Source organism: Ursus arctos, unplaced genomic scaffold (genome assembly GCF_023065955.2).
Source record: "Ursus arctos isolate Adak ecotype North America unplaced genomic scaffold, UrsArc2.0 scaffold_31, whole genome shotgun sequence".
In the NCBI taxonomy this organism is placed as follows: Eukaryota; Metazoa; Chordata; class Mammalia; order Carnivora; family Ursidae; genus Ursus; species Ursus arctos.
The window spans coordinates 8,449,801-8,520,764 of record NW_026622997.1 but is presented as its reverse complement, the minus strand read 5'-3'; the positions used below and the strand labels follow the sequence as shown (position 1 = coordinate 8,520,764).

The 70,964-nt window shown below is 49.9% G+C and overlaps 1 protein-coding gene across 2 annotated transcripts; it reads left to right on the top strand.

The window, feature by feature from the left end:
- Window positions 1-28,920: 28,920 nt before the first annotated feature.
- Window positions 28,921-57,788, top strand: PXDC1 (PX domain containing 1). Of its 2 annotated transcripts, XM_026511408.4 has the most exons (5): window positions 28,946-29,823; window positions 43,909-44,000; window positions 44,759-44,876; window positions 52,321-52,432; window positions 56,581-57,788. In XM_026511408.4, exons 1-5 carry the CDS (start codon window positions 29,568-29,570, stop codon window positions 56,696-56,698), a joined length of 696 nt encoding a protein of 231 aa, XP_026367193.1. In that variant the 5' UTR covers window positions 28,946-29,567; the 3' UTR covers window positions 56,699-57,788. The 2 variants fall into 2 exon arrangements, with proteins under 2 accessions (XP_057160835.1, XP_026367193.1); XM_057304852.1 differs by lacking the exons at window positions 52,321-52,432; window positions 56,581-57,788 and having other exon boundaries at window positions 28,921-29,823; window positions 44,759-50,976.
- Window positions 57,789-70,964: the final 13,176 nt, after the last annotated feature.

The following is a 70,964-nucleotide window of genomic DNA, read 5'->3' as shown; positions in this document are numbered from 1 at the left end:
AGGGTTTGGTCCTTCTGGTGACCAGCCCCCATCCAAAAGCCCACCCGGAGTAGCCTCACTAGAACAGAAGTGGTCCCTAGTGCTCTTACCGTTCAGGAATACACAAGGCATCAGGAGCCCTGTGTCAGAGACGGTCTCGAAGACTAACTATCGCAACAAGAGATGCTCCTGGTGTTCTTAGCACTTAGGAAATGACAAGGGCTTCAGGAGCCCTGCATCAGGAGCTTCGGGCAGAGAGCAAGCAATACGTTCTACTATTTCACCAAGGTATTATTATTCTCCCCACTTTAGAGATGAGAAAACTGACGCTACAGCCTCAGTTGACCCTGTGACATATGGTATGTGTATATATAGAAATGACCTGAAAAGTTATCTGCTGAAACATCCTCGTGGTTAGTTTTGGGTTTTCAAACTATAAAAACTATATATGTGTGTATGTATACGTATATATGTGCATATATATGTTTTCTCAACAAACATATTACTTGTATCATTTTCAAATGTAAAAAACTCTTATAAATGGTATAATCCATTAGAATTTTATGGATAATAGATTGTACAGCTTAAGACATTAGCCAAGCAATAGCCAGAAGAGTACAAACTATCCTTCCTTTTTGGGGTACACACAATTTTCACTACCAGAGTTGTAAAGCAAATCTGAAAGCTTCAAAAGGAGATCAGAAAAGCTAATAATTCTGGGACTTCAAAATTCATCAAGACCCTCCTGTGAGACCCTCTATCATCTGATAATGAGTGGGGTATACTGAGCATTTATGACGAATATGCCCCCATTAACCCGTGATACATGGGTCAGCACACTTTTTCAATAAAGAGCCAGAGAGTAAATATTTTAGGCTCTCTTTTGGGTACAGTCTGTTATAAGTACCTAGCTGGGCATGACTGTCCCCCAATAAAACTCTGTTTACAAAAATAGGCATCCGGCCTGGGAGCCATGGTTTACCAAATCTTGTTACAGATCCTTGCTACTCAAAGTGCGGTCCCTGGACCGGCAGCATGCAGACCATCTGAGAGCATGTCAGAGATGCGGAATCCCAGGCCTCTCCCCAGACCTACTAATTCAGAATCTGCATTTTCGTTAGATGCGCTGATGATTTGCGCCACACGGTCAAGTTTGAGAAGTGCTATTATAAAAGCTGTATTATCTGGGGATTATTTTACTTTGTTTTTTAGTACTGATGCCCAGAGATTCTGATTTATTTGGTATGGGATAGAGTCCAGGCACGGGGATTTTTAGAAGTTCCCAGGTGATTCTAATGTGACGTCAGAATTGCAAATCTATAGACATGGTCATCTGAGCATTTCTAATCGGACTTGATAAGAAAGAACACTGCCCATGAGAAAGGTGAATAAAACATTGAGCAACGCTGGCTCAGCTACTGCGAGAGAAATGCTCATTTGTTTCCATCTTGCCGAGGCGCAGGCCTGCACCCTCGACCCTGGGGATGACACCCGTGAGGACCCCTACCCAAAAGGGAAGCTCCCACCTGCTGATTCATGTTATTTCTTACCAGTTTCCGTGTGGCTTTCGCAGACCTGGTCATGGGGCAGAGCGAGTGCTGGGAGCCGGGTGCAGCCACACACAGAGTGAGAATCCAGGCACCATGATGTTGTTGTGGAAAAACATGGAAATACTTAGCATGCATTAATCCAGAAAGGATGGATGACTGTGGAAGTCAGGAAGAATCACATGACCAGAAAGCCTAACCCTTAATTTCATCATAGAACAGATTTATAAAAAGAACAAACATAAAGATGCTGAATACCAGATGGGATCCTTTTGAAATTTCCTGAGAGGGGAGGGGGAGGGAAGGCATTGAAGCATAGGCTGCAGCAATCACATCTGTGGGTGGGGGACCACCAAAGGCGAGGCATCGAATTTTCTAGAAAATAGGGTGCTAATTGTGCAGAAGGTTCGACTGGAGCTGAGGACCTGCTACCGTGCTACATGGTAACGGCATCCAAACCTTCTCCCGTGGAACCTGAGAATGAATTTCTGGGAGGCTCAGGTGGGGCTGGAATCAGGAATTTCTGCTCCTTCCCTCACACCCTGTATCTGCACCCCGATCCCCAAAAAGTACCATGCAAGTGTGCAAACGGAATGCGTGGTCCACCTTGAGGGGCAGGGTTTGCTGAGAGGGGGTGGGATTCGAGGTGGCTGGCACGCACACACCTGTCTTTTTTGGTGGGGCAGCTATCGTTCCTGCCTTCTCTTCCAAAGGTCATCAGAGCCCTCTTTGGTGGCTCCAGCAGCCCGCACAGCCTGGGAGAACATGTCCCGCAGACAGCAGGAAAACCCGAGACTCGAATCCGGCACCCACTGGCCTGGCGATGGCAGGCAGCCCCCTTTGTGGGCCAGCTTCTCCCTCATTTGACGATGGTCTGATCTCTGAGGTCTTCTCCAGCACAGACATCCCTGAAATCAGATGATTAAGTCTCTACAAAGCTTCTTTGACCACAAAGTCACATCCACAAACTGGACCCTATTTATTTTGGGGCGTTGACTTCGTTCTCTTACACGTCCGCAGACTGAATACTTACAATTTGTGGCCGCAGTCTCATGGTTTGCCCAAAGCGAGGGCTACTGGCGTTCTCATCTTGGGAGACTGATCTGGCCCACTATTTTCCAAGTCTGGGAAGAGGGTGGCTTGGAGGCTTTGGACAGGAAATCCGTTCCTCCTCTGAAATCAGTTAGCATGGGAAACCTAATATAGAGCAAAAGAGAGAAAAAAATGTACTGTATTTTCCACGTTGGGACAACTGGCATGAACTGGGGCTGATCCGGACACACCAGACGCACGGTCACTTCCTGCTGCCACATCACCCTGTGTCCTTTGGCAGCATAACAAAATTAGAACATCCCTCTGTTGGGTCAGGACAACGTGCATGCAGCACCCCTGAGACCTTCATGATGTGTGCGTTTCTCGGACTGGCCACTACACTCTTCTTTTGACACATCTGTTGTGCGATACAAAAGCTACTGCACCTGTCTTCAAGACGATGCCTTCATAAAGAGCTCACAGCAGGGACAGGCTGCTGCCTCCCGGGGGTTGAGCCAGCACCTCTCCTGTTCAGCTCAGGAAATGATTTACAACGTCAGAGCCCTGGGGCAGGCTTCCCCGTGCGTCTTTGTACCGTCGCGGCTGTTCCTCCAACCCATGCAGATGTGTGAAAAGGCCCCTTCTCAGAGTTTACAAGACACAGTGGCCAGATCGCCTCACATTGTGAAAAGGGCTGAGAAAATGCCCTCGTGGATGACTTTTTTTTACAAAAGATTTATTTATTTATTTGAGAGAGAGCAAGCGAGCAAGGGAAAGGGCAGAGGGAGAGGGAGAGAGAGACTCTCAAGCAGACTCTGCACTGAGCGTGGAGCCCACCGCAGGGCTCGAACCCACCACCCTGAGATCATGACCCGAGCTGAAATCAAGAGTTGGAAGCCCAGGGGCGCCTGGGTGGCTCAGTCGTTAAGCATCTGCCTTCCGCTCAGGGTCCTGGGGTCAAGCCCCGTGTCGGGCTCCCTTCTCCACTGGGAGCCTGCTTCTTCCTCTCCCACTCCCCCTGCTTGTGTTCCCTCTCTCGCTGCCTGTCTCTCTCTCTCTGTCAAATAAATGCATAAAATCTTTAAAAAAAAAAACAAACCAAAAACGAGTCGGATGCCCAACTGGCTGAGCCATCCAGCTCCCCATGAAGAACTTTTTACAGATTCTCTGCTTCGCTGCAGGGAGGCTAGCTCAGCTCTCGGGACAACAGGAAATAGGAGACATTTGTGGGCAGGCAAAGAGTCAACAACATTAAAAAGCCAGGGGTGCAATGAAACAACTAGAGAATGCCCAGGTCACATTCCCACCGTAGGAATGCTTCCTCGAAGAAACGTTTTTGAGGATCGTTAATAAAACCAGGGAATTAAAGCCGAAGTTGCATCCATTATTCACTTTAGGACCTTGATCACAAAGCCAGATCTCACCATCCTTAGTTTTCTCTTCTGTAAAGTTAGAATAAAAACAGTACAGGCATCTCTTGGAGAGAAAACGCGGTAACGTACGCCCAGCTCTGTTAGCACCGTGCAGAGCGCATTGTAAGGGCCTGGTAAGTGCCCGCTGTTATTGCTGTATCATTTAATTACTTCCTCCGGAGAAAGCCTCCCTAATGCACGTGACCTGCCCCTGCCTCCCTGCTGTCTGTTCTCTGACTGCCCAACCCCTGCCGGCCCGGAGGAGCAAGAACCCACAGGCATCCTATCCGATGGCCCTTATGTCTGATTGTGTGGGACTCAGGGCTCCATGTCCCTCCTCAGTTATAGACTGGCCTCAGGCTCCCTGCCTCCAAGCTTCCCCCAAATGTCCTCAGATACCTCAAAATCAACATATGTCAACCTGCAATCATCATTTTTCCGCCCCCCGCCTGCTTCTTCCCCCTTTGGTCTCTGTCAGAGAAGGGCACCCCTGGCTTCCCATCACCCTGTCGTTCCACCTCTTCCCGCTCCGTACCCTCAGCAGTAGACACCCGGTCCCCCAAGATCTCATAGGGCAGTCCTCTGCTCTGCTTCCCCCACAGCCCCTGCCTCACTGAGGCCCTCGTAGTGAGCCCCATGAGGACCCTGCCTGCCCCCAACTCCAGGGCCTTCCAGCCAGACTGCTGTGCCAGAGCGGGAATGCCCAGCTCCCTCATGTGGGCTTGAGACTGCACACGCCCTAAACCCAACCCCCCAACACGACCGTGGCAGGGGGTGAGGCTTCCTTCTTCAGATGCAGACTTGGGGGGCCTGCCTCTGTCCCTGTTCTGCCTTCCCAACCCCTTGCAGGTCTCCCCAAGATTGCCCTCCTCAATAGATCTCTTGCTTATGAATCCTTGTCTCAGGGTCTGCTTCTGGGGCCCCTGACCTTCAGCAGCCCCCAGCATTTATGGTCCGGCTTATCTTGGTGGCCTCTTCTCTGCTTTCCCCGTTGCAAAGATCTCTCCACTGCATTATTTTTTACCCTCTGTCTGCAACAGTGAAGAACATTTGACAATTCCTCCATTACAAATGAGCCAAGGTTCAAATTCTCTAGAATGATGCGTGCCGAAGTGTTCAGAGGTGAGGTGTCATAGAAGCTAGAGCTTACACTCAATATACCAATAATCACTGGATCTAGATATCCCTGCTACTCTTGCAACTCTCCTGTGTATGTGTAATTAATAAAATGGGGAGAACTTCAAAAGTCTCTACACTATTCATGAAGGAAAGGCCGATCAAAACTGAAATGAGATGCCACCTCACACCGGTTAGGATGGCCACGACAAAAAACCAGGAAACACGTGTTGGAGAGGACATGGAGATATTGGAACCCTCGTGCTGTTGGTGGGAACGTGAGACGCTGCAGCCACTGGGGGACACGGTTTGATGGTTGCTCAAAAAATTAAGCATAGAATTATCATCTGATTCTGCAACTGCACTTCCAAGTGTATATCCAAAAGAATGGGGAGCAGGGTCTGGAGCAGACGTGTGTACCCCTCGTGCACAAAGCTAAAACACGGAAACAGCCCAAGAGTCCACTGACGGAAGAATGGGAAACAAAATGTGGTCTAGCTACCACGGAATATTACTCAGCCCTAAAAAGGAAGGAACCTCTGACACAAGTTACATCATGGATGAGCCAGGAGGAAATGACGCTGAACGAAATAAGCCAGTCACAAAGGTCGACTTACCTGCGGTCCCTGGAGTCATCAGCTTCCTAGAGACAGAAAGTAGAAGGGTGGCTGCTGGGGTGGGAAGTGAGGGAGTAGGGGGAGGGGGAGGGGGAGTCCGTGTGTACCGGGCGGGAGCTTCAGTCTGACAAGATGCAAAGGGTTCTAGAGGCGGAGCTGGTGAGGGCTGCACACGACATGAGTATACGTAAGGCTACTGAACTGTACACTTAAAAACAGTTAAGATAGTATGGGGGGGTTGGGGGGCTCAGTCGGTAGAGCCACCCATCCCTTGGTTTCAGCTCAGGTCGTGATCTCAGGGTCATGAGATCGAGCCCCGAGTCGGGCTCCCCGCTCAGTGGGAAGTCTACCTGAGTTTCTCTCTCTCCCTCTCCCTCTGCCCTTTCTTCCTCCTCTGCCCTCTTAAAAAATGGTTAAGATAGTAAATTTTATGTTACGTGTATTTTACCATAATGAAAAATTCAGAAAAAAAGTCTCTTGTATGCTCACAAACCGTTCCTGAGCTGTCTCCAGCCCAAGTCCTCAGCGGAGTTCCCACCCTACCCAGCGACCTCACACTCCAAGTTTCTGGATTTCTAAGCCGTTCTGCAACGTGCCCTTTACTTTTTCCGCTCTGGGACAACTCAGCCTGCCTGAAACCCTCCGCCTTCCAGTTCTCACCTGTTGGTCGCCCCCAGGCTCCAGGGCCTCTTCCCAGAGGATCTGCTCCAGGACGCTTCTGCCGCTGACACGCAGCCCTGGGCTCCAGCTGCCCCGAGCTGTGCGGTCTCTTTTCCCACCGCCTGCCGTCGCTTCAGGGTTGGCCGTCCCCTAATGAGCGGGCCTGTGCCCAGCACTGAGGGGCTGCTGTGGGAGTGAGGGGCACCCCGCCCAGCTTGCCTGCGGGCGCGGGAAAGGGCACATCCGTTCATCTCCAATCATTTGCAGTCACTGTGTGCCGTCCCTGGATCATTTCAGTTGCTCAGGAAACACCTCTCTAACGGAAATGGGTCACGAGGAAAGGCAACTGCTTGATGAGCAGTCAGGCCTGGAATGTCCCACCGTGTTCCAGTAATTCCAGTAAGGCCATAGTGATTTTGTTAAAACACTGTAGTGCTTTCAGACTGGTTGGTAATCGGCTGGAGGCCCCAACCCCTCAGAGACCCCTTCTGAGCTCTGGCCTCCCTGGTCTCTCCCTGGTCCCAGCACCCCGAGCTCTCCCCATCAGCCTTCTAATGGGGAACCCCCGGCACAGCAGAGAGTCTCTGGAAACTGTCCTCAGGAAGGGCCCCATCTGATCCTCAGGTCCCCATACCTTGCGTGTGATTCTGTATTTCGTGGTAAAAATTCCACTTGTGTTGATAGCTTCAGGCAAGAATAAACAGAAGAAGAGAATATATTGACTGCCAGGACACCCATAAGTCCAGAACACGCTGGCCTGAGCCTCTCGGGGCCCTTTCACGGCAATTTGGCTCCGGGTGCTGGCAGAGTTTTAGGAGCTCACGCACTCCTACCAGAAGGGTAAGACGGCCCTGGCAAGAAGCAAAAGTGGGCGGCAGCCTCCTGGGCACGAAAGTGCTCTTGGCTCTGAGACCATGGGGAATAGACAGAGCACGGCTTTGCAAAAACTTCTGCCAAGCGCCCACCTGGGACAGCTCTGACAGGAACCGTCTGGAATCAGTGTTGGGAGGAGCTCACCAGCCTGGCCAAAGGGGGCAGCCTGTTGTCCCGCCTGAGCCGACCCCGCGGAGAGGCCTCTTGGAACACCGGCGGCATTTTTTCAGGTAATATCCAAGGGGAAGTTTTATTTTTTCTCCAGCAACACAGAAATGATGCATCCTTAGCATTTTAAGAAGGAGATCATCGTTGTTTACCCTCAAACGCAGACACCCTGAGTAACTTCAGGCTGGTTTGGACATGCAGGATTTGAAGCCGAGAACAGCAAAGGTTTCAGGATTAATTAGGGCAGGATTCAGTGCAATTTTTCAGGTGCTGCGATATGGCCTTTCATGCTCGTTGCTACACAGCCAAGGGGCTTGGGGGGCTGGGAGCCACTGCTGGTGTGAGCGGAACGACACGTGTACCCAGTGATCAACGCCACAGCCCACGGGAGGACGCATTCCCAGGTCTCCTATTGAACAGCCCTCAGTCTGTTCAGCAGAGCGGGACTGTGGGTGTCCACAGCTGTGGAAAGTTTGAGAGAGAAAGTATCCTTGGACGAATGAGGACTAAGCCACACACACACACACACACACACACACACACAGCCAGACTTTGAGAGGTTCATGCCTTGATGTCGTATAAAAATAACAAGGGGCGCCTGGGTAGCACAGTCGTTAAGCGTCTGCCTTCGGCTCAGGGCGTGATCCCGGCGTTAGGGGATCGAGCCCCACATCAGGCTCCTCCGCTGGGAGCCTGCTTCTTCCTCTCCCACTCCCCCTGCTTGTGTTCCCTCTCTCGCTGGCTGTCTCTGTCAAATAAATAAATAAATAAAATCTTTTAAAAAAAATAACAAATTAACGTGAAGATAGTTTGAGACGTAGACATGGGTTCAGTTATGAGTGAGGGAATGAGCGTTGAAATTACTTACTGCAGGCCGGACTGGGGTCCCTTAAACACATACCGCTTTTCTGGGCAAAGAAGGGGCTATACTTTCCTCCCGAGCAGGCGGCGGCGGGTGAGCCGAGCTTAGGCTTTGGCACGCGGACGGTCTACCAGCGTTCCGCCGTGCGTGTGGCTGCACGTCCTTGCTGATTCCGTCTCATTTTGTTTTCTTAGAAGGAACTTCAAGCTGCTGCATGAAAATGACACGTTAGTGGTGGGAAAGAGAACCCAAAAAAAGCCCTTTTCTTGCCTCGCTTTCGGTGGTGGAGACAGGTCCTCCGGGCGTCTGAAAACTGTCTCTTCCCGCGGGCAGTTGTCACGTATCGATCTGTGTGTTTGCAGGAGAAAAGCACTGACTTGAAAAGGCTCCCTCCTGAATCCTGCTGTTGAACAGAACAGCACATGGCGAGAAGCAGGATGCGGTTGAGGGGGTCCCGGGCATTCCCCGCCGCTCGCGCGGACCCCCCCCCCCCCCCCAGGCCCTTGACCGGGAGCCGCACCAGCAGCTGCTTCAGGGCCGACAGCGTCGCCGAGAAGGAAAGAGCCCTGTGCGCGCGGTTCCGTGGGCTGGACGCACCTTCCAGTGGTTTGTACCGACCGCACAGAGAACCCCTCCGATGGGGACCCCAGGGCGGGGGTTGGGGGGGAGGCTGTTTAACACGCAGCTCTGTATTGTCCTTGGTGGTTCTCAGGGACACGTGGGCCACTTTCGATTTTCTCCTTAGAGTTTCTCAGCCATTTCAAAGTCCTGACTACTATCTGCGTCCACACTGTGCTTGCCTGGGACACAGAGCTGCGGGGTGGCCGGCCAGGAGCTCGGGGACCCACTGCTTGAACAGCCAGCCATGCCGCCCAGGCCTGTCGCCTCACCTAATGCCCCTCTGGCCCCTGGCCAAACATTTCCTCCCACCATTCCTCTCTCTTCGACAGTATTCTAACTTGTGTCTTGAGTTTCGTGGTCCCTTGAGCAAAAAAGTTCAGTGCCTCTAACTCGGCCAAGCCACACACGAGCTCAAGCCTTCCCTCCAGTCCCTTCCTGGGCTCCCCACGTCCCCTAGAGGCACCGTCAGCGTGGGGAGCCCAGTTCACAGCCACGTTATCCAGTCCCGGGACCCCGCATCTAGTTAGTGTCAACTCCGGACACCAATCCCTTTTCCAAGTTTCCTATCCCAGCCCCTTTCCTCCTGTTTCCTCTGGTACTTTCTAAGTCAACAGCCCCCTACCAGCTCCCCCTGCCCTCAGCCAGAGACTGTCCTTGACAACGCCGCTTACAAACCACTGAAGACTGTCCGCCAACAATGCCTCCTACCCGCTAAGACCAGGTGTCCACCAGGATAAATCTACTCCGATCACATACGCCCCTCACACACATGTGCCCGTGCACACACACACACCACACACACCCAGCATATCCACCCACCCAACACACACAACCAACACATTCACCCAATACACCCAATACACACACACTCAACACGTTCACTCAAAGCACACACAGCTAACACACTCACACCCAACACACTCACCTAACACATACACCCTGAACACACATACCCAACACTCACCCAATACACACCCAACACCCCACCAAACTCAAATGCGTACATGGAACACACACACACACACACACACACACACACACACACTTACGAACTCCTGTCAGCTCTTCATAATATCCAGAGTGAAATGTCCAGCCTGGCTTGCAAAGCCTCCCACAGTTAACCCCCCTACTTATCTAGCTTTTCTCCCACTGGCCCCCTGCTCCGGAGATGACACATTCAGGGACCATTTGGAATAAGCTCATCACTTGCAGTGGAAGAAAATTTTTAACGGAATGTTTTGTGGTGGTTCATCTGTTCTGTAGACAACAACAAAAGCTATTTATGTATATACACTTCGGCACATATACACATTTGTAGACACGGGAAATATATGTTATGTAATATGTAATATATATGTGTATATGGAGGAGGAGAAATTGCCCAAATGCTGGTCTTAGTCATTATACGTTTTGGAGTCGAGGCAGTGGTGGGGTTCTGTAGGATTCAGATCCACCAGCTCACTGCTGGGGCCCATCACATCTCTTACCACAGCCAACTCTAATCCCACGTTTGTTCATTGCCCCCAGGTGGTTGGGGATTCTTTGGGGGGGTGAGGGGGGAGGTCAAATCTTCTTCATCAGTGCGTGCTCAGTGCTCAGCATGGCACGAGCCAGCAGGGGTCCCCTGCGATGTCCCATAATGAAAGAGGATCTGGAGAGCATTTCCATACTGGGGTTGCCGGGAGCAGGAGCAAGGATGGTGTTCGGTGATGTGGGTGTGAGCCTCCGTGAGCCTGCATTTGCAAATTTGTGAACTTTAAAAGGTAAGTTCCAAAATCCTTCAGGCAAAATGGTTTTTTCAAGATGTGTGGTATCCTTAAGCCAATCCACACCACTGTGGACTCTTTGAAGACACTGAGGCAGGGGCAGGCCTAGGGGAGATGGCTAGGATGCTATAATGGCATTTCACATCCGAGAAAGACCTACTTGCCCCTAAATATTTTCCCCTACTAAGCTTGTCATCGTGTCCGAATCATCCCTTCGGGTTGTGACTATGGTTCTCAACCCTGGCTACGCATTTGAATCACCTGAGGTGCTCAGTCTTGACACTGGTTCTGGTTAATGGTCTGGGGTGGGCGATCAGGAAGGAGAACGCTTGCTAACGTACCAGGAGCCACAGAGCTTTGTTTCTCAGCCCCCCACCAGAGTTAGTACGGTGCTCACGAGGGTTCCTACTGTGGAAGGTGCTAACGGCACCTGCTTCTACTTTCATTTTAAAATAATCCATGAGGGGCGCCTGGGAGGTTCAGTTGTGAGCAACCGGCTCTTGATTTTGGCTCAGGTCCTGATCTCAGGGTCCTAGATGGAGCCCTGCGTTGGGCCCTGTGCTCAGCGTGGAGTCTGCTTGAGATTCTCCCTCTGCTCCTCTCCCTGCTCGTGCTCTCTCTGTCTAAATAAATACATCAGATCTTTTAAAAAAATAAAATAAATAAAGCAACTATTCAGAGATCTTTCCCTTTCCCACCTAACAACTTGCACCTCTAAGTCTTCGGGGAGCGAGCCCGCATGATGGAGCGTGGGATCGGTGCTCAGAGTTTGTCACGCCCTTTGCGGAGGACAGCCAGCTATGCTGGTGCTTGTGACGGCCGCCAGATTTTACATTATTTTTCATCTTAGTTTGACATTGTTAAATTTATGCCCATAATGGGCCATTGGTAAAATAAAGCACTTGAAATACTGACTTTTAAAATACAAGTGTATGAAGAAAAGGACATGATAATTCCTTAAATAAGCCTCAAAAATTCTACCAGTCACCTTCATTGAATCAGAATTCTTAAAGGACATCAGTCTCCGGTATCTCAAAACCATAGTCCAACAGAGAAAATACAGGAACTATTTTACCCAATTGCTTTTCCATTTACTGAAAAGAAAATTAAAAAAAAAGAAATACCTGCTCCCTTATCTTCTTATTTTCAAATAAAATATGAAAATGATAAAAAAAAGTTTATGGTCTACTTTTTTTTTTTTTAAAGATTTTATTTATTTATGTGACAGAGAGACAGCCAGCGAGAGAGGGAACACAGCAGGGGAGTGGGAGAGGAAGAAGCAGGCTCCCAGGAGAGGAGCCCGATGTGGGGCTCGATCCCAGAATGCCGGGATCACGCCCTGAGCCAAAGGCAGACGCTTAACGACTGCACCACCCAGGCGCCCGTATGGTCTACTTTTGATGCCTATAACATGACTAACTTTCAAGCTGCATTTTAATATTTGTTTGCCCAAACCAAACACAATATAACAGGTCATTTTAAAAATTAGTTTGTTGAGATGGCTCAGTTGGTTGGGCATCCGACTTGATTTCCTCTCAGGTCGTGATCTCAGGGTTGTGAGATGGAGCCCTGCATTGGGCACCACGCTGAGCGTGAAGTTGCTTGAGATTCTCCCTCTCTTCCCCCTCTGCCCCTCTTCCCTGCTTCGGCACACGTGCTCTCTTTGTAAAAAAAAAAAAAAAAAACAAAAAAACTTTGTCAACAAATTATGCTTTCTCATACAAAATGAAAGCATGTTAAATAGCACAAGCCACTCATTAAGTGAGAAAAAAATGAAATGCACCTTATAAATCGTGAGCATTACTATTACATTAGAAATACTTTGTGACATCCTTTGATATCAGATTGATTTAAAATAAGATAGTAAAATGAGAATAGCTTTTGGTCAAAATCATGCAAAAATAATTGAAGGATTTCTTCAGATTATACATTATAAGAAAGAGATGTGGGATGCCTGGGTGGCTGAGTTGGTTAAGTGTCTGACTTTTGATTTCAGCTCAGGTCATGATCTCAGGGTCATGGGATCGAGCGCCCCACACATAAGGTCCTCTCTCTCCTTCTACCCCTCTCTACCTCCCTCTTACTTCCCCTCCCCCCAAAAAAAGAAAAGAAAAAGAAGGAGGTGCATGAGTCAAAAACTTTGGGGGAAATAGTATCTTTTCCCCAACTTGATTATCAAAATCACCCAGGGAGCTTGTTGAATTAAGTGACTTCTCGTCCCCACCTCCCAGACCCACGAATCAGCTTCCAAGAGATGCTGGGGCCCCTCTATTTTATACACACCCCAGATGATTCTGATGATGAGCCTGGTGTGGGAAACACCCATCTTGTCAGAAAGCAGTTTCTCGAGGCAAAAAGAAGCCAGAAAAGCAAATGCATCGGCTGGCAGAAGAAAAAGATTGGCAGAAGGCGGCCAGATCTGCACATGGTCCTGCCCTGGAAGATCTTAGAAAGCTGGAGGGAAGGCAGGAAGACACCGAAGGGGTCGAGCCAGGATTCGGTGAGGATTAAAGCTGCAGGGTAAGTCAGCCGGCAGATGCCATGACTTGACTCTGAACTGTCTCTTACCAGGGACCACGGGAAAGTCACTTGCTACACGTCCCTCAGCTGGATGATGAAGATTAAAAAACAAACAAACAAAGAAAAAAAAAAAAAAACAACCTCGTCGGATTGTGGTAAGGGTTAAAAGAAATTATCCAGGCAAGGCATTTGGCCCCAAAGCAGCCCCAAGCTAAATAGAGAACCCAAAGAGAGGCTGGGGAATGACTTTGAAGAATGATTTTGACTCTGTTCTTTGACCTGTCTCAGCAAAATATTATTATATTGTTTAAACTCTAACTTGTCCATTGTCCTATTCTTTTAGGGGTGGACAGCCTATTCATAACCAATCTGCAACCCCATGCCATTTCTTTCGGCTGGCATGTCAATAGTTGAACACTGTCTCCAAGCCTGGAAATGATTCTTTTTTTTTTTTTTAAGATTTTATTTATTTATTTGACAGAGATAGAGACAGCCAGCGAGAGAGGGAACACAAGCAGGGGGAGTGGGAGAGGAAGAAGCAGGCTCCCAGCAGAGGAGCCTGATGTGGGGCTCGATCCCATAACGCCGGGATCACGCCCTGAGCCGAAGGCAGACGCTTAACTTCTGTGCCACACAGGCGCCCCCGGAAATGATTCTTTAGGGCAATTGAGTTAGAACATCTTGGTGAAGGAGGTTAAACAACGCTGTGTTTTGAAAGTAGTTTCTGCAAGGTTCTCTGGGTGAAGATGAAGGTTCTGGAAAGGGAGTTTCATAACGCCCACCTCCACTGAACAAGCCAAGTAGCCAGACTGGGAGGTGGGGGCTGCGTATGCTGAGATCTTTGGTAGAATTCTCAACATATTTAACATCTTTCAGAGATGAAAATGTAATTGTTAGCTAGGCTTACAAATTGGTGGTCCTATTCTAAAGCCTGCAGACTAACTCACCGGAAGCTTACGGGCCAGTAATGAGATTAGAGACTCAGCTCTCAGGTATCACACAGACTAAAATACATATTCAGGAAGCTGGAGATGGGGTCCCGGAGCGGACCAAAAATCTGTTATGCAAATACAATGTGTCTGTATTAGTCTGGGACGTAATGAAAAATAGAAAGTCATCTTGAGACCTTTCTTTTCCTTTAAAGCTATGGTGGGTTCAGAATTGCCCCCCTGAGGGGTTGCCTCGTCCCTGGGCGCTGGCGGGCTCTGCAGAGCATGGGGGGGTGGCTCTGCGAAGGCACATGCAGACGAAGCCCCGCCTGGTTGCTGATAGGCACAGGTCCTGCAGCAGTAAAGTGAAAAACTGAGACGCTTAACGGCTGAGCCATCCAGGTGCCCCCAACTTTGGTAGGTTCTTAAAATGAATATTAGTTGAGGGGCGCCTAGGTGGCTCAGTCAGTTAAGTGGCTGCCTTTGGCTCAGGTCATGATTCCGGTGTCCTGGGATCGAGCCCTGCAGCGGGCTCCCTGCTCAGTGGCGAGTCTGCTTCTTCCTTTTCCTCTGCCCCTCCCCCCACCACTTGTGAGCTCTCTCTCTCTCTCTCAAATAAATAAATATTTTTTTTAAAAAAAGCAGGAGAAAGAATGAAGTGATTATTTTCGTCTTTAGCCTTGCGGTTGGGCATGGCTACTCTCCATCCGTTGTTAGAATTCATTGTGTGTTCATATCTCTCCCTTCCTTTCAGACACCACGCTCTTAACTGCTACAAATTATTAGCATATTTCATCAAAAATTCTTACAGCAGAAGTATGCCACATGGTGATAATTCCTTTCACCAGAAGAATAAATGGGAAGTTTGGGACATTGCTATTCACTAAGGTACATATCCATAGCTTCTCTCGTTGATGAGCTTTTCCCCTCGTCCATAGTCAGGACAAGAAATATGCATGTGAATGTGATAAAGAGAACATGAGATAATTTGCTGGGACAAATCTAACGTGCTGTTCTAAATTTACTGGAGAGGTCCGGCACGGGGGCCTCTCAACACGTAAACTCAATCTGTACGTCAGCTCATTACCACAGAGGATGCGTCCCTTAAAATGGGAGAGAAAATTGGTGTAGAAGCAAATGGTCTGATATCTGGGGAGTGTAGGAAAAAAACCCACACCCAACCTTATTTTCCAGGCAGCAGTCTACAGAAGGTGGAGATAACAGCTAACTACTAAATGTGACACAGCGTCCTGAGGAGCTCACAGGGGTTCGTGCCCGGGAGGAGGCAGGGGTCTCTCATGTTATGGCACAGATTTCCTCTTCTTGAAAATTAAACAGGGGTAGGATTAAAAATTGATACATGTGGGGCGCCTGGGTGGCACAGCGGTTGAGCGTCTGCCTTTGGCTCAGGGAGTGATCCCAGCGTTGTGGAATCGAGCCCCACATCAGGCTCCTCTGATATGAGCCTGCTTCCTCCTCTCCCACTCCCCCTGCTTGTGTTCCCTCTCTTGCTGGCTGTCTCTATCTCTGTTGAATAAATAAATAAAATCTTTAAAAAAAAATTGATACATGATCAGAGGTGCCAGATGATCAGCTTCTAGAAACTCAACTTTCTTTTCTCTCAGTCCCCAAGAGCCAGTAATTCGTGATCTCTTAGGCTAACAAATGTCAACTGAACAAATAGAAATGAAAACCCTGACCACCTGGTAACTCGTCAGGGCCCAGGAATCGTTGATCTTTCATAAAGAAGCAGCCAAAACGACGGAAGAATTCCACACTCGTGCTGGTGCTCTTCTCACTTGGTTTACCACCTGGCAATAAAAAATCTGTGGAACGAAGGAATGAATGAGTGGTAACAGGATGGGAATGTGGGTCAAGAGGGACTTTCACAGGGAGACAAGAGGGTTGGGTGAATATATTTTAAGAAATTAAATTCAAGGAGTGAAAAGAATTTATACATGTAAAAAAAAATACTAGTTAATTGGGTAAATAGTCATAGGTTTTGAACTTGGATTTCTAACCAGCAAACTGAAAAACAAACAAGCAAACAAAAAAACCTCTTAAGATCACCAATAAAGTGACAGAGGCACTTAGAAGTTCCATTTCCTTAGGAAGTGTGCTCATTCATGCCACATCCACATAGAAACTTACTCTCAAGGATTTTCTGCTATTTTGTTGTCCCACTGAAGACCCTGGGAGACCACCACATACTGGATCAAGAGGACCCTTCCACTTTTCCCTCACTCCTGCTCACTCTCCCCACTAAAAGAAATCTGTATTAGTTCTTTCTTTGATACAAGGATTCCTGGAAGTGCCTCCCAGCTTGGAACCAGTTCAGAGGAGAGGCCAGTGATTAAGGAATAACCCTTGCAGGCAGGAGGTGTTCCAGCTGCAAGAAGACAGTGCCAGCCTCCTCTACAATCTTCCCATCCCAATCTCATTTGGGATAATTTGGAAGATGCATAAATATTTTTACCCACCTTATTAAAATGCTTTTAGTTCTATATTTGTATGTGACAGTTAAATGGTATTAAAAATGGCTTGAATAATACACTTAGTCCTATTTGTCTTCCAGAAGCCTCTAACTGCAAGAGGGTATTCCCAGATTCAGTCATTTTTCCCTGAATAATCACCCTTATACCTCATGAACTGAAATGAAGGACCAGAGCAATAGGGAAGTGAAATAACTCGGGTATGCTCTTTTCTACCTAATGTTCTTAGCTATAATATCATTCTTTTATTCATTGCGTTGGAAGCCGTTTCAAACCCTTTTCGGAATGAAATAGTTAGAATAAATAATTGAACAGCATGTGTGTGTGCCTGCATTCGAGGAATAATTACATTGCTTCAACATGGGACTTAAAATCATTGGAATTAATTTGAAAACACTCTGCTCGACTCCATTTTCTCTCAATTCGAAAAATACGACATGTCAAAACCTGTTTCCTGGAAGTGACCAAAAGCAGCCAAATTAATCATCAAGAGCTATTATCATTGAATATAAAATTATAGAAAGGCCTCTGAAGACTAGACTCTGCTTACATTTCAGAAGGGTGTGGTTATGGGTGTGAAATGTGTGGCTAACATGTAACCCTTGGCTGTTTGCCCCAAGCATGCCCACACAGCCACCCTCAGGGAGGCCAGCTGGGGCACCAGCAAACCAGGAAAACAGTCTCACTATCACACTGTTATCTGCTGACACTGAACTTGGAGATTTAAGAGTATAATCAGAATCAAAGGAGATGCCAGTCTGCTGAACTTTAATTTTAAAGTTATTAACAAAAAGCAAAACCTACCAGAGCAGTCTGCAATTGCTTAGCCTCTAAATATATATAGCTGCAGCCCCAAACCGGTCTTCAGAGCTAGCCTTGGTTCTTCGGATTATATGTAATTTGGGGGGCTGGTGGTGGAGTGTCCCTCCAGCATAAACTTCCCACACATACGTGCTCTTCTCGCTCGGAATTTTAATGTAAACGTTATCACAACTTCACAAAAATGTACACATTCCAGTTATTCTTAGCTCCTTTTCAATCACTGGCCTGAACTGGAGTTTCTTTGGAAAGCAGTGCTTTGTCCATCTCTTTAAAAATTCATTAACTTGTTTTTTCAGTCTTATGACTTCTGCTCTGGGCTAACTGAAGCCAGGTCATTTTGAATGTTTGAGTTAAAGAGCCCTTGGGAAAAGAAACTTCAATTATTTTCCTGTCTGGGTAAGTGTCAGAGCAATTCATCATAACAACGAATACAAATGTACTTACTTCTATAAAAGTCAACTCCTTGAACCAAGACACCGGCATTTGATCTGTTGCCCTGAGCTTTTTTCCTGACTTCAGTTCACTGAACCCTTTATGCCTGGGCAGAACTTAAGCCCCATTGGTGAGGTCTTCCCGGTCACGAGATAACGAATAGGAGAAATTTGGCAATTAGCTGAACTACTTGGACTGGGCAGACAATTAAGTCATTTGGGCTGCTACTTGAAAGTGCATACTCGGGCCAGCTGGAGAGCAGAAGAGAAGGGTAAAAGCAGAAGCTTTCATCAATATGGCCATACCTGCATTGAACAAACCTGGGGATGAAAATATAAATATGCACAAAAGCCAAAAGGAAAATCAGCAAGTGATTATCTGCTTTAGAAAGGAAGGTCACCTGAGACTCTCTAAAGTTCTCTTGATTTGCAGTAAGATGTCTTCAAACATTATCTTGATGTAAATTTTCCCCCATTTTTAGACTAGCCCTCAAGAAGCTAGAACTGTTGTTTTGAGAAGGCAAAGAGAAATAAACAAGGGTTTCCCACCCCAGAATGATGCTCTTGAGATCCCCCCAAAAAAGGTCACAGAGGGGTAGGAAACAAGAGACGATGCCCTGGAAGGGGAGGAAAGGAAGAATCTAAGTCGCCTGGGGTGTATGCCTGGGAACATGGCGGCAGGAGTGCTCTTGGCCATGGGTGGGAAAAAAATTGGGAGTGGAGAGGACCACCTGGCAGGCAACACAGGTTACTGCCTGGAAGCCAGGTTGCACCTGCAGATGTGAGTGGCAAGGAGTTGTTCTACCTATGCTCATTAGGCCAGGACCCTCATGGACACCTGCAGGCCCATTGCCAATGGACATGATGCCCATCTCTCCAAACATTGGCTGAGCTCCCGAATTGCCTCATATTTCCTCCCTTGGATGGCCTGAACCGTATAATTCCCCCCAACATAGAGTGGGTCTTTGCTACTCAGTCACACTTGTGGGGCAAATCCAAGGCCCTGTATGTGGGTGAGGTTGAGCGGGAAAATATCGCCCCATTACAAATGCTCATTCTAATCAAATTTATGGAAATTGAGTCAATCCAATCTTTCCAGAAGCATGTCTACTCCATAAAGAGTCTCCTTGAGGAGTCCTTGCTCACCTCGCCTACATGGCTGATGGCCGGTATGTTAGGTTGAGAAGGCAGTAAATGGACGTTGGGTTGACAGATGTGAGCAGATATCAAATGGAGTAAACTTGACCCAAATCTTTCCCCATAATTTCCTGAATGAGCCTCAAGTGCCTCGATCTCCTTTTCATTCACTCATAGAAGAAAAGTTTCTTGATGTTCCAGAGATGACCTTATCAACGCTCGGTTCACACATGTTTACCCAGTAGCAATCTAGAGTCTCTCTGTTTTTGCATTCAACTAACGCAGGGATATTCAGGGTAATATCTCTACCCTCAGGAACATTAATAATTGTACAACCAACATTCACAACAGTGAAATGATCATTGAAGTCCCTTTTAGCTAGCAGGTGAAATGATTCTTTTCAAGTTTCATTGAATATCTAACTTGGGGAACTTGGGTATAAAATGCAATATCTTGGACTTAATTTGGTGGGGGTGGGGGGATTCTTGTGTCCTATGGTGATGGTGGTGTACAACAAGCCTGGGTGTCTCAGGATTAAGGAGTCTTGAAATATGGCTGTCCCCACTCTCTTCATCACCTTGTGCATAACTGTAAGTTACATGCAAGATGCCGGCTTGCTTGATTTTGCTTTTTCCTTAACTTTTAACTTAGTGAATAGGAACTACTCTGGGACTAATTTTAATGTGCTTGATAAAAATCCTTGCCCACTGATGCTTATACACAATCTGAGCTTTAATATCACTTTGAGAATATCAGTAGAAATAAATGGTCTCTCAAGGCAAGAAAATAGGACTTTTCCCCTCTCTTCTCATTTATTTATGATTTACTGATTTGAAATCACATTTAGATTATCTGGATAATATAAAGGAGTAGAAATAAAAATATAGTCTCCCTCTCCATTTTTTTCTTGTGAAAATTTTCAAATATTCAAAATAATTGAAAGAATACAATAGTATAATAAAGGACTACAGTCCTTTACTTGGATTTAATAATTATTAACGTTTTGCTATATTCGCTTCATCTATCCATCTATTTATGTATTTATTGTGGAGCCAATTGAAAGCTAATTTTTAACATTATGGCACATCATGACTAAGGCTCGGCATGCAGAGCCTAAAAACAAGGACATTTTCATTACAATTATTGCACCCATGAAAATAAACAAAATTTCTGGAATACCATTAAAATCCTGTGCATGGGTGTTTTTCCAATGGTCTCAAATTTACTATTTGTGCTCATTATATAGATTTATTTTGATGTTCCAGAGATGACCTTATCAACACTCGGTTCACACTGTCCGCAGAAAGCATGGCTTATGAGACTGTCCTAATACCCAAATTCTCACTTGTGGTAAATGGACTCCAAACTCAGTAACTTGCAGGCCTATTTTATTGGACAATGAAGTCAGCCCGGTGGGATCACCAAGAGTCGATACCGGTTATCTGTCTCTATGTACAGACATGCCGCAGACAATTACTACACGTTGCTTTGAAATTCTCCCAGACCCGAATCTCCACGACCCAACCTGAGGTTGGAAAACCCTGGAGTCTTGCCTCGGGCTGGGGACGATTTCAGCCGCAGATCCTCCTCGCCCGACAACCATGTAGATAGAGCCGCACGCTCCGCAGATATCAGTTTATGAGGATTAATCAGATCCAGACAAGAACTCTGCCCTGTTGATGGAAAGCATATCCGTGCGCTTTGAAAATAAATACATAAATACATAAATACATACCAACTGAGCATTCAGATAGCAGGATGGACCTGCTTTCATGTAAAAAAGTGCCTGCACCCTGTTCCTGGCGAGAGTCAGAACCTTAGCCATCCGTGGCTCTCACGGGTTTTACCTGCCAGGAAGGGGACAGATCATGTTGCGGGCGCTGAAGAAAAAGAGAACACCCGGAAGAGGTAGTGAGGGGCGGAAGAGTCATGCTCTCTTGGTAAGGTGGTGGGGAGGGGCTCCTGGGAGCAGGTGGTGGATCTGGGGAGAGACCAGGGAGGGAGGGAGCCATCGGGGAGGACAAGGGGGGGTAGGCTTCGTGCCCAGGCAGCAGGAATTGAAGGGCTGCAGTGGTCTGCCTGGCATATCTGGGGCGGGGTGGGGGGTGGAGCAGACCGAGGGAGGGGGACAATGGTAGGGGATAAGCTGCCGGGCTGGGGGGTGGGCTGCTGGGGGATAGGGTGAGGAACCAGGTCCTGTAGAAGTCTTGGAGGCCAGGCTGCATTGCAGAGTTTAACTCTGAGATGGAAAGCCGTTCACGATCCACATTTAGTAACGAGTAAGGTTCTATGGCCTGTGTATCTGTGTAGCAAATTTCCTTTGCTCCTTTTTCTCGTCTACTATGTATTTTTTAATCTCCAGTTGTAATGTATGCATTTTTTACTAAATATGTAATTTGGAAGTCATCTTAAATCTTTCGTGGAATCAAACAATACATCTCTGTATCTGTGTATCTATCTACCTAAGCAGTAAAGATTTTAAAATTATATGCCTTGTCCGGGGCTAACATTGCTGGTTAATATGAGCAGCGATGTTGGCTCAAAACAGTAAGAACAAAGTTCAGGCGTGGAAATTTCATTTCTATCCAGAATCAGGAAATTCAGAATCCTAGCAGTAACCATGACCCTTTATTTAATCTAGCCATTCAAAGAGGCCTGATATCTGTCCTAATATAATTGATAGCCTTCATATAAATATCATGGGCAGTCACTATGTCTCAGGCTACAATGTCAATCCCTTAACATTTCAACTTTGATCTTGAAACTTTCCTTATTTCTCCTGTATAGTTTCCACAAACTGACTTACTAATTCTGCTCATGGCAGCCTATAGAAAACAGCTCGAGCGGATATTTCAATGAGCTAAGAAATGTGAAAACAGCATGTATCTTCAAACCGGAAAATCATGTTAAATCACCTCGTATATTCATTCATGCCTACCATTGGGGGAAATGGAGCGGGGGCGGGGAGAAGAGGTGCAAATGTTTTGCCTGTCCACAGGCTGTTTGCTGAATCACCTCGCACAGATTATACATCTAAGAATATTTACTGAATGCCAGTAACTAAAAAGTGTGAACTCCATCAGCCTTTCCTAACGGCTTATTTAGCGCTGTGACTAACACTGATAGCTTTTTTTTTTTTTAAAGATTTTATTTATTTATTTGAGAGAGAGACAGAGAGGCCAGGAGCCCAGGGGCCGGGGGAGGGTGCAGAGGGAGAAGAGAGGGGCAAGCAGACAAGCCGACTCCCCACTGAGCAGGGAGCCTGACACATGGCTCCATTCCAGGACCCTGGGATCATGACCTGAGCCGAAGGCAGATGCTCAACCGACTGAAATACCCAGGCGTCCTAAACATTGATAGTCTTAGACAGTCGGGTTTTCACTGATTTTTCAGAGTGTCCAGCTCAAAAATGGCAACTTGAGGCGAGAGCCTTGGCTGCAGCGATGAGTGAAGTCTGTTATCTAGGTCTTAAGAAATTCCATCCTCAGAAAAGGGATAGTGTGACCCAATATTCAGTTTGGCAGTAGAAGCAAAGCTGAGGTCGGCAGTGTAAGGACTGAGGGCAGGCCACCCCAAAATGTGCCATTTTGGCATACTGGTGATATTAAATAAAAGGTATTTAACAGACAGCCTGTGCAAGGACTTTCAGACTCTTCTCTCTCTCCCGGCAAGCAGGAAATAAATCTCCCATGGGGGAGGTACCCTCAAGATACCAGAAGATAAAGAGACATCCTTACCTCCAGAGAAGGGAAGTCAGGGCTGAGAAAGCTGTATAAACAACCCTTGTTACTTTTTACTGATTTACTGCCCAGCCCAAATTCTGCTTAGGATGTCTTACTAATTGTGGGGCGCCTGGGTGGCTCAGTCAGTTAAGCATCTGACTTCGGTTCAGGTCATGATCCCGGGGTCCTGGGATGGAGCTTGGGCAGGGAGTCTGCTTCTCCCCACACACCCCCACCATGCTTGGCATACTCTCTCTCTCTCTTTCAAATAAATAAAATAAATAAAATCTTTAAAAAATTTTCTTACTAATCGAATCTCCCAAAGTTAAGTTTTCTTTGTCCTGTCAATTCCTCGCAGATTTATTGTCTCTTTGTCTAAAAAGTACAGAAACTGTCTGCTTGATCATTTCTTTAGGTCTCCATTTTATTATTGTGACTTCGTGCACATTTAATGAAACTTCAGGGGTTTTTCTTCTGCTAATTTGTCTCATGTAAATTTAATTCTTAGTCCAGCTGGAAGACCTCAAAAGATAGAGGGAGAATTTTTTTCTTCGCCACTATAGGAATAAGATTAGGATCCCTTGGGGGTAATAAGAATGAGAGGAAAAATATGGATAAAAAGACAGATTCAGGGAGATTTGATGCCTGAGATTTGATGCAGATGCTGTCTGGCCTTCGTCTGTAGTCAGGAAACAGAGACAATAGGAACACAGCTGGCTGAGTGTCTGCAGTGACAAAGGAGAAGTGACCATGTACACAGTACAGTAAAGAATCTGCTTAGATGAACTTGAACTTTTAAGTGACCTTCGATTTACTAAAGTTATGCCTGATTATTGCATGAAATTTGGAAAACATAAAAGTGCACACAAGAAAATTAAATCCCATTCCTGAGAGATCGTCATCATGAACAATTTGGCCTGTCCCTTTTTAAAAGGGTTCGATGCCTGGGGTTCCATGATACATTATGACGCTTCCCAAATGTCTAATTGTTGGAAATCAAGGGATGGCATTTTGGTGGGAAGAATGGTGCTGGCTCTCTGGCTCATCCAGTCATCCCACAGATATTGAGCGAGCATTCATCGGCGCCAGGCCCTGTGCTGGGCATTGAGTACACAAATATAAACGAGACAGCTGTAGTTAGTCCCTGTCCCCATGGAGATTACATTTTCTCCAGGAAAACAGGATTAGCATTTAGTTACAATTATGAATGAATGCAGGCATTATGAAATTGTACAACGGTGTCTCCTGACATTTCCCAGACTCGCTTTGTCTGGTTTATGCTAGAATTAGCCTGGCTACCCAGAGAGGCCCGCACACGGTTGAGCACTGGCATCTCCTGGGCAGTTGGCAGAGATGCAGATTCTCAGGCCCGTCCCGACCTAATGAATCAGGATCCGCTTTTCCACAAGCTTCGCGGGGATCATAGGCACATAAGGTTTGAGAAGCACTGGGCTAAAGGGTGAGCGGGAATCAGCGGGCTCAGGCAGGTGGTAGAAGGCATGGGGAAGGCCTGTCAGGCCCATGAGTGGGCGCTGGGTGGAGGCGCCTGGCACTTGGAGATGGTGGAGACAGGCCAATGTGGATGGACCAAGGCCAGACGAGGCTGGGGGCGTGAGCAAGGGAGGCCCTCCATTAGGGGCTAGCCATGGGTTGGGACCACTTTAGATTCTCCTGGAGCCTTCAGTTTCCTCACCGGCCAAGAGACCATTATCCTCCCCACCCCCCACCACCAGGGCTATTGGGAGGATGAGATCAGTTACTATACTGCAAATGTTCACAGCTGTAGGCCCTCTCACTGCTCTTCTTTGGAAGAAAAACAGAGAAGAGCTGTGGTCTGCAGGATGCTCACCGAATCACCTTACCAGGTCTGGAACTGGGGAGGTGAAACTCAAAAGTAAACCCTGGCGCTGATATGAAGAGTTTATCAAATGCGTCCTGAGCACAGGCAGTGATGCAAAAAGACTCTTTAGCTGTGATTTTGCACATTGGTAGAAGTAGAATGGGGGGGGGGTGGTTAGAAATGGTGGAGCCTGTGGGGTCGGGGCTGCCCTGGGGCCAGGACTGCCTCCCCCATCCCGGTCTCACTTCCTGGCATGAGCCCCCAGCTTCCTATGATGTTATGGGATGCAGGAGCGGGATACAGAGCGCCCCCCGGAGAAGTGGCTACTAACCTCTGCACAGTTTTTCTGTTACCGGTGGGGGCTAGGAAGGATAGAACTTAACACAAAGCAAAACAAAACAATATCAACAACAACAATAAGCAAAAACAAAACAACTGCAGAAGAGAAACAGAGAGGCACCTGGGTGACTCAGTGGGTTAAGCGTCTGCCTTCAGCTCAGGTCATGATCTCAGGGTCCTGGGATCACGACCCGCATCAGACTTCCTGCTCAGTGGCGAGTCTGCTTCTCCCTCTCCTTCTGCCCCTCCCCCTGCTTGTGCTCTCTCTCTCTCAAATAAATAAATAAAATCTTAAAAAAAAAAAAAAAAGAAGAGAAACAAACATCCCTTCAAAAGTAAAGGCCTTGAATTTCATTGACTCTTATTAATCGGATTGAAGGATCTGGTTTCCAAGGCTCTTAGCTACACCACGGCCCTCCCCGCGCTGCACCTGTGTAACTCTGCACCGGGCTGGGAAGTCGCGCAGGTGACCCAGAGAGCTCCTCTTGGTTCTCTGTTTCACACTCTGGGACGTAGGCGCAGGCCCCGAGCGGCCCGCTCCGCTTGACTTACAGCCTGAAACCGTGCCCCCTCCTCTGCACCTGGTCTAACGTTTATCCCCGGAGCCCTCCAAGGTGTGCACAGCGCACTTTCTGCCATCTGCCACGTGATTTGTCCTTGTGGGCTTTTCACAACTCTTGTTTACAATTGCTAATTCACAGAAGGGAAACTCCAGGCCAAGAAAGTTCAAGCAAGCAGTTTGAGATTAAACGGCCGCAGTCGGTCAGGGGCCGGGCAAGACCGGGAGTCAGAAGTTCTGCTACTTATTTCAGAGATTTTTTTCATCCACATCATTAAATAATATTTAAGTAACAGAAAAATAATAAGAAGGAAATCTTGGGGCGCCTGGGTGGCTCAGTCGGTTAAGCGTCTACCTTTGGCTCAGGTCATGATCTCAGGGTGGTCAAGCCCCACCCTGGGCTCCCTGCTCAGTGGGGAGTCTGCTTCTCCCTCTGCCTCTGTCCCCCCACCTCACTCCTGCTCTCTCTCTCAAATTTAAAAAATCTTTTTTTTTTTTTTTTTAAAAGAAGGAAGTCTCATTAGCGATTATTCCCACCGCCCAGAAGGGAGCACTCAGGAACACTCTGGCTATGGACTTCCAGCCTAGAGCACCCATGTCCTCTTCAAAACTTAGAGTGTGCACATTCATGTAATTCAGAAATGTATATAAGAACATTATAGATAACTGTTCTTGACACCCTCCTCTCTGGACTCATTCACCACCCCAAAGGTTGCCTTTATGAATTTGGCAGGTATCTTTCCAAATTTAGTACTGTTTTGTTGCATATATCTTTATTCCTATGCTAGACCCATCGGCCATTTTGTTCCTGAGATCTAGCCGTACTTTGATCACCGATCCATTGGTCGTAGCTGTATAGTACTCCATCACAGGTCACTAATTTATTCATCCCACTTGTCACGAACACTGGAGCTCTTTCCAATGTCTTACTGGGACAAACACCACAACAACGAGTGTCTTGGTGCCTTTCTCTCAGTGCTCATGTGGAAATGCTTCTCCAGGATTGAATCCTACAGGTTGTTGGGTGACAGGTCATTCACATTTTCAATTTTAACAACTACTGCTAAACTGCCTTCCAAAGAGCCCACTCCCACTGATGCACCCAACTCAGCGTAGGAGGGCATGTGTCTGTCCATCATCTGCAAAAATTCTCATTGCTGTCAGACTTATCCAAGTATAATTTTCCAAAGTTAAATATGACTGTCAAATGTTTCTACAAATATGGCATGCACATGTGTCAGACATTTTATTCCCCTCATTAATTAATGCAAAAATTTGTAAGATGAAAAAGCTGACTCAAAGACCATTTGGAGAAACAGGTTTATGTTGTCCTTAACATACATTAAAATAAGATTTCGAGACTAGATTTAAAAATGGTTACTGTCCTACAGGACAATAAATGATAACCTGAAAGTTAGCTTTTCTCTGGGGCAAAAATTATTTGCATCTCTATCAAATAGCACAAATCTACAAGTTAATATAAAACCCTGCAGAGCCTTAGCCTTTCATTAATAGTAAATAGTAACATCAAACAACACCAAGACATTCTCCTAGAAAATTAAGTCATCCTTGGGCTTTAAGACAGTGCCCAGTAACTTTGAAAGGACATACATCTGGGAGGTGACTACCTCCTTGGCCTTCTTTGCAGATTTGGGATAATTTTTCTTATCAGATTGTTAGAAATTTGTATCAATGCAATGGATGAAAAATAGCCGTTCATCGTGTTTTAATCTGAATTTCTGTAATTATTCATGGCTTTGGAGCAGCTGTTATTTCTACTTAGGCATCTAGTTTTCTCTCCTTCTGGGTCTCTTCAAACAAACATCACTGATAGGAAAATACTTTCTTCTCTTTGGTGACTAGGAACGCCTGGCCCAGACTCAGGCGCAGCTTCACAAAGTTAGGTCTCCTTGGCAACAGGAGATTGATTGTTCCTAGGAAAGACTTTACAGAATGCATAACAGCACCTTAAATCTGGCCTTTAAAGTCCTAGCGATGGCTGTTCAGTCCAGTGGCAACGGGAGAAAGGGTGTGTGTCCTGGGAGGGTGGCTGCCAGGGAGGCCTCAATGGGCCTTTGTTGAGGAAGGTGGAACTCAGCTCTGTTCAGCTCCTTGAGCCTCTGCCCTCAGGCCTCTTGGTGCACAAGGCCGACTCCCGTGGTCAGCCTATCAATCACACCATACTGACCGCCACCGCAGTGCGGGGAGGGCATGCTAACTGCGGAAAACGTCTCCCAGTTTACACAGCAAACGGGGACCAAGACCAGCACAGCGAGGTAAAGATAAACCTAGACGGTGACCCCTGAAGATAGGATACCAAGTCATTGGTGCGGTCTGAATAAAACCTGGTGGTGGTGATTGGAGGGGGGGAGGGGGACACATCTCCGACTGGATTGAGTCAAGTGACCAGCAACCTGCCCTCAACCTCTAACGTTTCTGCGCCCTAGTTGGGCTCTCAGTGCTTTCTAGAACTCTGCAAAGTGCCGATGGGGGCCTAGCTCTGGCTCTCCCACCCCTGCCTAGGGCGATGTGAGGTCACAGGAGACACTTCTGGAACCATCTTCCAATTCTTAAACTATTGCTTGAAATTATCTTCTCATTAGGAACAGACTAAAAAAAACCCAAAAAAACAAAACAAAACAAAACAGGCTGTGAATCAGGGCTGCTATAAATCCCAGTTTCCAATGTGGGCAGTTTCCCCAGTTCAACTTCTTAAATCCCGGACTCACAAAGGGCTACCAGGTCATTCCGGGGGGCTCTTTCCGAGGAGACTCCTTTCCCACGGGTTTGTCCCACTTCTTGGGGGGGGATCCCCTCTCCTGTTGCAGGGTGACCGCTTGGTTGGCTGGCCAAGGTCCTAAGGGACGCCCGTTCCCTGTCCTTCCCGCCACGTCCTGGTCTGTCTGCAGCGGGTGTCCGGGCTGTGGCACGACTGGAATGCGCGGGGGGACTCGGGGAGGGGAGCCGACACCAGGCGGGGAGGGGACGCTGAGCGCGGGGCGTACGCGGGGCGAGCGGGCCTGGGTCCCTAGTCCAGGCTCCCGGACCAGCCAGGGATGGGTGGGCGACAGTCCCGACGCCCGGCGTGTCCGGACCCCCAGCACCGCAGTCTCCCTCGAGCTCCGCCCAGCCCTGGTCCCCGGCCCCGGCCCCGGCCCCGACCCACGTGCAGTTTCCTTCCCTGTCGCCGGCGGGGCAGGGCGCGCAGCCCCCCGGCCGAGAGTTCCCGAGGAGCAAGAAACGGAAGAGAAGAAAGTCTGCACCGAGAACCCCGGGAGCGCAGGCCCGCCCCGCCCTCCCTTCCCAGCTCCTCGTCCAGTCACCGGCCGGCGGCTCTGGGGCCGGGAGGGGAAGGAAGCGGCGGGGGCGGTCTGGGTCCGGGCGGAGGCGCGGAGTGGGGGGGCGGTCTGGGTCCGGGCGGGGGGCGCGGAGGCGGGGCCCAGCGCTCGGGTTTCGGCCCGGCTCCCGGCGGTCGGGGTGCCCGCGGCCCCAGCAGCTCGGGCTTCGCGTGGGCGGCGCGGGGCGCGGCGGGCCAGGCCACCCCCTCCGCTCGCAGCCCGCGGCGCGTCCGCTCGCCCGGAGGAGGGAGGAAGGCGGCGGCGGCAGCCTCGACGTCGACGACCGCGCCGCCCGCGATGGGAAGTGCCTTATAAAGACGCAGCTCGGCCGGGCCCGACCGACTTGTCGCCGCGCTTCGCCGCGAGTGCGCGCGGAGGCCGGGGGCGGACCCCGGACAGACCCGGGTTACGACGGACTCCGGCCCTTGACAGCCGCCAGACGGACCCCGGCTCCCTCAGACCTCGGACGGACCCCGGCTCTAGGCGGACTCCGGCCGGATCCCGGCTCCGGGCAGACCACAGGCAGACCCTGGCCGGCTCCCGGCTCCCGGCTCCCGACAGACCTCGGACGGACCCTGACCCCGGAGAGACCCCGTTCCCGGGCAGACCGCAGGCACACGGCGGCGGCCCGATCCCGGCCCCGGAGAGCTCGGACGCACCCCGGCCCTGGACAGATCCCAGCGCGATCCCGGCTCCGGGCAGACCTCAGGCAGACCCCGGCCCGGCGGGCGGGCGGGCGGGGGCCGAAGGCGCCCCCGGAGGCGGGGGCATGCGCGGCCCGCGGCATGGCGTCGGCGGTGTTTGAGGGCACCTCGCTCGTGAACATGTTCGTGCGCGGCTGCTGGGTGAACGGCATCCGCAGGCTCATCGTCAGCAGGCGCGGCGACGAGGAGGAGTTCTTCGAGATCCGCACCGAGTGGTCGGACCGCAGCGTGCTGTACCTGCACCGCAGCTTCGCGGACCTCGGCCGCCTGTGGCAGCGCCTCCGCGACGCCTTCCCCGAGGACCGGCCGGAGCTAGCGCGCGCGCCGCTGCGGCAAGGTTCGGGGGCCGCGGGCACCGGGGTGGGGCGGGGGGGCGCCTCGGATGGAATGTTAGGGGGAGATGTGGTTGCAAGGTAATTTTACAGTGCAGTGAAGGCAGGAGGGGAAGTTACTGAAGCCGAGATTGCGGCTTTCCCCTCCGTCCCTGGCCCGGGACAGGGGACACTTAGATCTTGCGCCCCCAAATAAAGGGCGCCCAGGGCGGCAGTGGTAGGAGGACGAGGAGCCAGCTCTTGGAGCCCTGAGGCCCTCCAGGCGGAGATCGGCAAGACGGGCACCCCGACTGTCCCCAAGGACGAGTCACTGACCAGTACCAGTACAGCGGCCAGTGTCGGGGTGACCCCCAGGCCTCTCAACCCAGCCCCTGCTCCGGAGTGGCGGCCTGCCTTCCTCCTCACCCTCGGGGGGGGGGGGGCGGGGGCTGGCTGTGACCCCCGCCCCGCCCCGAAAGCGACAGGAGAGGGCTGGTGAAATGTTTGGAAAGAGTTAACAACAGCGTCCTATTGGGGTCGCGTTGTGTCTGGCAGCCGCCCCCCTCGGAGTGCTCCACTGGAAGGGGCCGCGCCTCTGGTCTTCTCCCGTGACAGAGCAGCCTGAGTACGAGGTGCCACGCAGCCTTCTGTCACTCGTCCGGAGGGGCCTCCCTGCTGCCGACTGTGGGGAGAGAGCCCAGGTCCCCACCCCAGGGGTGGGGCGCATTCGGGTTTGATTAACTGCGGCCTGCCTCCTCCCGGGGCCGTGTGACTGCCTTGGCTCCTAGGGATTCGAGTTCTCAGAGAACTGCTGTGGCTTCCCATTTCCTCCTGCCAGGCTGACGCCCATCCCACCGGCTGCACTTTGGAGGCCAGTCGGAGAGGCGGCCGGAAGAGGGAAGGAAGCTCGTGAGAGAGGCTGAAGTGGAGGCCAGAAGGGGGTAGGTGGGTAGGAGAAGGCTTGCGGAGAAGGGGCCAGGAAAGTCTGTAGGGCTCTGAGCAGTCCTTCCCCAACTCCAGCATTGTGACCACCCCCAGCTCTGAGAATGGTCACACTTCACCCAGAGGCCTTCCTTTCCACAATCTTCTAAACAGACCTGGGGGCACCTTTGGGGAACATTTACTGAAGCTGAGAGTGGCCCAAACAAGTCTCCTTAGCTGCTGGTCTGCCTGAGGTCTTGAGATAACCTCTACTTCCCCCTGCTGATCCCCGCCCCAATGTGTGAATTATGTGGATAATTAGCTCAGTTCTCATGACACATCCTCTGGCGGACACATCGTTCGGAAAGGCTCCCAAAGCCTGCAAGTCTGAGGGCCCTGAGTGAGATGGCCTGCCTTTCACGCTTCTCCTCGCTCCCCAGATTCTCGTATTCATTGCCATTCTGGACATAGTTGAGTGTTATTTCAAGCATGGGAGCAGTTTTCCTTGGATTTGCTATTTGGGTGTGTATGTTGTATTTTTTTTTTAAACTAATAAATGCCCAAATCAAGAAAGCTTGCAACAGTTTATCCAGGGACTTCCATCCTTGCTGGAACAAGGTTGGCCGTTAACAAATTAGAGCCCCTGAGAGCTGGCCAGGGCACATGCCCTCCCCTGTCCTTGCCAGGCCTTGCTCCGGTCAGGTGGCACAGCTCAGCTGGGACCGCAGACAGGCAGATGGGCTGGACTTGGGCTCCTCCCCTGTAACATAGTACTAGTCCTACTTTTTTTTTTCCTTTGGTGAGGATTAAAATGCACAGTATAGTGTCTCGTATAGTAAGCCCTCGTACACACTAGCTGTTCTTGTTACCCTCAGCATCGGCTGCTGCTGGCAAGGGTTGAGGCCAGTGGGGAGGCCCTGGGATCTGGTAGTGAAAACAACTTGCCTGGAGCAGAAGGGTGGTGAGTGTGAGACACTGGACCTGCCTTGCACACACCCTGGCTCCAGTCCGCCTATGCTCATGCTAGTTGTGCTGGGTCAGTTCTGGATTCCTGAAGTGTAGACACACAGTGTCTCTGAAGAAAGGTTTAGGAAGAGGGGGATTACCAGGGACAAAAGAAGGTTCAGGGGAATAGGAGAGCTGCTCAAGTATCTGAAGGGGGGAGAAAGGAGTTCTGGGTGTTAGCCGTGCTGCCGGGGGTGGTGGAGGTGCTTAGGATGAGGACCAGCGATTGGGTGGAAAGGGCCTGGTACTGGAACTGTTGGCCCCCTTTGCCTGGGCCGGAGTGCTATTCCGCGGAGACCTCTGTGAGGCCCGGGCCAGCACCCCCTGGAGGGGAGGAGATGGGGACCTGGGACCAGAGGAAGGGGTGACCTTAATTCTTTGTCCCGGTCCTTGATTCTCTGCACGGAGGCAAGCCGATGCTGCCCCCGGGCATCCCTTGAGTTGGGGACAGGAAAAGGGGAACCCTTTTCCTTTCTTAGAGTCTTTTAAGTCCAGGGAAATTGTTCACTGAATCAAATATGTAATAGTAATGTAAGAGAAGATTCTACCTGATTTCCATGCAGATTTATTATTTGCATAAAAAGATTGTCTGGATATACAAACTGTAAATACAAAAGGCAACCGGACGCGTGCGTTGTATGGGGAATGTCCGGCTTCCCCAGTATAGTTCCCCATCAGATTCCCGCGCTTGAAATTTATCAAAATACTTCTGGGCTGGGTTAGATTTGTGCTCTCTACTTATTAACAAGCTTTGTGAGCAGATCTGGGGTTCGGAGCTCATGCTGGCAGCAGGCTGGTAGCTCTTATAAATGTCTGACTGAACGCCCTCATGGGGTGTGAAAGCCTTGGCCCCCACTTGCATTTTTGAATCTGCATGCAATTAAAAGGATGCTGAGCCTTTTTCTTAGTCCCTCAAGTCTTGCAGTGGGGGAGAATGTTTATGTGGAGAGAATGTGCTTTTCTCTCCCTTTTGCACCCACACTGTGGTGTTAGGCTCCAGGACGGTCCGTGGCCTTGAATGTTTCACCTGGTGCACATGTAAAGATATTTCAGGCCCTGCACGCGTGCAGGGACCTCGCTCGCCCACTTACTTTCCTGGCCTTCTCTTGGGCAGGGCTGACCTCGGGACTTGTCCTGCTGCTGTCCTCCGTCCTTTTTCCTTGGAATCTTGGCTTCCCACCTCACCGTCTTCTTCCTCTGGATCTGAGGTACCCACCCATCCTTTCTGGTGGCCCAGCCCGAGGAGATGGAGATGGCTGCTTCCTGTGGATATTATCTCTGGGTGATCAAGGAGTTCCTTTTGGTTTTCCTACACCCTACACCAGTGGGGCTGAGTCTTGAACCTGAATTCTCTCTGCATAATACATTGCGTGGTTCTGGGTTTCCTGACCCTGGTCAGGGTCTCCCTCCTTTTCCATCTCTTACATCTGAAAAGGTTTACACGTTAAAACATAAACATGCAGAATCTTTGATTGACTGTTTGGGGCTCTTTGACTATTTTGATTTTTTTTTTTTTTTTTAAAGCACCGATTTCAGGCCTTGTGAATTCTGAGCCATCCTGGTCACCACTCCAGCAAGAGATTCTATTTCCAAAGTAGTCAGGTGATCTTTGATTCTTGATTACCGTGAGATCCAACATTTTGGTTTCACATTCATTCTTGCAGTGAGTATCTGCTGAATGCCCGCTATGTGCCAGCCATCATTCTAGGTGGTGGAGACACAGCAGTGATCAAAAGAGACCCAAAACAATTCCTGCCCTCGTGATTCTCATATTGTGGTTGGGAGAAATCCAACAATAAACAAAGATAAATAAATAATATATTAGATAGTGATAAATATTCAGAAGGAAAAAAGTAAGCAAGGAAAGGGGCTATGACTTCTAGGGGGAGGACTCTCAGATAAGGTTCCCCAGAAAGTCTCAAACGAAGTGACCTTTGAGTCCAGACCTGAAGGAAGGGAGGGAGCAAGCCACTTTGTCAGTATCTAGGGAAGCAAGCATTCCAGGCAGAGGTAAGAGCAAGTGCAAAGGCCCTGAGGCCAGCATAGGACTGGCGGCTTCCAGGAGTGAGGAGGAGGAGGTCGTCATGGCTGGAGCGAGGAGAAGGATGTGGAGAGTCAGTGATCAGGGAGGAGGGAGTGGGCATAGCTGAGTGCACTCTGGCTGCTGTGCTGAGAAAGACTGGTGGGGAGCACGGGGGAGGCAGGGAGATGGGGGACAGGTGCTAGGCTGTGGAGCCAAGTGCAGCAGAGCAGGTGTGAGAAATGGTCAAACACTGAGGTGTCCGGCAGGGAGAGGCAGGAGATAACCTGAGAGAGCACATGTGGGAGTAGAGGAGGGTCCCTACTACAGCTTTCAGCCTGAGGAGTGGACCTTGCCATTCACTGGGAGGGCTGGGGGAGGGGAGGTGGGGGAGGGGCCCAGCTTCAATGCGGTATTTTAGTGTTTTCTCTGAATAAGGCCGGTTACTGAGGGCCTGGGTGTGGTGCTAGCGTCCAGGTCCGTGTTCACCTTTGTCACCGAGGACATTAAGCTACCTGCATAGACGAAGACGGTCGGGTCTTAGGTGTGAGATTCCGAGGACCGGAGTTAGGGCATCCAGGAGAGAATGAGAAAGGGCCCGACGCAGACACAGTTGCCAGGTTCCCACAGCCCAGCCTGCGCTCCCAGGCCCTGAGCCTGCCCAGTATTGCTCACATGGACTGCAGGGGAGAAGCTCTGCTCCTCTCCCGAAACTAGAGGGGAGAACGCCAGCTGAGGGAGGGGAGCAACTGCAGAGCCACCGAGCCTACTCGCTTAGTGAAGGTGGCAGGAACGAGATCAGAGGCCACACGGTCCCCGGCGGGCAGCAGACCAGAGGCAGCAAGCCCAGCTCTGCGGCCTGAGGGGCCCCTGCAGCCTGGTGGTTACTGAGCGGGGCCCTGCCCTTTGCCTCCCACACCCCTCCCCCCCCCCCCCCAGCTGGGGCCCTTGTGTTGCTTCACTTTGCAGCATCCTGCCCCTTCGGGCAGGGGCAGCTTTCACTTCTCACGGGGATTTGGGGGTATTCTTTTTTTTTAAGATTTTATTTATTTATTTGACAGAGATAGAGACAGCCAGCGAGAGAGGGAACACAAGCAGGGGGAGTGGGAGAGGAAGAAGCAGGCTCATAGCGGAGGAGCCCGATGCGGGGCTCGATCCCATAACGCCGGGATCACCCCCTGAGCCGAAGGCAGACGCTTAACCGCTGTGCCACCCAGGCGCCCCTGGGGGTATTTTTTTTGATTCACAAATGTATTCTTGCAGCTCTGCTCAATGTGTGGTGCGTGCACTTTTCCCAGGCCCCGGGGCAGCACGCCGTCCTGGTCCCACGCCGGCATGTCCATGTCCGCCGCCCCCACGCAGCCCGCTCTCCTCTCTCTGCCTTCTGTTTTATCTCTCTCCCCCAAATGTGTAGCGGGCTTCGTGGCAATTTCCTTTCCCGGGGCTCCAGGGCCCTCATGGCCACTTGGCTGAAATGGTTCTGGGACTTGTGATCTCATCCCATCAGATCTCAGACTGTGTCGGGGGCCCCAGGTGACCCGACTTCACCTCTCAGCTAGAAAAGGAACGTGCCAGAAACTCACATAGGTGGTTAGGTGGCTTGCTTCTAGGTCATGGTTGCTTTCCACCAAATTCCCAAGGAGAAATTTGGCCTGCTTCTCGAGAGCAGACCGCCCCTTGAGCCTCCTGGTGGCTTCCTGACTGCCCTCGGGCTGGCCCGCAGGGACACGGGTCCTCGTTCCTTCTAAAACAAGTCTGGGCCTCATGTGTCTCTGCTGTCTGTTTCTACAAACGCTTTTCCAAAAGGCGAAAGATGTTCCTGCGTGATGAAGAATCAAGGACAGGGTAGATTCCAATGCCAGTGGAAGGTGACGGGGCCTTGCCAAGTTAGTGAAATAATGGGGATTTGATCAGTTGGCCAGTTCTCAGCAAAGCTCAGCACGGGAGTGGGGAAGGACTGGGGAGAGGGAGGACAGGCTGGTAGTGAGTCTGAGCCCCACATGCATTTGACCCGTGTGGCCTCGCTAGCAGACATCGAGGCCATGGGGCCCCCCCTGCCATCCTGGGGAGGGAGTGCAGAGACAGTAACCTGAGGAGCGCGTCTGGGCCAGTGGTTGGTGTTGCTGACCCGCTGAAATTGCTTTTTGTTGGTATTCGTGTTCACTTTTACTTTCTTGGGTGACACTAGGCATCCCCTGGACACTTTTGATTGTCATCACTAAAAAATGGTCCCCATGTCCAGGAACAGGCCTGAGAAGCTCCCCAGGGCCACCTGATCTGCATGCTGTCCTTGAGCGGTGGGGCAGGGGCCAAGCAGAGGCAGAGGGGCCTGTGCGCCGTTCTTTGCTGGCCAGACTGGCCTCCCTTCAGGTGTGTCTCGCCCCAGCACAGACCCACGTGCTGGGTGATGTGGTTCTCCAAACAGAGACCTCCTGTCCGCCCTCCTCACCCCGCCCCTGAAATTGAGTCATGACTGTGAACGGAGCCACTTAGCTCTGTGGCTAATTTATACTGGCAAGCTTTCATATTTGTTTTAAGAACAAAACATCGTAATCACCCTTTGCTGATACTTAGCTTAGAATCAGCAGGAAAAATCTGATGAGCAGTAATTGGACAGAGGGTAGAGAGGGAGGAGGGAAGGAATAACATGTGATTAAAGCTTCTACATAGAGTATCTTCATCCCAGCAGAAACCCATCCTGCTTCCTGCGGGAGAAAATCCCCCAGGCCCTGCAAGATTGGGGACCTACCTGGGGACACAGGGTCCAGGTGGGAGGGGTCAGGGTTGTAGTGACACCCCTGGGGATATTGCATGGTCGCCGTGAGAGAGGGTCAGGCTGAGTGGTTGAAGGCGTGGGCTTTGGAGGCAGACAGGTGAGGATTCAGAGGCCGGCTCTGTCCCCTGCTCCTCGTGCAGTGACTTCAGGCAGTCACTTAGTTCCCAAGCCCCGGGAGCCTGATTGATGAAATCCCGTGATGATATCTCAGGCAAGGCTGCTGGAGGGCCCAAGCACTGACAGCTGCAAAGTACCCAGAACCGCCCGGACACCTGAGACCTGAGAACTGCCGGCTTTGGACTCAGGACCATGGGTCCCTGGAGCTTCTGCCCTTTGCTCTCGGACACACAGCATCCTCACCGAGAGTTGTCCAGATGGGCGAGCGTGGGTCCAGCCCCCCACCTGCTGCTCCTGACCGCATCCTCTCCCCAGGCGGCCGTCCATCCTCCATCCTCAGGTCCCTAGGAGGCAGGGATGGTGAAAGCTCCCGCCCAGGCTAAAGAGAGCGCCCACAAAGGGGGTCACTGCCATTATTTACCTCAGTGGGACCCCTGCAGACCAGGCCTGTGGCTTTGCCAATCCAGAAACTAGAATGTGGTGCTGCGTGCGGGTCAGGCTTGGGGACTGTGCTCCAGGGTACAATTTCACAAGGCAGAGATTACTGTGGAATCCTAGGGCAGGTGTATATATTACTGTAAGAAATGCAGCTGCCAAGTGGGTAGAGTTCTTGGGACCAGAACCTACGTGGGAAGCCATGGCTCCCCAGTGCCCTCTGTGGGTAAACCCCTTAATGCAGTTTGTCGGGGCTCGTAGTCCTCGCCATCTGGCCTCCTTAGGGCCTCCACACTTCCTGACCCCACTCCCTGTTCTTCTCCTCCCCCCTTGGCCCTCTCTATCTGCTCACCCTTCAGATCTCTGACCCTGGCGAGAGTAGTCCCCTGCTGCGAGTCTTCCTGGCCCCCCCAGGTGACACCCTGCTCTTTGTGGCCAGTGTTTGTGGCCAGTGTTTGCCACATGTCCATTGTCCAGGCTAGCAAGAAAGCCCTGGGGAGCCCGGGGTCCTGCCCTTCTGTCTTTCCAGCCCCGGTACCCCCACCATGCGATAGGGTGCCAGGCACCGAGTGGGAGCCAGGGGGTAGTTTAGGATGCGTGGGTGAGTGCGTGCTTCCTGTTTTGGAAGCCTAGCAGGGGCTGGTGTGCCCTAAGTACCGTTGATGTTCCAAGACAGACTAGCTGAGGGAGCGGTTCTGCAATGCATTAGGTGGGAATTTCAGTAAGAGAATTGTGCTTTTATCGGAGACGATAAGGAAGAGGCTCAGGGAAGCGGGGGCTGGGGAAGGGCACAGTGAAGCCGGTACGGCGGAGTCCAGCACTCATTCTCTCCTGCTGATGAAAGAACACATCTTTCAAGGGGGCACCTCCCAGGCGCAGGAAGAAGCAGAGAAAGGAGGATCTTCTTCTCTCAGCCCCTTCTTGGATCCTCGGGGAAGTGCTGTTTCTTCTCTGCCTCTTCTGTGACCTCCTGCTCCTTTCTCTGCCCTGCTTTTCGTTCTTGGAAAGACGCACAGGAGAAATTAGTGCCCAGCAGCTCCCACCTCTTACAGCCCGGTGTGAGCATCGCCAAAGCGGGCAGCCGACCGGAGGGAGGGTGAACCCGCCGGAACCACCAGCAGCGGGGGGCGAGGGGCAGAGAGGGATTCTGTCCTTCCAGAAATGCTGCTCAACACCCCCCACATGGAACTGGGCGACCTGCCAGAATGGAGTAACCACGGACTTCCCGGGAGTTGGGACTCCCACTGGGATGTTTAAGTGTGACAGAAGAACCAGCCCCCTTACGCTCTCAAGCACATCATTTCTTACTCTCCAGTTCTTGAATGTCGGCCTCCTATTTAGAAAACAGGTACTTGGGAAATCAGCATTGAAAATTTCCCTAGAAGATTTAAAAGATTTTGCTTCCAAAACTCTCATTATGCACCACCTTAAAGAATAGCTCTTCTGCCCGCAGGCTGACCCTGCATTCCTCACCTGCCTGAGCCCGCAGCCTTGCTGTCCGGTGTGCTGATGGACACATTTATTAAATGGAGAAGGAAATCTTTCAATGCAATTTATTATTGGACTCAGTTTGAAAGTTCGCTTTACAGAAAATTTCCCTAGGGCTCTGCTGTGTGAGTCTCCTCTAAGAGACATGTTCTTGGGGGTAATGGGCACTTCTTAAGGTGCTTTGAAAAGGACATTCTTCCTTACCAATTGATCCAAGAAGCACCTTGTCTTTATTGCTGGAACGATGGCAGAAGGCACTCAGGTTAGATTCCGACCTCCAGAGTCCAGCCTGGGAGTTACCAGAGGTGTTCATCCCAAAGCCTCCACTTACTGAAATGTGCGACTTTGGACCCAGGGTTTCTGAGGTTAGGAAACTGGTTTGTGTTTGCTTTCACTGATAAGTCTTTGTGCTGACTCCAGCATGTTCAGTTTGGGTTCCAAGAATAAGTCAGGTGATTATGTTTGCATAAAGAAGCTAATCCTGGGGGCGCCTGGGTGGCTCAGTACGTTAAGCATCTGCCTTCAGCTCAGGTCATGATCCCAGGGTGCTGGGATCAAGACCCGTATAGGGCTCCCTGCTCAGGAGGGAGTCTGCTGCTCCTTCTCCCCCTGCCTGCCGCTCCCCCTGCTTGTTCTCTCTCTCATTCTCTGTCAAATAAATAAATAAAACTAAAAAAAAAAAAAAAAAGCTGCTAATCTTGAAAATGACAGAATCACATTTTGGTTTCTTAATTTTCAATGCTAAAGTTGTTTAGAAAGAAAGGGCACCCTGGCGGCTCTAGGTAGATTTTTGGCCTCCACATATACTTAAGTTGGCACACTGAAATTTATATATAATCGTGAGTTATCAGTCTTTCAGATTCAAATCTTTACTTGTTTGAGGCTAATCTGGTTAAAATTTCCACATCACAAACTGGCTAGAGGGAAATTTTACAAATGGAGGTTCTATTAGTGACTCTGCCTTATCAGAAATTAGAGAAATTTCCAGAGGCTGTGAAGTCTTTCTGAGTCTACTTCCTAACAATTAAAATGTGCGGGTGGACCATGTTCCCTTCTGTCCTCACCAGACTGAACCCGGTGGGTACGGCGGAGTGCTAGCACCCCCTGCTGGCTATTTATGGAATGACAGTCTCCTACCCAGTAGAAGCGCAAGTTTTCTGTTCAACTCTGCAAAATCACCATTTGCCCGCCTACAGTTTTTGTTATTACCACGTCAGACTGGAAAACGGAGTCAGACAAGGTCCCCACAGAATCATCGTTCCATCCACAATATTTGGAACATAAAAGCCAAAAGTATTTAGATTATCATATTTAAGCTATTTTTGAAAATAAGGTTTAAAATTGTTATTTACTATAAACAGTTCCTATTCGGAGAAGCTTTACCAACCATTAAAAACCAAAGCTATTGGGTCACAAAGGAAAAATACAGCAGATAGGGGAGAAGGAACCCCAACGGGTATAATCCGTCTGTTTGGGGTGGTGGTCCTTCGTGGGCTCGGTTCTTGCCACCTGCCCCTGAAAAGTAACGCAGTGTCCCACGTGCACATTCTGTTTGCAGCTTCACCTTCAGCACTGAGAAGTTTTAAGAATTTTTGATAATTTTGGGTCTCGTAATAGGTGTCTGAATTTTCCACCCATTATGAAACGGAGAAGTCCGAAGGAAGAAACCCCAGTGCGCATGAAATTTTAAAATGAAGATTTAGTTCATATTTGCCCTGTGGCTGTTTGGGGTTTGTCTTTCTTAAAAATATTTTCCTAACACATTGAAGGTAGCCATCATTTGATGGGAGGCACTTTTAAAACAATTGAGGAGGGTGATGTCCAGGGCCCCGGAGAGAAGGGAAAGCCAGGCTGCCGGGAGCTGCTTGGAGACTGGTGACTCCTTGATGCGCGTGTGGGGTGTTGGGGCACTTGCTGCGCTCTGAGCTCTGGTTGGTGGAGGTAGCTGCTGTTTGGCGGGTTTCAGAGCATTCAGCTGGATCCATCATTTCCTGAATCCCTCTGCCTTTGACCAGCTGAGGCCCCTGCTGGGGAAGAGGCCAGTGCTGCTTGTGGCCCCATGGATACCTTTCCTCAGAGAAGGGAGGACAGCACCGTAAGGAAGCTGATCCACATTGCCAGCTCGACTGTCACCCGGGAAGCCAGGACGGAGAAGCAAATGATAAAGTGTGCCCCCAGCTAAAAAGCAGTCACCTGTCGTTTCTGTTCTTGCAGCGAGGGATTCCAGCATCTTTCTTTGCCTCATTAAATTTCCTCAGCCTCCTTTCATTTGGAGGCGTGTTTACATTTCCAAGGAGAACCATCTGGCTGCCGTTCAGGAACATAAAGACAGGTCACAGGAAGCGGTATGGTTCCGCACACTTCCACAGATAAAATCAAGCCGGCATGGCTGATGACTCACGCATGATGCCACGTGGCTGTCAGGCCTGTGACCTCGAGCTGGCTGGCAGCGGGTTCTGGTGGGGGGCTGGCTGAGTGTGGGGCCGAGAAGTATGAGTTAGGGTTACCATCCTATGGGGCGAGATGGGGCACACCCACAGACGATCACTAATGCTAGACTTCTGCACTCTCTTCTGCAACTTGACTCAGCCAACAAACAGCCAATGAACATCGAATCCCCTGCATGTGTCAGGCCCTGACCTGAGCTGATTGATAACAGTGAGAGGAACAGAGGCACCTGCTCCCCTCAGGTTTGCACACGGTGGCCTTGGGGAGACCCTTAGGTCCAGGAGCAGTCACAGTGCTGAATAATGAATATCGCAGAGGTCAGGAGAGTTCTCTGGGAGCCCAGAGGCAGCTTGAGTTCCCTCTTCGGATGTGGGGAAGGCTTCACAGAACAGATGGCATGTGCCCCCCCCTTAAGGGGTGGGTGGGATGTTCCCACCTGTGAGCCTGGAGGTTGGGGAAAGTCAGGGGGTTGTGTTTGGGTAGCGTGGACCTTTGAGATTGGCAGGAGGGTATGGGGAGTCGCAGGGCACAGAGCCGGTGGGGTGGGCTGGGGTCAATCAGGGAGGGTACTTCTTGTCTTTTTTCTACTTCGTTCCGGAAAATAGAACACCCTACCAGGAAGATAGGGTTGCCAGATAAAATACAGAACACCAAGTTAAGTTTGATTTTCAGATAAATAGCAAACAATTTTTTAGTATAAGTCTGTCCATACTATTGCGTTATTCACTCTTTATCTGAAATTCATATTTAACTAAGTCCTATGTTTCATTTGCTAGCCATCCTAAAAAAAAAGATCAGTACAGAGCAGAACGTATTTATCTGACTATATATATAACTTTGCAGTTATAAACCCAATCGTAGGCTGAACATTAATAAAATCAAAGATGTAACCAAAAATATGTCACTAAGGCACAACTGTAAGAATTAGAAACCTCTATACTAATTTAAGATTGTTAAATTATGATTTATATCCTATAAACTGGGTATGCCTATGCTGATGCTTTGATCAGACAAGAGGCTAATCTTCCTACAGAAGGACCTAGGAATAGAAAAACACAACCACCGTGTCATAAGCTTAATTGATTTAAAACTTGTATTCTAGAGGTAACGGAAGTTGAACTTCAATAATAGTTTTGTTCATCCTAGAATAAAGCATTCGGTGGGGACGAGTTATTTAATTGTCCTCTCATTAAAAACAATTTTCCAGAGGGTTTTGCATCGGGCATCTTTTCCTGTGTCGACTCCCTTGTAGCAAGCCAAAGATGAAAGCATTTTGGTGCAAAGGGCAGCACAGCGTGCGTGCGTGTGTGCCTGTGTGCGTGTGTGTCTGTGTGTGTACTTCTAAGCAAGGAATTCAGGGCCTGGAGAAGAAGCACCCTGAGAATCTGGCACTGTTTTCCTTCTTCGGTCTGCTTCCCAGAATGTGCAGGGGGTTGTGGTGGGGCCTGGTAATGCGAGGAAGAGGGAAGAAGGTAGAGAAGGCCCAGTCCCTTTCTCCAGTGACTGCTGGGGTGTCATGCTGGGGTGTGTGCCTGGGCCTTACGGACAGAGACCCCAGGTTGCTCAGCGGGCTAGCCACGGCCCAGCCAGCCCCCTTGGGCCTCCTGCCCCCTGACCAGCTGCTGGCTGGCCGCCTGGGCCTGCGGGGCTGAGGGGGTGGGCAGGCCCAGACAGCCCCTCGACACCCGAGGTGGCCTTGCCACCATTCCTGGCCGTTCCTAGAAGTTGGCCGTGACTCAGGCTGCTTGAAGGATCCCCCTGTGACAGCACGGGCTTTGGGGCATGTCTTCACCCAGTGTTTGGGCTGCCCCTGCTTCCACGGACTGTGTGTTTGTTCAGTCATGTAGTGTAGGAAATTAAGTTGATGACTTATGTAGTCTCAGTTGATGAATTGCCTAAAAACCAAGCCTTTCTTCTGCAAAACCAAACCAAACCAGAACTGAAAACCTTAGACTCAGCAACTGATAAAATAGTTCTGGGATGATTCAGTGCCTGGTTGGGTCGTGGCTCCCGGGGACCGTCACGCTGGGTCACACGAAGCACGGAAAAGAGGTCAGTGTCCTTGGGAATGTCATTCCCGAATCCCTAGGACGCTGCTGTGTAGAAACTGAAACGAGGAGACTTGGGTTCTTTCTTGCTCACGGGGAGATAGACGTGCACCCCGGTCTCCAGGCTTTCAGCTCTCATATTTTACAAACGAAAGGCTCTCCTTCCCAGCAGCCACTCAGGACCCCTGTTATGTGCAACGAGGATAGGTGTTCAGATTTGTGAAAAGTGCTGTGAGTCATACCCACTTTGGTTTTTTCCTGGGTAAAGATCTGACATTTCCCCTTCCAAACCCAGCATTTAAATGACTTGTCTAAACGTAGGCATCATTTACACGTGCCCTGCCGTGCGGTCCGCTGAGGCCAGCCAAGCAAGCCCTTCCACTGTGTGGTTGGGGCTGGGCAGGTCCTGGGCCACCTCCCCCGCTGCAGGCTGCAGCCACCACCTGCCAGGGGCTGAGTGGTCCCCAGCCAAGCCACGGCCTGGTCCCGGTGTTCACGGGGCCGGCCCAGACTGTCCCATTCAGAGGGGACGTCGATCCCTGGCTTATATCTACCTTCCCCAGTCATGCCACTGTCCCCAGCCTGCCAGACTTCTCCTTTTGGGGGGTCATCGTCCACCGCAGCACACACGTAAATCATTCATTGGGTCACGGAAACTTAACATGAGATTGAGAGCAGGGCTTTCAGAGTAAGGCTGAGTAAATATTCCCAGACATCTTTGGTAGAGGGGGACACTGGGCAGTGGCCTCCTTGTCATGGGAATGTCTGTTCTGTATTTAACTTAGGAGCACATTTCCTGGTCTTGTTTTTGTTTTCGTTTTTTTGACTTCAGGCATTTCTGTCTCAATTCCAGGACTGGTCGCCATAAAGGAGGCCCACGATATAGAGACCAGGCTCAATGAGGTGGAGAAGTTGCTGAAGACCATCATAAGCATGCCGTGCAAAGTGAGTGCGATCTGCTCCGGGCTGGGGTGGGATCACCTCCTGACAGCCGCCACATACCCGCTGCGCCCACTCGCTTACCTGCTTGCTCCCTCCCTGGACGGGGACCACGGGGAGGGGCGGATATAACCAGCGGAAAGGAAGTCTTTGGTGGGGTCTTGCGGCTGCATTGTTTTCTCCTTGGTGAGGAGTGGAAGTAAGGGGCCAAGGATGGGCTGAGTAGGAAGAGACATGGTCCCTCCACCGCCATGGTCTTTGCTTTCTTGCCTCCACTCAGAAGCCCACCGGTCTTGCAGACTGTATTTTGGAAGGGGATACATGGGAGCCAAGAAGGGTGTTAGCATCCACGTCGGCAGATGCCCTTTCAATGACGTTGGCAAGCTTTGTGTGGAGAGATGAAGAACCGGGGTGGACTTGGGGCCCACTTGACTCCCGTGGGGGTCCAATTCCTCCTCTGCGAATGGAGAAAGTCAACACACTCACAGTTTATAGTAAGGTGAAGGGACACGTGTGCAAAACCCTGGCACATACCAAGCGCTGAGAAAAACTTGCCATAGTTTCCATTTACCGAATCCCGTCTGTCCCTGGGGCCTTGCATTTTTGCCACGTGGGGCCATCAGTAAATGAAAGTTGGGTCATGACTGCAGCATCATCAGTGTCACCGGTCCCGCAGAGCATCGGAACGGTGCGGGGGCGTCAGCCTAGGACGAGGCCACCTCCAGGGAGAATTCAAGTTTAGTAATTAACGTACTTATTCCCAGTATTCCAGGTCAGAAGTTGTGCTCACCTTCTTTGAAAGATCTCCTCTGGATCAGGTGTTAAAAAATGACAATGTACATAAAATTCAACCCAGCTTTCAGAGTCCGGTGAAAATATCAGGTAAGAGCTACAGGGAAGGCGTGGGGAGGCCAGGTACTGCCGTGGGTGGCCGTGGTTTCCCGGAAACCCTTCCAGTTCACTGTCTCGCAGCTGGGCACACCTTCTACCCTTGGGATCCAGAAAGACGGTCCAAAAGAATAAGAGTGGGTGGAGGCTGTTACCTGATTTTCATGAAACAATATGTCTTCCACCCACCAACCTACAGTTTACACTTCTCCAATTTCCAAAGGGAGTAACTCGGTATATCAGTTGGAACTTTCTTAAGAAATAGTGTCACAATGAACACATTAATGAGGCATTGAGAAGTGGACAAGGGCAATCAGGAGTCTAGGCTGCTGCAAGAAGATGGTTCACATAATGTGGCAGTGGACTTGGGTTTGGGGCAGCCAGTACAGAAAGGGGAGCAGCCAGTACAGAAAGGGGAGCACACAGTTCAGGTGTCACTAGCGTCGACATGAGACCACGCCCCACTAGCACCGAAGAGGCAAATGTCAGCTGAGAGGAGCTGCCTCCCGGCTCACCTGTGGGGTGGAGGGAAAGGAGGGGGAAGCTGGGACTTCTCCCTGTTTGGGAGCTTTCTGGATCTGGGTTGCACATGTTGTTAGAACACTAGACTTTAATTTTTGCAGCACTGTTTTGGAGAAGGCTGCTAAGGGGCATTTTGTGGGGAAAAAAGCTCCATCCCAGAGTCTCAGACCTGGGGCTGCCCCAGGCAAAGGACAGTCAGCTTGGCTGGTCCCAAGAGTGGCATGTGAGTGAGATCCTGCGGGAGTGTGGCCGGCATAAAGGGAGGCAAGGCAGCTGGAAGAGGAGACACAGCCTGGCTCAAGGGGAGATCCCGCAGACGGTGGTCTTGGTCTGTAGGAAGGAGGGGAGGAGGGATTCTGCGTCCAGCGCTCTCTATTTCCGAATGGAGGAGGGAGGAGAGCAGAAGGGGTGGTGCAGGAGGAAGACCCTGGAAGATGAGGAAGAACAGTCAGGAGGTGAGAGCGCATCTGAACCCAGATCTGTCTCCTAAGAAGGCACTGGGGGTTCACGGCGATGCAGAGACGGAGGACAAGTTGGGAGGGTGGTGGCGAATGTCTTTGGTAGAAAAGTGTCCTCACTGAGCTACGTGCCCCAGCAGGGATGAGATTCCTAACTGTGTGCAGGGGAGGGGTGGAGAGGGTGGGCAAGTTCGGGGACCTGAACGGAAAGCGCATTAGATGTGACTGTGTGTGTGCAGGATGGCTGGCAGGCCTAGGTTTTTGGGGTCTGCTACTTTTGATGTCTATCCAACATAGCTTCCTGTGTGTTCCTAGGAAAAAGAGCAGGAGTGTTTGGGCATCCCTCCTTAGCTGGCACCTAGTATCCAGAACCTTCTTTATAGGAGAAATGGCAGTCATTTATCCTGCTTGGGTGTCTGTGGACCCCAGTCGTGAAGGGCTCAGCGAGGGCTCTGGGATGCTAATTGTCACTCATGGTGGGTTTCACGTGCTGTCACCTAGAGTGTGGGCAAGTCTCCGTTCTTTCATCCTGAGCAGAAGAGTCCCAGCACTGGTGTCTCCGCTTTGCTTTATTTCTTTCTGTTTTGAGCAAATAGGAGAGCAAAGAGCAACAGAACTCTTTCAGGGCCTTGCATTGGTGGCAGGAGCTGGACGCTTGCTTCCGGTTGACCCCGAAAGCCCCAAGCATGAGAGGGATGGCGCGGAGTTGCTTCTGATTAATTCCTGGAGTGCAGCAACCTGGAGACACTCCCAGCCCTCTGTCTGCTGTCCTATTTATACCTGTGACATGGATCAACGCATGACCCATGTTTATCCCAAAGGGCTGAAAATCATGAGGTGCAATTTAACAGGGATAATTGCAGCATCCCATGTGAGGTTTTAACTACATTCTCTGGGTCTTTTTGTGAGGACTGAGGACAGGTTTTAGCTTGCAGGCACGGTGCAGTGGGTGGAAGTAACTGCAGTGGTTTGGGCTCGGCTCAGAGCACTTTGTAACAACAGAGCTCTGCCTAACAATGGAGTCTGTGAATACCTCTTGCAAGTCTATTGCTGGAAGCCCAGGCCTCCGCCTCCGTGCAAAGGCCAGGGGCCTGTCAAAGGCATCCCTCCCAGGATTGGCAGGCTGGGAGAAGCCTCTCCCACCCTTCCAGAGCTAAGATTCTGTCTCGCGGGGCTTTCATCCTCTTCATCCGCTCTGATGGTTGGGGCACCAAGTCTGGGCCTTCTCCCCTGGAAGCACCCCAACCTCCCCATCTCTGACCCAGGACTAGCCAGCCCTCACTCTGTCTGAGCTAGTGCTTCTTGCCATAAATTAGTGTGTAGATGTGTAGGCAGGGATGTGAGTTATACTTTCATTACTCACTGAGTGAGGAAATAAATATGTGAAGACAACGAACTATGGTAAATTCAAAAATACTTTTCAATGAAACCTTTGTTTACAATGGCACTAACATCCCTTTGAAGAACTAGTCTACACAGGGGCAAGCCACGTTCTGTAGTCTTGTTCTCCTATGTGGGTGTTTGTGGTTTCCGGGGGGGGGGGCCCAGGCTGGGAGCCTCAGGCTCTGGGCAGCATGGCCACCCCTGGGAATATCCGCAGGTCTCTGTCTCTCTCAGCCTCCCTCCTGCCCCAGGACAGACCCTGAATACTGAGGTCAGTCATTCTGGAACTCTGACTTACTAAGCGTGTTCATCTTCTCAAAACCTTATACTCATGATAAAGGCCAAGTGCCCTAGTCATTCCAGCGTGCCAGAGTCTGGCTAGCTTTTTGGTGCCATCGGCATAGAACCCTTTGCTCCAGACCCTCAGCCTCCCCTTGGTGGGGCTTTGCTGTGCTGCGGGCTCCCATCCTCCCTCTGTTCACACAAACCCCGCCTGTCCATCCTGTCCTGCTAAATTCCACTCATTCCTGAAAATGCCCCTTCCTGCTGCAGCTCACCCCACCCTTCCTCCTCCTTTCCTCTCGGATTTTTTTAATGCCTTCTTATATTGTCGATGTGGCACGTACGGAGGGGGCACCATGGGGGACAGGCGCTGACCTAGGCTGCCCGGCGCCTTGCTTTACGCCTGGGCTGCTTGGAGGCTCTGAATGCACAGCCACAGAGACGGCTTCGTGGCCAGGGCTCCGCTAGATGGCGCCAGGTGCTAGCCACATCCTGAGGCTGCTCCGGGATGCTTGGGGCAGGTACCACCTTAAATATTCTTCCTCCCATGTGAACCTGCATGTTTATGGAATCAGAAAAACATAAATATAGTTTTCTACACGGTTTTAAGCGCTGTGTCTGTGCTTAACAGGATGCGTAAACCCCAGCCGTGATCTGGCTGCTTGGACTAATAATCTACATAAACCACAAAAATCTAATTATTCAGGGTTGGGGGGGGGGCCTGGAAATGAATCCTAATTTCGTATTTCATTAACCAAGCATCTGTACAATCTCAACCTTAATTTTCACCGTACAAGATTAGTCCAGTTCCAATTAATAAAAAGTCGGGGCTTTGGGTTTTGTTTGATTGCCGGCCTACACCGAAAATGTCATGGGAGAGAGGATTTGAATGGAGGGAAGCTACACCGTCAATGCTTTCAGGACTGAGCTAACGTCCGCAGGAGAAGAAGAACATAGGTATTACCGAACTGAAGGAACGGTGGCCTATGGGGCAGATGAAAACATGGCTACAGCTGAAAAAATAGAAAAATCGTCTCCAGGCACACACCACAGTCATACCATTGACCCCTGAACAACGCAAGGGTTAGGGGAGCCGACCCCCTGCACTGTCGAAAATCCACATATAACTTTGACCCCCCCCCCCCACAAACTTAAGCACTGGTAGCCCACTGCTAACCGGAAGCCTTACCACAACGTAAACATTTGATTAACATATACTTTGTATCTTCTATGTATTAGCTATTCTTACACAAGTAAGCTAGAGAAAAGAAAATGTTAAGAAAATCTAAGGAAGAAAAAATACATTTGTAGTACTGCACTGTTTTTTTCCCAAAAAACCCCAAAACACATATGAGTGGACCCATGCAGTTCAAACCCGTATTGTTCAAGGGTCAACTGTCATTGTTGCAGGAAAGATCCATTGGCAGATGCTAAGATGAGCGGGAAAAGTTCGAGGAGAAACAGATTGTGTACAGTCTCAATGCATCTCCCCCAAGATATTTATTCACTGTGAAGAGAAAGAGTGAACCCGGCAGAAACTTCTTATGCAAGTGATCCTGGTGGACAGCCCAGGAACAAGGCCTGTTGACATCACACCCCCTGACAGGATGCAGGGAGGGGACGTGGGGTCACTCTGCAGGATTCCTGCCTGGAACGCTCCACGGAGCGCGAAGCCATCAGACAAATTGGGGGACCGTCGATAAAATAACTCACCAGCCCCTCCCAAAGTGTCAGTTTCATGAGAGATGAGGAGAGACAGAGGAACCGTCAGAATCTGCACAGAACTAGGACACAGCAACTGAAGGCAAGAAGGGATCCTGGGCTGGGTCCGGAAACGCCTGTGACACACCAGTAAGGGAGGTGTCTGGTTAAGTCCAGCTTTGATCATTGCACCATAGTGTCATGAAATGTTAACATCAGGACGAGCTGGTGAGGGATACATGAGTACGCTCTAGTGTTTTTGTAACTTCTCTGTGATTTAAAATTAGCTCAAAATAGAAAGTTAAGAAATGGCAAAGCAGAACTCTCTATGTGAAAAAAATATGAATGCAGAAAAGTCGCTTGAAAGGGACCTGTTTCATGGAATCAGTCATGTATGCAATTAAAGTAATTACACTGGCCAGTGATTTTTGCTATTGGGACTAAGCCGACTCCTAAGACGTTCGCAGTTTATCCTGTTTGAGGACAGGCTTCAGAAATGAGCACTGTTCTGTAATCATAGCACTTTCTTTGGTTCTTTTTATTTGCATGACACAGCAGATATGAAGACATTAGCAGTAACGACAGTCATCACTACCACTTACCCAGCCCCCAACATGTATTAGGTTCTTTTAAATACCATCTCTTTTCATCTGCACCTGTGCTTTTAAGATGGGTACCATTATGCCCATTTTACGGATGAGGAAAGCGAGCAAGCAGTACCTTGCTCCCCAGGCATAGTAGCAGAACTGGAGTTTAAAGCTTGCCTTGCAAACAATTAAACCACATGTCTGTGTACAGAGATTTCTTTGCAGGGGGAGTTAAGGAGTGATTTGTTACAAATCTGTTTTGGGAAGCTGGTAAGGACTCCATTTCTTAGAGCTCCAATTTCACATTTAAGGAAGATTAGCAAGTTCGAAAGTTCCTCTGCAAGGTAACTCTTCATCACGGTCAGAAATGTTTTGCTGCACTGACGTTTTTTTCACTTGTAGGATTTTCCCCTCCAAACTCCCTTAGCAAAGGGGTGGGAGAAGGGGCTGGAGGGGGTCAGCCGGCTGAGGTGTGATGTGCTTTTGAGACGGACACATTTGAGGCAGAGTTAGTAAGAAGCAATAAAGAAAGTGGTTCTGCGCTGCCGTACATTTTGATTTGAGAGGCGTGGAAATCTTAGTCTTTCTTGTTACTATTTAGTCATATTCAGAGTCTGTTCACTCAGACTTGGGTACAAATGTCGTTGATCCCGGAGCTTCCCAGCACTGACTTTTCACTGAGTCTTGGGCTCCTTCTCATGACTTCGGGCTCTGCAAGCTTGTCCTTGCACAGGGAGGGCGGGTGAGCTCCAACACGGAGGGGTGGGGTGGGCAGGGAAGGGCTGGGAAGAGCAATGTGCTGATGATGTCACCCAGAGAGTGACTAACGGGGCTGGTGTTTCAAAAGACCAAAGAAACATGAGCTGTCACTTCTGCAGAAAGTCAAGTGAGATGGTAGCAATTACTTGGCAAATCTGATTGATGAAGTGTCGTTTTATTCCTGTGGGGCTGAAGAGGAAATCTTTTTTTTTTTTCCTTTGTTCATTTTTGTGTAGTTTCCCTAATTCTCTTCCCATGGAGAGAAATTCGAAGAACTGAGAACCGGGTATCTGGAAAAATTAAATAGAAAGTTACAATTCTACTTATGAGAAAAACAAATCCATGCATGGGAATAAAAAAATCGAAATTATGATGAGATGTAAGAAAAAAAATGAAAGAAAACAGTCCTCCAAACAATTGTGGCAGGTGCCCAGGGAGACTGCGGGCAGTGAGGGATGTTTCTGTTACCTGTGCCAGCCCAATAGGAGAGGAAAGCTATTTTGAGCTGTGTGTTTCTGTGCGAGGCTCTGAATGAGAAGATGATAATCCTTTACATTTGCGAATGCCCCAGAAATTTGGAGTCGATTCTAAGCATCTTTTTTTAAGATGAGGTAAGGAGAGGGCCTGATCTGAGAGGACAGACAGGGCAGTGAACATGGCACTTAGCTGACTAAGAGCTGAGGTTAGGGGCTCAGGCAGCCTCCCAGAGGACTGGAGAACCCCAACACCAAGGAGAACTGGTAATGGCCACCAGATCAATTCTTAGGGCGTATTTAATCTACCGAAGTGACAGAAACACATTCCCTGGGGACATGTAAATAAAAACTACACCAGATATGAGAAGTCAGTCATGCCGCATTGGCTTCTTATACTTAAATGGACCAGATGGCGTGATGGAATCTGGGAGTTCATGGGAGTTTAGAGTTGAAGGGATCCTTGGAGATCATCCAGTAATATTCTGGAATTCTCTAGATGAGGATACTGAGGCCCAAGACCTTGGAGTTCCTGGTTGGGCTGAGCGGCAGTGCCCGGGCTCCCAGCCTGGGGCTGTGTCAGGGGCCACACGTCCAGGCATGCCTGTCCTCTCCTCTCCCAGGGCTGGGTAAACACCAGACTTCCCTTGGAAGCCCACCCCATAAGGCCAACGTGGACTACTCTGTTGGCCTTTTTAAATTAGCAAAATTTGTGCATACAGGTAAGAAAAAATCAATTTGTGTACAGAATTATATAAAGTAAAAAAGCGAAGTTGCCCATTTGGTTAAAAATGCATACTGATCTCCGCTGACCCTCACAGCTACCCAGGCGGCAGACAGTGTCATCCGCATCTCAGGCACAGGGGAGACTGGGTACCTGTGCAAGGCCTCCCGGCGGCAGTGTGTGATGGACCCAGACCCAAACCCAGACCGATAGACGTGAGCTCAGTATTCTGTCTACCCCAGCTTTAAACCAATGGGGAAGGCTTTTGAGGAGGGTGCTGGTACAATTCAGAGCATCTTTCTGGAGAGAGAGATGTGCCTCTTGGCTTGCCCAGGGTCCTCAGGTGGGGTTTCTGTGGAGGTTGGCATTGGCTCCCGGATCTGTGTGGCAGAGCTCCAGAATGGGCCTCTGGGGTGTGGAGCATTCCCTTGGAGTGTGGGGGAGAACTTGGGGCAGTAGATGGAGGGGGAAGTAGAGAGATAGGTATAAGCCCAAATCTTCAAACTCTGGCCCCTCTTGAATATTTACTTCATGGTTTTCATTTTTCAGAAATCATGAGGTCCAATGGATTTTGCTTAGCAAATACGGAAACCATCGTCATTGACCACAGTATACCAAACGGAAAAGACCAACACCTGGGTGTGGATCCAACGGAGCACCTGTAAGTACACTGATTTGAATATAGTTTGATAGAAGGGATCCCTGAACTGTCAGCAGGAGCCAGAGGCTGGAGTTCACGGCCCACCCAGAGCTCTGGCGGAAGCAGATGTGGTAGAGACATTGAGCCATCCTACCTGTATGTGGATACTTATTTAAAATGTTCACCTTTTCTGGAGGTCAGTGAGAGCTTGCTTCCTAAAGCTTGTGGGAACAAAGTTCCTTTGACCACGTCTGTGAGGGGGCATCGAGGAGAAGTGGACAGGCTTCCACGTCTGGTGTGTGCTGGGCCCTGAGGAGGTATGGCGGCCGTAAGCCTCCTGGCTCCAAGGGCCTGGTCTCCTGGGATGGGGAGAAGTGTCACTTGCATGGCGTCACATCACAGGGCTGGAGGTTCTCCGGACTCTGAGGTGGCCTCTGTAAGGCTCACGGGCTGGAGCCTGGTGCTGCTGGGCCTGCTCTGAGGGGACGGAGGGTGTGTCTGATTAGTGGAGGCCGGACAGCCAAAGACACCACCGCCTTCCCTGTCCCTCCTTCTCTAAGAACCGAATTTTAAGCACGATTAAGTGCACTAGGAAAGCCCGACACCTGGCGACACCAGCCTCCTTCATCCTTGGTGCACTTCCGGGTCGCGTCCTTGGGAATTATCGAGAGGCAGCTTGAGGGGACATCACAACTTGGCTTCTGTTGATTTCAGGGCCAACCCCATGGCTCTTCCTGGTTATGTGAGCTTCAGGAAGTTATTTAACCTCTCCTGTCTTCTCTTCTCTTATGGGGCCCCTGGGATCTCCCAGGGTCATTGTAAATGGGAGCCCCTGGCCCAGGAGCCCCCACAGGCGGCGCTTGGTGCTCAGAGTCTCCCTGTGGGCCCATGAGCAGCACAGCCCGGGATCCAGGAGCCTTGGGGTCCCCCACCCAGCCCCACCCACTGAGCCGCAGATACACACACACTCGGACGGACTCCGGTGCTGAGACACACCCAGGACAGCCGACCGCAGAGCAGAGCACGAGCCCAGGATGTCCCTGAGCTCCCGCAGGCGGCTGGGGCCTCCTCCACTGGACCCTTGCTCTGTGACCGAGCACAGTGGGAGCCCGTCAGGCCCACGGAGCTGGTTCTGGCCAGCAGCTCCCACTTTCTCAGTTTCTCGGATGTCTCTTGGGTGGATGGCACAAGGATCCCCCACCATGGAGATGTCACGAGATGCTTGTGTCAAAGGATATGCTGGTGAGGCTTCAGGGGGTGGCCCTTCTCTGAAAGGTGCTTGTCCCTTTGCACGCCTTGCTGTGACACCACATGGCATTGTGCCCACTGTCTGTGTCTACAGATAGCTCATTCGTTCACAAGCTGGCGCTCCTCCATGACAGCACAGGGCCAGCACCAAGGGGGTACAAGATTGCTAGATGCTAAGTGGGTGCCCGGAAGGAGAGGTCCTTTAGCTTCATGGGAGAAGCTTCTGGTAAGGAGTTGTCTCGATGGAGGAGGGACAGGTGGAGACCGTCCCTTATCACCAGTTGCTGCAGGGTCCTAGCTCTGGCTTCACAGTATCCCTGGCGTGGGGGGGGCGGGGGGGGCGGGGGGGCTTTTCTGGTGTCAGGCCGAAGAGGCCGTCCTGCACCTGGCCAGATTTGACAAGTAAGTTGAACTGTGAATAGTTTTGCTGAGGAGAGAAGCACACAGAGAGAAAGCAAGGGTGGTAACGGAACCCCACAGCTTTGCATGGACAGGGATGACACACCTTAGCATGGGGCCCCCTGACTCCAGGATGCCTGAGGCAGGAAACTGAGCAAGAAACACCTCCGTGATCCCACAAAGGCTTAACAAAGAAACGTCTGCTTCGGAGCGGCTCAGGGGAGCGTTTAGAGGGAATTCCTGAGGTGGGCTTGCCAGGGTTTTGTCTGGGTGGCTGATGTCGGCCGCTGGCTGTCTCTCAGGACCCATCTGTTTGAACACTCCACGGGGCTGTCAGGCGGGTGATGGGGATGGATGATGGGGATGGGAGGTCACAGAGAGATGACATTGGAGGAACAAGGCTTTGCTGCCCTGCCACAGCCGTCCTCAGTGTACCTGAGGGTGACCGTTTGGCCCTGACACTGTGAATTCAGTGCTATCAAGCCTGCCGTTAGGACGTGTGTCATGCAGCCAAGCAGGCAGTGTCCACGCTTCTGGGGCAGGGAGGTTCCAGAACCCAGGAGCAGACCGCACTGCACTCAGGGAACAGGGGTGTGAGTCAGCAGGCCAGTGGGGCCTCTGGTGATGACCCTGGTTGGCTGGAGTGGTTGCTGTGCTCCCAGGAAATTCACCCAGGACTGAGGCGAGCCCTTCCCTCCGTCCTCACAGGTTAGGAGCAGAGGTATTTGCCAGGCCTGCTGAGGGCCACTGGGGACTGATGAGGCCACTGGACTCAGCCTGGTGACTCATTTTCCCCAGCGTCCCAGCTTCCCCTCCCTCCCTGGGTTCTCAGGGTCATCTGATCTCAGGGCAGGAGGTGTAGGAAAATGTCTGGGCAGGGCTGCATCTTGGCCCTGTCCCTCGCCTGGCTGAGCCTTTTCCTGCATCCAACAGTCCTCTTTTAATTCATTCCAATGTTGGTTTCCGGGAAGAGAGCACATCCTGTAATAAAGTCGGAGAGCTGGTCTTTCCTGCCTGAGACTTGCTGCCTCGGGGGCTGTGCACACGTGTGTCGGCAGCTAGATCTTTCTCCGCCGCCTCGAGCTACCGGGGCGGGCAGTGTGGGCAGGAGGAGCCGGCCCTGAGCCCTGAGCCCTGAGCCCCTGCCCCTGCGATGGATGAGGGGAGGCCCTGCATATCGCCACACTCACCCCTCACTGTGGAGGTAGAGGAAAACGTGCCTCTGCGGCCTTTTCTGTCTGATTTCAAACCTCCTCCACTTTTAACTTCCAGCTTAGACTGAAAGGAAGTGAGCCCATTGTGGGGGTCAGCAGGGTGCTGCAAGCAGCGCTCTGTGTGCAGGGGCTGGGCCTTTTCTCTGCCCCCCATGCGGGTCCCGTGTCATGGCTCAGTTCGTGCTCTTCCTGGTCACGCCCGACCCTTCCAGATACAGTGGACCAGTTAGCGACGCCTTCCAGTGCCAGGAATCACCGCAGGGACACACTGTGCACTGTGGGCTCCGCGGGGCCCTTCCTGCTGGGAGAGCCCCTGAGAGCAGGGGGGGAGCCCACCTCCTCCCACCGCTGCCCCGCTCCCGCTTTGTTGGGACTGATCCTCAGTTGAGGAAAATGGAGAAAGCACAGCAGCATCTCTGTGTCCCTTCCTGGGGAGAATGTCCTTCAGGCACTTGTTGCTCTGTTTTAAAAATCTGGAGTCTCTTTTTCTAGCTTAGGAGGCCATGTCTGGGTTAGACAGGGAGTGAAAATGGTTTCAGTTCCTGGGGGAATGAGGTTCAGGAAGGCATTAGTCACCATATGTTGGGAGAACATATTCTTCCCCAGCACTTCCTGCCTGCCCCCCCCCCCCACGTAAACCCCCAACTTGAGTACACCGCCCCCCAGAAGGAAGCCTCCCTCCATGACCTGCCCCAGCCCCACACCCAGATCCTCTCTGGACCGGTGCTTTCAGTCCCCTAAGTCACTGGCACACGTGTCCCACGGATGTGCTCAGGGGTGAGCTTGTGACCACGGTGGCTTTTCCCATTCGTCTGTGCTGTTGTCTGTGGGGCGCTGCACGGGGTGGGCTCCGGTTCCCACAAACTGGCTCCCTGCCTTGCTTCTGGCCGTGTCCCAGAGCTTGACACAGAGTGATCCCTGGACAGAGAAAAAGAGTCACTCTGTGAACGAGCGAATGAATGAATGCCTCGGTAAATACTGGGTCATGAATACGACAGCAGTGTCTAAGGCAGCGACAACCAGGGCTGTCCCGGTCTTTAGAGAAGGGTCCATTTCGCCTCCTTCATTTGTCACCATGGTTCTTCCCACTCTTCCTAAGCCGGCATTGAGAAGACCGTGCCCGTCGGTCCGATGAGCCTGTGCCTCATGAGGAGCCTCGTGGAAAGCCCTTCCACAGTATTTGGCGTTGACCCCTAAGCACCCTCCTGCCAATGACCTTCTACCCTTTTTTCCTCCACTTCGGTGGGTGTGGGGGCGGGGCGGTCAGTGAGCCAGCCCCAGCCCTCACCTCTGAACTTTCCTTTTCAGGTTTGAGAATGGTGGTGAATTTACCTCAGAGCTGGAGGATGGCGATGACCCAGCAGCTTATGTCACCAACCTATCCTATTACCACCTGGTCCCCTTCGAGACGGACATTTTGGACTGAGTCTCTGGTGGGTCCCCACCTCCCCCGGCCCTTGACTGCTGGTTCTGCCCCGGCTGCAGGGGCCCCACTGCTGCCCCAGGCTGGGGTCGGGGCGTGTCTCTGTGGTGACGGTGCCCGGGAGCCCTGGGTGTCCTGCCAGTGGAGCAGTGGAGCTTTCTGGAGTGAGGGCCAACCCCAAGGTCTCCCGCAAGCAGGAGCCAGGTCCCCGGGGCCCCGCATGGCCTGCTGCTTCTCTGCTCGACGCCACCAGCCTGTCTCTGCCTGCCTGGGACTCACTCCCCACCCGTGTGTGGGAGAGCCACAAGTGCCTGCAGGACACGCAGATGCCAGGACAGACACCCAGGGCCTGGCACTTCCTCCTTTTGCTGTGACTGCTTCCTGGGGAGGAGCCCTCCCCCTGGTGCAGTGCCCCGCATGGCCGCCCGGCCACCCCTGACTCCCCACCATTCTCTCACACGACAAGCGCGCACAGCATGGCCTGGGAGGTGGCCAGGAGTTGCCGCGGTCTGGACGACACGGGCAGGGAACGTTAGGTAATCCAGGATTTCCCTGGGAACCAGGATGTGTGGCTTTCATTTCTGTTTTTCCTCTTCTATCCGGAAACTGGGTCCGGTGTCAGCCAAAGGGGCTCTTCACAGAAGGTTCATTGTGAATGGCGAGTGTTGGCTACGGAGACGGGAAATCCTTGACCGTCAGGTGCCCACGAGCGGGGACTGAGAAGTACTGATTCTCCTCCAGAGGAAAGTGTTCCTGCCCGGCCCGCCAGCATCTCTAAAGCCCTTCAGCCTGGGGTAGTCGTGCTGTAACCCCCCTGGGCTGCGGGAGGTTCACCTCTCCTGCTGTTTACCGAGCTCTCAGTGACGTCATTGCCGTATTAACCTGCAAGGGGGGGACCAACAGGAAAGCACCGAGTCCCCCTTTGCCCCTTGCAGGGGCGGCAGGTGGGTCCGGGTTCTGTGTGCTTATCTCCTCGTGGTGTCTACTAACGACCAACATTTGCTAATGTAAATAATAGTAAATTATTGAGAATCCTAATTCTTTTACAGTCTGTTTTTTAATCTATTTTAATTAAATAAAGTGTATTACTCTACTCCTGGATTTAGGATGTTTGGTGTGTAAAGGTATGACTCTTTTTATTCCTGGCTGCCTCAGGGCTGGCCCCGAGCCCTCTGATCTCACGGTTATTTAGGAAACGTGTTCTGTTCTCACCCTGGGGAATAATCTGTCCAAACTGAAAAGTGAACAAACAGCTTGTGTTTTGTGATTTTTGTTTTTCTGACTTGGGATTGCCCCCCTTCTCCATGTTCCTCTTGGCAGCCCCAGGAAGCCTCCTCGGTGACCCGACCGCCCAGCATATGGGATTTCCACGGGCTCCACGTTTCCCTTCTGCTTTACAGCTGTGCTCCCCTGAACACATCCTGCTTGCAAATAGGCGATTGGGTGGCTGATGGGGGTTGGCCAGTTGCCTTTCTTCTCTTGCGGGGTAAATTCAGTTCTTTACAAGGATAGGCTGCTTGCCTAGCAGTTAAGATTAGAATCAATCACCATGTTTAGTTATTCACCGTCTGTCTCAGTTGTTGATCCTCGGGATCCCTGTTCCCCAGAGGTGCTTCCCCCTCACTGCCCAGCAGCGGGCCGGGCTCCTCTGCTTACTTGGACCGTAGTTCCCCAATGGGGCCCAACGCTGGCTCCGCAAGCCTCTTCACTGTTCCCAATCAGTGCACCGTGAGATTTCTCAACTAGGGGTCAGAGGTTTGGATATTTGTTTTCCTTTGAAGCACATCAGAGCATTCTCTGGTTTCCATTTTTTTTTTCCTGGAAAAACACAGGGTAGGCTCATTCTTCATGGTCTGACATTTGAAAGAATCTGAAGTACGGGTAAATGTTTCTTTAAGTGCACTGGTAATTGGTCGCTAGCACTTAGCATCCCTGTGGGGAGGCCAGTGTGGAGTGGTGGGGACTGGAGCAAACACAGAGCTCGTGCACTGTGCGTTTAGCAGACTGTTCCAGTGGTTGTGTGGGCCCAAGGTGGCCAGTCCGCCCAGGTTTTCAATAGGAGCTGGAAATGTGACTTTTTATGTGAAACATTCCAATTTTGAAGTGCTACAAAAAACACCAGTGACAAGAAAGTTTTCCAAGTAAAAGAATGAGGAAGTTTCAGCCTCTAAACCATTGTCAGTTCAGAGAATCAATACCAGACGAGTTCAAGTTCACGTGGGAAATGTGCACTCTTGCCCACACATTTCTCCAGAGACTGCTTTAGAACAAGCAGCCTCTCTGTTTCCTCTGTGACATGTCCCTCGTGCTGCCCTGGCAACCAGGGGGCCCTTGGCAGCAGTGGCCTGGACACTCCCCTTTGTTACGGAATCGTGTCAGGAAACCCATTTACTCCACTGGATAGGCCCCTGCGAAGGGGTATGCAGTTAAAACAATTTTTTGGCAAATCAAATGAAAGTCACTTACATTTCGTATTCAAAAGGAACCTTCAGCAAGTGCTAATTTTAGGCAGGGGGATCATGTGCTCTTTGTGCTGTAAGTAGATGCTGTGTTTCACGGATGAGGTTTGCTCGAAGGAAAGATGCACAGTGAGGGCACGATCTCGGTCTGCCCTCTGACGAGCCGTAGAATTGACCTGCTGGGCAGTCAGCGTCCTTGCTGTGGGACAGCAGACGGGCACAAGCTACCTGGTAATTGAGCAGACTGGGGGCTCATTAATAAGCACACGGTTCTCACAGATAGAACGTTCACTAATAGAAATACATGCAGGGTGCTGGCAGCCAAACTGCCCCGAGCTGTGTGTCCTAACCTTGGCCACTTTCTCCTCCTGGGGATCGAGTGCATTCTTCATTTAAGAGGGCATTCTGTCAAATTACAAGCATTTTTATTGCAGGTGAAATTTCTTTTTTTTTTTTTAATTTTATGTATTTATTTGACAGAGAGAGAGACAGCCAGCGAGAGAGGGAACACAAGCAGGGGGAGTGGGAGAGGAAGAAGCAGGCTACCAGCAGAGGAGCCTGATGCGGGGCTCGATCCCACAATGCCGGGATCACGCCCTGAGCCGAAGGTAGACGCTTAACCGCTGTGCCACCCAGGCGCCCCCGGCAGGTGAAATTTCTGACCCATGTTGGGTGCTAAAGTACTTCTTGCACACCAGTTTCTCTAGGTGTGTGCTGTTTTCACGTGTAGATTCTATGATTAGGGGGCACGGGCATGGCAAGGCCGACAGATCAGATGACTGCCGCTGAAAAGATAGTTTGTTACTCACAGACCCCCAAGAGGAGGGAGACACACCACCGGCAGGGCCACATGGGGAAACATCAGGGCTGGTCAGGAGGCAGAGAGAGAGGGGGTGGGGATGCTGTGGGCAAGAGCCTTTATTGTGATTTCTACAGAAAGGAACAGGCGAGGCAGGGTGAGCAGGTTTCAGATTGTCAAGGTTGAATAATTTCAGGGGTTCTGGGGGCACTGGGGCTGCCCCTAGGTGTCTGATACCTGTCCTTGGGGTGATTAGGTCACGTGGACAGTGGCCCGAAGTATGAGAGCCCATAAAGGAGGTGGTGGGGATGTGGGCTCTGTGCTGGGTGGTCTGCATATAAAGGTGGGCTCAAAGGCAAGTTGTTCACTATTTCTAGAAATTGGCTAATCCTGAGAGGGGTAGTCCCTCCAACATAAGCGAGACCCCAAGATGTCTAAGCATCAAATATAGAAACTGGAAGATGTAGTTATTACACAAATTAATCCCTATGAGTCCTTAGTCTACAAAGGGATCTGATTTTATCCCCTGCTGAGGACATAGAGGAAACCAAAAATGTGACATAACTTTATGCCCCATGCAAAAATCTTCCAACAGGTACAAGGCTCTACATAGATACAGATGTTTCTTTTTCTTAATTTGAAAGGGTAATATATCCCTGTGGTGCAAAACGCAAAATGATTTAAAGGGCTTTGCACAGAAAGTATTGTTCCCATTTCTGTCCCCATCCTATCCTCCCTAACAATGATTAGTTTCTAGCATAGACTTGTAATATTTCTTTATGAAAATACCAAACAAATATGAATATATATATATATTTAGACAACAGAAGAATTCTTCTGAAGTCTATATAACTTAGCATTCATGGTCATTATCAACGTGTCTTGAAGCACTTCAGAAGTCGGTGGTCTGCTCAAACGTGGTTAAGTTTTATCTCTCATCAGAGTCTGAATAACTAAAGGATTTGGCGGGTACGCAGTGTATCATATCTTAGACACGCTTAATTTTATTAGATTCCTGAGCAAAGTGTTAGAATTTCTATTATTTGTTCCTGTCTGTTTTGGGGCTGGGGTGAAGATAGGGGTGGTAGGAGGTGGCAGAGGGTTGTGAATTTGCCATAAACTAAGGGCTGTTCTTGGTCTTAAGATAGTAAATCCTGAGAGCAAATTTTTCTTCTGTGGGCATATTCACATTAACAATCTTGAGGCAGATGTCTAAACACAAAAATGCCTGACCGTTTATTTATTTACAATAGAAACAACTGATCCAGAAATCAGAATCCTAAGAAGTTATGACTGGCCAATACATTCACTCCTGGCAAGTGGGAAAAGTTGAATTAACAATCGAAAGCTTGTTCATGAATATGGAAATTAGAAGAGAAGAGATTAATTAGATTAAATACTACTGGAAATATCATTGGTACCAGGGCTTTAGAGTTCTATGGAAGGCATTTTGACACCACACAAAGTCAACACATGAACAGTTTTTAAAAGTGACTGTTCTGTGTTTTTTCTCATTTGTCTGTGGACAAGTGAAAATCTGTCATGCACAAACCATGAGATTATTGGAAACCCCAGCGTTGAATGAAGAGACAATAGAGATGACCTCACCAATGGAAAAACCAAGCAGTAACATCTCCAAAGTCAGGATGGCCTTGCCTATAGGCAGATGTGACTCAACTATTCAGGTTGGGTTATGGGAAGGCAGACCCCCCCCTTCTTGGTCCCACAGCATCCTTGCTCAGTAGGGAAACTTCTCCAGGAAGAGTTTGCTGGTGGGAGAATGGGGCACATAAGGTTTCATCCTTTATGTTCTTTTGGATGGAACAATTATGGCTTCCTACTGGACCAAACACTCAGAGTTCGCTGGGTTGGTCAAGATTTCTCCATCGGGTGGTGGCTGGTGGGCACTGAACAAGTTTACTTCTGCCATAATCCAGACACGTCTTATGGTCAAGTCTTGGGATCCATTCTTCTAAGGAGAATTCGCATACTTTAGTTCTAATCAATCATTAATTTTGTAGTATAACTCACAATGGCAACCTTTTATTATTATTTGATTTTTAGTTTGGGGCCAGCTATTGTTAGCACATGGGACAAAATTCAATATAATACAAAGTGGTGCTCCTTGAAAAACAAGTTCCTGCTCATTCTTATGCCCCAGCTACCCTAGGGACAAACATTATAACCAGTTTCTTGGGTCCACTCCAGAAGTATATACAAATGTGTATATTTTTTTAATGTATGCCCTTGGCTTTTTTACTTAATAATTTAGTTTGGAGATTAGTAAAGTTACCTCATTCTTTCTACCTATATGCATTTATTTAGCTAAGCCACATTTTCCTTTTTCTTTTATTTCCCTGTGATACTTTCTCTGTTTCTATTTCTTTTTTAATTTTGTAAGTATGTAAACCATTTAATATTTCAAAATATTATCAGTCCATTCACCCATTCATTATTTGGTCAAGAAATACTTACCAAGTGCCCACTGGGTACCACTGTTCTAGATTCTAGGGATATAGCAGTGAACAATGAAGCTTATTTCTAGTGAAGGGGGCCAATGATAGACAAAATAAGTGAATTATACAGCATGTGAGATGGTAACCTGGAGGACTTGGAGAAAAATCAGCAGGGGTGAAGAGCTTCAGGCTGGTTGAGGGTGGCCAGGCCAGGTACCTGCAAAGGTGATATCTGAATAAAGATGAGGGAGCAAACCATATGGACATCTTGGGGGTGACATGAGGGCCTGATAGGCCATTGTAAAGTATTGGCTTTCCTGTGGGATGGAACCCCTGGGGGAATTTGAATGGAAGAGTAATAGGATATGATGTAGATAACGGTCGTTCTGGCTGTTGGGTGGAGAATTGACCTGAGGGGCCAGAGTAAAAGTGGGGAGACTAGTCAAGAGGTGTTGCAGTAATCCAGGGGGAGATGATGGTAAACCATTGTGGTAACATTGGAAGTAGGAAGCAGTGGTTGGGTTGGCCATTGGGTATGAGAGGAAAGGACTCAAGAGTGACTGCAAGATTTTGAGCCCAAACAACCATATCATTTGCTTTCCCTCAACTGAAATGCCAAAGGTAGAGCAGGTTTTGGAAAGGAAGAGCAGGAAATGATTTGGACATGTTAAATTTGAGATGACTAATACTCGGATTTAAAGTTCAGGAACTAGAGCAGATCTGAGGGTGGAGATTTGGGGATTACCAAAAGAAAAGATAAACTATTTAAAGCCATGGGACTGGATTTGATCACCACACGAGTGGGTGTAGACAGAAAAAAGTCTTGGAGACTGTGCCCTGAGAGCTAGAGAGAAGACAACAAACCAGCAAAGGAGAATGAGAAGGGCCAGTGAGGTAAGAGAGAAACCAAGAGTACATGGAGTCCTGGAAGCTAAGCAGAGACAGTATTTCAGGAACAGAAAAGGATCAAGTGCGTTTGATACTCCTGATAATGAAGGACGGTGAAGACGGAGAAAAGAACATTGGATTTTAGCGCAGTGGAGGTCACTGCTGACCTTGGCAAGAGCAGTTTTGGTGGAATAATGAGAGCAAAAACCTGATTGGAATAAAAAGATACACAGTAAAAATCTTCCTCCCTGTTTCCCCCATATGCCATTTCTCCCAACCCCCTTCCCCCAGCCAGGTAACCAGTTTCATTGTTCGTTATTTGCAGATCAGGAATTTTTAGACAAATATAAGCATACGTGTGTGTGTGTGTATATATCTATATATATTTTGTTTGTTTTGTTTTGTTTTCCTATTCACTTTTTTACACAAAAGGTAGCATACTATGCATACTTCTCTACACCATGGTTTTTTACTTAACAAGCTACACGGAGCATCTTTATTGATCCATTCTGAAGAACTTCCTCATCCTTGGCTGGCATCTGCACAACATTTCATCATGCTCGAACCATTGTACAGAGACAGGCGCATTGTTTCCGATCTTCGGTTATGACAAACAATATTGCAGAGAATAATCTTTTACAGTGCACTTGTAGGTAGATCTGCAGAGCTATTCCCCCAAAGTGAGCCGTCTGTGTTACGGGGTACATTGACTTATAATTTGGTAGACATTGGCAAATTGTCCTCCGTTGGAGCCAGACCACTTTGCACACCCACCAACAATGCGTGTGAATATAGCTAGGCCTCTACTGATGGAAAATGAGATTGCTTCAGATATTTGGTCATTGCAACATAAGCAGCAAAGGCATACCTGAACATATAAGATTTCTCATGATTAAGAATGTATTTGTAGAATAAGGCCTTATTGACTATAGAAGTATTTTTATACGTGAGAGATATGTAGCAGTTTTTTGTTTCTTTTGTTTCTAAATGAAATTAAATGTTTTTAAAGGAAATGAGCCTTTGTATCACTCAGTTTTTGCTGCATATCACAAGCTCCAAACTCAGTGAGTGAAGAGCTGTTTATTTAGCTCCCAGTTCTGTGGGTCGGCAACGTGTCCGGGGATTCACTGGGTGGTTCTGCTGGTTGGGACAAGTCTTGGCTGACCTGGGCTGGGCTCTCTGTGGGAGAGCTGGTACAGGACAGCTCCTGGTGTGACTCATCATCCTTGCTCCGCGTGCTCTCTTCTCCTCCACCTGGCCAGCGTAGGCTTTTTCACATGGGAACCCAGGATTCCAGGGGCAGAAAGAGGGCAAGCCCCAATGTGCAAGTGCTTTTCAAGTCTGCTCCCATCACATTCGTTACTGTCCACTGGCTTGAGCCCAGAGTCAGTGTAGGAAGATGCGATCAATGACATGGGTACAGGGAGATCTGAACAAGTTGGAGCCATTACTGCAGTGAATCCATGACATCTCTTAAAGGCCTAATCTTAATTCTCTGTTTTAAGTACTTGGGGTCACTCTAGTCCCTGTTACTGATCAAGCCAGGGTGGGAAACACATGAGTTATGGTCTCCAAGTCCTTGACTGAGTCTGAAATATAGTTTCAGGTCTAGAATATGAGCTTTTTCCCTCTGAAGTTCATTTCCTCTGAGGAGAGATTTAGTGGGAGTGAGACCCAGGTGCAAGACTGCTACCCAATGTGGGATGCACTTCATTTTTGTGGTTTTGAAAATACATTTTTATTTTCTGAACACTTTGTTTTTCTTCACTCAAAAGGAGCTTGATGACCAGGTATCCGTCTGGCATCCCACGCAACCCAGCAGGAAGGGTTTGACTTTTGCTGATTTCAGCTGATAATGTGTTTAAATGCAAACACGCAACATCCAAACTAAGGCTTGCGGAAATGCACTGCAAGGGTTGGATGATTGGGTTAAAAGTTCCCCAGTGACTTGAAATGTTGACTCATTGAGAATAGTCTGATTGACCCTTATCCTCCACCCAATTTATTTATTTATTTATTTTCATTTCCTGTATGGTGTTGACTTGATTAAGTCAGCCCAGGAGCCTCCTTGTTTTAGAGAGAGAAGTCTGCAATAAAATCCATGAACTTAGTCCTCTGAGAGTTTAGGCAGACAGCTGACAATGACTTGCCAATCCCTGAGGCATGCAGGTTGATGAGACCTGACTATTGGCAGCCACACTCAGGCCTGGGAAACCACAGGAGGCCCCTGACAGGGGACAGGAGGAGGAGAAAGAGAAGTAACATCTGTTGGGCATCCATTGTGTCCCAGGCACCGCTCAACACACTGGATGTCCCAAGATGTGTAGGATGCCTGGTCCTGAGTAGACAGCAGCTAGCCCGTGAAAACATAGAACAGAGCATAGTATGAAGGAGGAAAAGGTGAAGGAGGAGATAAGTAAAAACAAAAAGAAGGACAAGAAAGAAAAAAAAAATTCCAGTAAAGCAAGGATAGCGAGAGGTGTAGATAGCCCAACTCCCTGGTAGGGCATTTGAAGGTTCTCCTTCACCATTGTAGACAGCGCCCTGACTCCTTCAGCCTCTGATTAGCGTCAAGACAGCGGTCACCTCACAGAACAGTCTGAGCTTTCCATCTGCCTTGATGAGGGGGCCGGATACACAGCGTCCATACCGGATGTGGTCTTTATCCTTGAGTCTGGTTTGCACTCCCAGCTGGGGTTTGCGGGTTAGTGTCACAGGCCCAGGAACTCCTTGCTTTAGAAAGAGCCTCCGCTGGTGTGGGCTTGGTATGCACACGAGAGCTGAGCACCTTGACAATCTCAGGAACTCCTTCAGGGCCCCTTGGATCTGATTAAATGAGACCAGAGGCCCAGCGTGTCTTGCTCACCTCACCATCCAGGCCCTAGAAAGATGCCTCGTGTGCGGGAAGGCTCTAAACGGTGATGTGTTAAGAGAGCATGTCACTGTGGCCCAAACAGATTCACACTTTCTCCCCAAACACCTACAGTACCCTGGGGACTATTCATTCTCTCTGGGAATCTGGCTCGACTTGATCTTTGGTAGTCTGGGTGGGGTCAGGGCATACGGGCACGGTTTGTATCTGCCCCTCACCAGAAAGAATTTCTCCTCTCACTCACCAGAAAAAAAAAAAAAAAGAAAGAAAAAAGAATGAGGAAGTATAAATCATACATTCTCTGTGTCTGGCTTCTCTGATACAGGAAAACAGTTGTGACTGGCACCCGAGGACAACGAAGGCCCTGGGTGTGCTCTCCTGGGGCTGTGGGTGATGGGTTCTTTGGCTGCTCGGGTCACTAGAAGCAATGTGGAAGTTCGGATTCCGAAGATCCCAGCTCATCCAGCAGGTAGCAGCTGGATACCGAGAGCTCCTCCCCACCAGCAGGTGGGCTGTGATCTGGGTGCCCCAGCCCCTGCCACATCGGCTTACCAGCAAGGCTACGCTTCAGTCTGGGCTTGCTGGGGCATCTAAGCACCTGACAGGGTGGGGTCTTTCCTGAATCCAGCTTGTTCTATGTGGAGCCCTGACAGCCTGCCTGTCTCCCACCAGGCACCCTGCTCCCACAGTTCTTGCTGCGGTTTGTGGCCTTCTCCATCCCCAAGGCCACGGTGTACCACCCTGTCTTCTGCCAATAGCAAACATCGCTTCACCATGAGTGGGGCTTCTGATTTCCAGTAAATTTATTGCTTCATATGTTTTGTTGAAAGCCCAGCCCCCAACACACAGCCTAGAACCCACATAATCCATTCTCTGTTGCAGGCTCTGTCAGTGCGGTAAAAACGAGTTTTGGTGATGAATTGAATAGAGCGCTCCAAAGAAGTTCTATTTTCTCAAATCTTTTTTTGTTTAAAGATTTATATTTTGAGGGAGAGAGCGCAAGACCATGAGCAGGAGGGGCAGAGAGAGAGACAGAGAGAGAGAGAGAATCCCAAGCAGACTCCCCACTGAATGCAGAGCCCAATGCAGGGCTCGATTCCAGGACCCTGAGATCACAACCCAAGCTGAAACCAAGAGTTGGATGCCCAACCGACTGTGCCACCCAGGCGCTCTTCTCATCTTCTCTAAAAATCTAAGAGGCTTGATTAGATTTCACCGCTAATTAGATTCTTGAAAATCAATTTTGAAAACTGACACCAAGCAGGGCCAAGATTATGTTGGTCTCAGTGGGTTTAGAGTGGCCTGATGTTGGGGGCAGGGATCACCCTTTCTTCCTCCAGCCTGGCTTTTTCCCTTCTCATACGCAAAGTTACCAAGTCTGCTCTGTAAAGCATGATTTCTTACTTTCCCTCTCCTGATTGTCCTAACTAGGATAGGCCAGTTTCTTGTTACTTCATCATGGTTCATAACTGTTACACTTTAATAGGGAAGTAGTTACCACTATAATTCTTCTAGTCTAGTTACGTATTAATGATAAGGGTCAAAGTCGCTGTGATAACTTACAAAGCCAGCAGCAGGGCACCATAGTTGTAGTACAATCTTGAGAGCCAGATAGACCTGCTCTAAATGTCGCCACACCCCTGAACAGCCATAAATTCAGCCAGTCACATGACCTCCCTGAGTCTGAGTTTACTCACCTGGAAACCCGGACCATAATAACTCCTTCACAGATCTGTTATGAGGATTAAATGAAATAAAGATGCAAAACTCTTAGTAATGTCTAGAAAATAATATGTGGGCAGTAGATGATAGATTCTGCTCTAGGCATCTATTTTGGAAGCAATTTATTTTTAATTTTTTTAAACGTTTCTTTAAGATTTATTTATTTGAGAGAGAGAGAAAGAGCAGGGGGAGGGGCAGAGGGAGAGGGAGAGAGAATGCCAAGCAGACTCCCTGCTGAGTGCAGAGCCCAACGCAGGTTTCGATCCCAGGACCCTGAGACCATGACGTGAGCTGAACTCAAGAGCTGGACGCTCAACCGACTGAGCCACCCAGGAGCCCCTATTTTGGAAGCTGGTCTAGAAAAACTTGTATTTGTCTCCTTAAAGATGAACCACGCTGTTCATATTTATATAGACAAATTTCTATTTCTTTTTTTTTTTTTTTGACAAATTTCTAAGTGTGTACAAGGAAGGGTAAGTGACTTGCAGTTTGCGTATCTACAGCTGTTTCAGAGGGAAGCTGAGAAAATGGGCACAAGGCCCTGTCGGCTTTAGAGGCGGCAACAAATGCTGCCCTTTCGTGGGCACCCTCGTGCTCTCTGCCGGTGACCGTGAGCTGGACAGATCACCGAGCCGGCTCAGGGCGCATTTCTCATGTTTTCACGGGTAACTCAGATGAAAACACTCAGCACGCGTCTGCAGAATATGCTCAAGGAGCAAGACGGAGAAAAGCAGGGTGAAGACAAAGGGTGAAGGACCCTGTTTTGCTTTAACCGTCTTTTGTTATCACTCTGCAAACTCATAGCGGAAAGGCTTCCGTTGCCCCATAAAGCCTCAGTCTCCTCCGTCAGTGGGGCGCGCCGACCCCGTGACGGTGCTGTGTCTGCTGTCTGACCCCGAGTCCCCCATGCCTGTCCTCACAGCAGAGTCTCTCACTTACCACTGGGCTGCCAAAGCCTGATGGCAGTATAGGGAGCCATCCCTCCTCTGGGTATCGAACAGTTTATCAGGGGATCAAACTCTCAAACCAAAGGGCAGATAGACGATGGGATTTCAGGGCTCCGTCTCTATGAGCAGGGGAAGAACGGGGGGTTCAGTAACACGACAACACCCAGGAGCTGATACTGAAATCGTGTTGGGCACGGACCCTGAATTGTCTCAGCAAAGTTATGATGGAATGCCAGGTGTTGCCTCGGGACTTGTGAGGACCCAGTTTCCCCGATGACTGGACTTGACCATGAGGCAAGCACGTTAGGCCAGCCCTCGGTCTACCACCACCGTCTCCAGCTGGCCGCTTCACAAGTTTTCAGGAGGACACTAAGACTTCAGTTTACACGAAGCCACTGTATAGCTGTGCTTGTGAGTGCTAACGTCCTTGGTCCTCCCTCCTTCTTTCCTTCTGCTGCCATTTGCTGTGGTCAAAGGCACCTGAGCTTTGGAGTCAGACAGATGTGGGTGTAAATCCTCATTCCTGCCTGTGTTCAGCCACCCTGTGAGTCTGTGTAGGGCAGCTACTCTGCACCAGGCCCTGGGTGGCAAGCATGAAAGGGTGGGCCGAAGAGGACCCTGGCCCCAAGGCAGCTGGCATTCTAGCCAGAGGGGCAGGGTTTAGCCACAGCAGGGATGCGAATCCGGCAGGATCCGACTGCAGCGCAAGCGTCTGGCAGGCTTTTCCTGAGGGAGTGCCGGTTAAGCTGAAATGTGGAGGGAGGATTACTGAAGGAGTGGGTGGAGAACGGCATGAGCACGGCCCCTGAGCAGGAAGAGTGATTAGGCACCTTTGTTTACCAGCTTCTTCCCAAAATTGTTCAAGAGGACAAGTGGAAGGCAGCAGTGTATCCGAAGTCCCTTGCACCATGCTGGCACACTCCCCCGCGGGACTGGCTACCTTTGCCCCAATAATCTCTTTTTTCCAAGGACTGTGAATGCCCATCTTCTTCTTATTAAAGCACTCATAAATCTCCCTGCTCTCACAGAGTGGATGTTCTGGAATTTAGAAGATGTTGCAGCAACAGGGATCCAGGAAGCCGGAAGCCTCACACAGCATGAGGACCCGCCAGCTCCAGAAGGACTGGGCTGTAAAATGACAAGGAGGTGAGATGGTATCATTTCGCCAAGGGCTGGGCAGCAGGTGGTTGTGGCCTCATCTGGCTCCCTGTGGGACTGGCTTCCTCCTCTGTCACGTACCTTTGTCAAAGAATTCTTGGTTCCTTCTGTTATGCTGCATGAAAAAGCCTAATGACTGTAGGATTTCTCAGCTATAGGTCTCAACTGAGCCTTAATTATTCATATGCGTTGTATTAATTATTCAAGATGATGACTTGGCATGTGCAGTATGGGTTTACTAGTAAACAAGAGGCTGCGTGAACAGCGTTTGGCAGGGGAGACAAGGACCCTCGATGATTTAATTTGTGTATGGACAGAGGGGTTCGTTCCATAATGACATACCCTGACTTCAGGACGTGGCTCTCTGCCAGTGTGAAGAGTGACTTTGCCAATACTTTCCGGACAGAGCGGAGAAACATGGTCGGACCCTGTCTCTGGGCCATGGCTCCTGGGGCCAGATGATATTTGATCTTCAATTGGTGATAAGTCTGCCAAGATTTCTTATGTGTTTGCATTCTTGATCATTTGGGGTAAAATGTGTTCGTGAACCAGATCTTTGGCACCAATTCTCCGCCCAGCCTGGCGTGCCTGAAATTGGAAATTGGCAGAGCCAAGGACAGGGAGCTCAATCGATTCCAAGACAAATGTGGACTCCTGCTGACAGGGTAGCTGGGATTTTCTGAGATACCCCACCCAGATGGCTGAAGCAGCCTCTCCGGGGCCCTGCACCCCTCCCTTGCCCGATTTCACCTCTCCACCCTAGCAGAGCCCTGGTTCTAGCCCAGGAGCCCTTTCCCTGTGCCCCTTTCTGTGGAGGCTGCTCACTTTTCCTACAGCCCAGTGTCCCAAGCTTGGACATTACCAGCAGGCGGACCATAAGCTCTCTCCCCTTACCAAGGAGACTGTGCTCTTCTGCCCCCCACAGTCATCCCTGACCTCCAGGGGGCAGCGCTCCTCACCGCCCCTCT

Coding starts and splice junctions, on each gene's coding strand:
- PXDC1 (XM_057304852.1), top strand. CDS start 29,568: ATGGCGTCGGCGGTGTTTGAGGGCACCTCGCTCGTGAACATGTTCGTG. Junction 29,824..43,908: donor GCGCGCGCCGCTGCGGCAAG/GTTCGGGGGCCG, acceptor TCTCAATTCCAG/GACTGGTCGCCATAAAGGAG. Junction 44,001..44,758: donor TCATAAGCATGCCGTGCAAA/GTGAGTGCGATC, acceptor ACTTATTCCCAG/TATTCCAGGTCAGAAGTTGT.